Source organism: Theobroma umbraticum, unplaced genomic scaffold, assembly GCF_002168275.2.
Source record: "Theobroma umbraticum cultivar Fairchild unplaced genomic scaffold, ASM216827v3 scaffold_86.0, whole genome shotgun sequence".
Classification (NCBI taxonomy): domain Eukaryota; kingdom Viridiplantae; phylum Streptophyta; class Magnoliopsida; order Malvales; family Malvaceae; genus Theobroma; species Theobroma umbraticum.
Window position 1 is genome coordinate 3,461,281 of NW_018397263.1, and position 71,280 is coordinate 3,532,560.

The 71,280-nt window shown below is 33.7% G+C and overlaps 6 protein-coding genes, 1 long non-coding RNA gene and 1 other non-coding gene across 12 annotated transcripts in view; 4 read left to right on the forward strand and 4 right to left on the reverse strand.

The window, feature by feature from the left end:
* Positions 1-2,334, forward strand: part of LOC110420230 (pentatricopeptide (PPR) repeat-containing protein) — a 3,174-nt gene extending 840 nt beyond the window's left edge. Inside the window, exons 1-2 of one of the 3 annotated variants that reach the window (XM_021433467.1) lie at positions 1-1,759; positions 1,825-2,334. The exon at positions 1-1,759 is cut by the window's left edge and continues 840 nt beyond it. In XM_021433467.1, the coding sequence (XP_021289142.1) occupies positions 1-1,693 (1,693 nt within the window). In that variant the 3' untranslated portion in view covers positions 1,694-1,759; positions 1,825-2,334. The remainder of the gene's footprint in view (positions 1,760-1,824) is intronic. The other 2 variants (XM_021433466.1, XM_021433468.1) reach the window with 2 other exon arrangements.
* Positions 2,335-3,733: 1,399 nt separating this feature from the next.
* LOC110420231 (Thioredoxin superfamily protein) lies at positions 3,734-4,808 on the reverse strand. The gene has a single exon (XM_021433469.2). The coding sequence runs from the start codon at positions 4,632-4,634 to the stop codon at positions 3,960-3,962; it is 675 nt and encodes a 224-aa protein (XP_021289144.1). The 5' UTR covers positions 4,635-4,808; the 3' UTR covers positions 3,734-3,959.
* Positions 4,809-8,446: 3,638 nt separating this feature from the next.
* Positions 8,447-12,179, forward strand: LOS2 (Enolase). The gene is made up of 16 exons (XM_021433486.2): positions 8,447-8,606; positions 8,912-8,975; positions 9,069-9,133; positions 9,229-9,276; positions 9,607-9,693; positions 9,796-9,876; positions 10,051-10,152; positions 10,228-10,383; positions 10,491-10,553; positions 10,642-10,719; positions 10,889-11,083; positions 11,198-11,248; positions 11,345-11,433; positions 11,539-11,590; positions 11,701-11,757; positions 11,911-12,179. Exons 1-16 carry the CDS (start codon positions 8,538-8,540, stop codon positions 11,989-11,991), a joined length of 1,338 nt encoding a protein of 445 aa, XP_021289161.1. The 5' UTR covers positions 8,447-8,537; the 3' UTR covers positions 11,992-12,179.
* An 834-nt stretch (positions 12,180-13,013) lies between these two features.
* Positions 13,014-13,096, reverse strand: TRNAL-UAA (transfer RNA leucine (anticodon UAA)). The gene has a single exon. It is a non-coding gene; the product is annotated as a tRNA-Leu (tRNA).
* A 730-nt stretch (positions 13,097-13,826) lies between these two features.
* On the reverse strand, positions 13,827-16,951 carry HD2C (histone deacetylase 2C). Its single transcript, XM_021433704.2, has 8 exons — positions 16,799-16,951; positions 15,817-15,893; positions 15,499-15,730; positions 15,225-15,409; positions 14,714-14,824; positions 14,526-14,616; positions 14,181-14,316; positions 13,827-14,088 (listed from the first exon to the last, which is right to left on the reverse strand). Exons 1-8 carry the CDS (start codon positions 16,809-16,811, stop codon positions 14,025-14,027), a joined length of 909 nt encoding a protein of 302 aa, XP_021289379.1. The 5' UTR covers positions 16,812-16,951; the 3' UTR covers positions 13,827-14,024.
* Positions 16,952-24,495: 7,544 nt separating this feature from the next.
* On the forward strand, positions 24,496-30,937 carry FK (Ergosterol biosynthesis ERG4/ERG24 family). Its single transcript, XM_021433862.2, has 13 exons — positions 24,496-24,697; positions 24,806-24,923; positions 25,014-25,084; positions 25,683-25,739; positions 26,445-26,536; positions 27,272-27,319; positions 27,600-27,720; positions 27,850-27,896; positions 28,615-28,696; positions 29,437-29,513; positions 29,613-29,732; positions 30,474-30,548; positions 30,639-30,937. Exons 1-13 carry the CDS (start codon positions 24,650-24,652, stop codon positions 30,790-30,792), a joined length of 1,110 nt encoding a protein of 369 aa, XP_021289537.1. The 5' UTR covers positions 24,496-24,649; the 3' UTR covers positions 30,793-30,937.
* A 13,440-nt stretch (positions 30,938-44,377) lies between these two features.
* On the forward strand, positions 44,378-56,148 carry DML1 (demeter-like 1). 3 transcript variants are annotated; one of them, XM_021434325.2, is made up of 21 exons: positions 44,683-45,019; positions 45,297-45,388; positions 45,498-46,188; positions 46,723-48,531; positions 48,643-49,038; positions 49,492-49,582; positions 49,663-51,124; positions 51,213-51,292; positions 51,423-51,507; positions 51,578-51,669; positions 51,757-51,825; positions 51,936-51,972; positions 52,070-52,152; positions 52,502-52,957; positions 53,354-53,390; positions 53,484-53,541; positions 53,703-53,842; positions 53,961-54,026; positions 54,126-54,240; positions 54,323-54,361; positions 55,800-56,148. In XM_021434325.2, exons 3-21 carry the CDS (start codon positions 45,672-45,674, stop codon positions 55,922-55,924), a joined length of 5,757 nt encoding a protein of 1,918 aa, XP_021290000.1. In that variant the 5' UTR covers positions 44,683-45,019; positions 45,297-45,388; positions 45,498-45,671; the 3' UTR covers positions 55,925-56,148. The 3 variants fall into 3 exon arrangements, 2 of the variants coding, with proteins under 2 accessions (XP_021290000.1, XP_021290001.1); XM_021434326.2 differs by lacking the exon at positions 45,297-45,388; XR_002445596.2 differs by lacking the exons at positions 53,961-54,026; positions 54,126-54,240; positions 54,323-54,361; positions 55,800-56,148 and having other exon boundaries at positions 44,378-45,019; positions 52,502-52,961; positions 53,703-53,734.
* Positions 46,000-57,532, reverse strand: LOC110420919 (uncharacterized). Its single transcript, XR_002445597.1, has 3 exons — positions 57,346-57,532; positions 56,353-56,504; positions 46,000-46,116 (listed from the first exon to the last, which is right to left on the reverse strand). It is a non-coding gene; the product is annotated as an uncharacterized LOC110420919 (long non-coding RNA).
* Positions 57,533-71,280: the final 13,748 nt, after the last annotated feature.

Sequence of the window (71,280 nt, forward strand, 5' to 3'; positions counted from 1 at the left end):
TATTGATGGGTATTGTAAGGTTGGGGAGTTGGAGAAAGCGTTTGATTTAAAAGAGAGGATGGTAAGAGAGAATGTGGAGCCTAACCTTGTCACTTTCAATATATTGGTTGGTGGGCTTTGTCGTGCCCGTAGGATGGAGGAGGCGAAACATGTTTTGAAGGAAATGGAAGCTCGAGGATTTGCTCCTGATGGGTTTACTTGCAGTATACTTTTTGATGGGTTTTTAAGGAGTGGGAATGTTGAAAGTGCATTGGCTTTGTATGAAGAAGTGAGTGGGAAAGGAGTTGGAATCAATAGATATATGTTAAGCAACTGGTTGAATTATTTATGCAAGGAAGGGAAAGTTGAAAAAGCAGAAGAGGTTTTGCAGAAAGAAATTGAAAAAGGGTTTGTGCTGAATGAGGTGGTATATAATACCATTGTGAATGGATATTGTCGGATTAGTAACATGAACAAAGCCATTTCGATGGTTGAGCATATGGAGAAGTTGGGGTTGAGGCCGGATTGTGTTACTTTCAATTCTTTGATTGACAAATTTTGTGAAATGAAAGAGGTGGAATATGCTGAAGAATGGGTAAAAATGATGAGAGAGAAGGGTGTTTTACCGAATGTTGAGACATACAACATCCTAATCAATGGTTTTGGGCAAATGTGCCTATTGGATAGGTGTTTTGCTATTATAGAAGAAATGGAAAATCGTGGGATTAAGCCAAATGTCATAAGTTATGGTTCCATTATAAATTATTTATGCAAGGATGGTAAGCTTCTTGAAGCTGAAATAACCTTCAGGGATATGGTAAGTAGAGGGGTATTGCCTAATGTGCTAATATATAACATGCTCATTGCTGGTAATTGCACGGCAGGAAAGTTGAAAGATGCTTTCAGGTACTTTGATGAAATGGTGAAAGGTGAAACAAGACCAACAATTGTAACATACAACACACTCATCAATGGGCTGTGCAAAAAGGGAAGGGTAACTGAAGCTGAAGATTTGCTTTCCCAAATTACAAGTAGTGGGTGTACTCCTGATGTCATCACCTACAACACCTTGATATCAGGGTATTCTAATGAGGGAAATGCTCATAAATGTCTGGAATTGTATGAAAACATAAAGAGTTTGGGCATAAAGCCTACTTTGAATACATATTGTCCTCTCATTAGTGTATGCTGCAAGGAAGGTATAGAGCTTGTACAAAGACTGGTTTGTGAAATGTCAGAGATGCATTTGACTCCTGATCGACTTATATACAATATACTGATTCACTTGTATGCGGAGCGTGGAGATGTTCAGGCATTTGCTTTGCATCATGAGATGGTAGAACGAGGAATTTGTTCTGACAAAATGACCTACAATAGCTTGATTCTGGGGAACTTCAGAAGGGGAAACTTGTCAGAAATAAAGAATCTTGTTAGTGATATGAAGGTCAAGGGATTGGCTCCTAAAGCTGATACCTATGACCTACTGATTAGAGGATATTGTGAACAGAAGGATTTCATTGGAGCATATCTTTGGTATAGAGAAATGCTTGAGAATCATTTCCTTCCACGTTTCACGACTTGTAATGAACTTGTGACTGGCCTTTCAGAGCAGGGAAGGTTGCAAGAAGCCCAGATTATCTGCTCAGAAATGAAGGTTAAAGGAATGGATGATTGGAGCTTTGGTGAAGACCTATCTGCTGTTGCGAAAATGTAATTGAGGAGAAATACCGGGGTAGATCGGGTTCTTTGTGAAGCAATATTTTTACAATTAAAGAGACAGGTATCCAATATTCTCTACCATTGTCTGGATTCATGTTCCTGTGAAACTGATTTCTTTCTTTATAGTGCTCGGCTTATTGCTCTAAATGACAGAAGGTGGACACTGAATGACCTCACAAAGGAAGGCTGGTTAGTGCCCCTGCAAGGTCAGTGCATGGAAGGAGCACTGAACGAGTGAAGGTTGAGAAGGATGGCAATGTTCAAGTGGTTAATAAGCATTATGAATGTTTTGCTAGGCAATATTTCCTGTGTATAAGCTTCTAGCCTGACAATCGATGTTCATAGAAAGCCAAAGATGTTTCATATGTATAGTTAATCTCTTCTAACCAATGGGCTTGGGATGCCACTGTTGTCAAAGTAGTATTGCAACATATTTTACAATATTAGAAATATCAAGCCGCATGTAACAATGAAGCAGGATATCATATTGAGTTATTACAAGTGTCGTAGCCTACTTTAATCAAAGAAAAAAAAATCGTGAACAAAACGTACCTTGGGCTACGAGTTTTCCTTCATGAGCTGAAGACATTATTTTATATCTCAACCCAAGACTCCTTTCCTCTCTCCAACTGAGCCTTGGACTGTTGATTTATATGTAGTATGTACACATAAAAAAATTTAAAAGATGTTATATTTATTAATAAAATTAAAAATATATTACATATATTAAAAAGATTTTTTTTTTAATATAAATTCACAACATGTTCTTCAACAGTGAAGAAGAGTAGGACAAAACAGAAGGCCAAAAGCATGAATCATTAATCTTTTACACATTCTCTCTAATTTTTTATTTCACTTTAAAGTTTGCGGCCAAAACCAAAACAAAATATGATATGGTGCTTGACGGGTTACGTGAATGTTCACATAAAAGATATCATCGTGCAATACTAACCATTTAAAAATAAATCAAACAACACATTTTTGATAATTGCTCAAATACGATATCACATACATTATACCTATCGTATTTTATTAGTATTTTCATATTAGACACATTGACGAACTCTCAAAACTGACTCGAGCATACATGGAGGGCTTTATTCTTTCAAATATTGAATCAAAATGTCCAGGTTTTGACAAATGACCTAGGTTCATGATTAAATTATAATTCGAATAGAATGTAATGCAATTTAGAATCCAATTTAATGAAAGATGGACCAATATGAGATTAGAGGCAATTATGTGCTTTGCAACAAGTGCAACATCAACAGTTTTGACATATCGACCACCTCAACAGCCAGCATTTCTAACTGAAGTTTACTTTTGACCTAAGGAGAACCCTAGACAACCTTGTGTTTCCACCTCTTTACAATGACCTCAGGCTAGGCCACTCTTCATGCCCTCGTGGAATATGTGACTTCCTACAACTATGTCTCGGATGACCCGAGTACAGTTTTGCTGGTCGCATCCTGGTAATCCCAAGCATGGACCTTGGTCCCTATTCTCCAAACCTTCATGACTAGCAACCAATATGCGAAAGGTAAGCTGAGTCAGTGCACCTCGTTTTCGAGTTCAGATCAAGTTCCCTGAACTTGAAATTGATGATAAAATACAGAGTGTATATATCTTCTTATATCAAGAGAAATTGTATATATATCTGAGACTCAAATAAAATCAGCACAATTAAGTCCAGTAATTGGTGGCATTCACAACATAAATAACCCCAAACTTCCTTCCCCACCGGATCAATTCCTTCATTCTCTTCCCAATGCTATGTTACACTCCTAGCAAGTACACAAAAGGGTAAGCCACTAAAAGCCTATCAACAATGCAGGAAGAACAAACCTCGTATTAACTCCTTATCAAAGGTTAAGCACACATTCCAATTAAAAAGCCTTTGAAACAGAAAAATAGAATGCCTACTGCTCCAGCCAATTGAAACCTGTCGAGTTGCATAGTTAATTCACTCATTCTTTTTACCTCACAAAGTCAAAAGGAAAATCGTTGACAATTGTGCATCACCACTCACCAACAATACACAACAACGTGAACACTCGAATTATTTCCAAAGAGAGAATTCCAAAAAAAAAAAACATCAAACGAAAAGATTCATCCAAAATCTCATAAATATCTTTCTATTGCTAACATTTCATCAAAAGATTTCTCAGATTCTGGCTCATTGTTATTAACAAAACAAAAACTACCCAAGGACCGAGTTTAACGAATAACTAGATAGTCCCCAGTGTCCAATCTCACCAAAATCAGAGCACTTTGAGAATGTCTTCAGCCCCGCTGAAGGTAAAAGCACCACCTTCCTCCAAATTAAGAACCTTAACGACTCCATCTTCAGCCAAAAGCGCGTATCTTCGGGAGCGGACTCCCAGCCCAACGGGCTTATCACTCAAATCCAATTCACACCCGATTTTCTTCGTGAACTCCCCATTCCCATCAGATAACAACAGAACCTCGTCGTTAATCCCCAGATTCTCCTTCCACGCACGCATCACAAATGCGTCGTTCACCGACACGCAGGCAATGGTGTCCACCCCTTTGGCTTTGAGTTCCCCCGACTTTTCGACGAAGCCCGGGAGGTGCTTCTGGGAACAGGTGGGAGTGAAAGCACCCGGAACGGCGAAGAGGACGGCTTTTTTGCCGGCGGTTAGCGAGGAGATTGAGGTGGTTTGGAGTTCTCCGTCGGCGTCTAAGTAGGAGAGGGTTGCGTCGGGGAGCTTGTCTCCGACGGAGATTGAGGCGCAGATTTGGGTTGTTTTGGTGGAAAAGGAAATGGGTTTTGAAGGGCGGCGGTGGAGGTTGAGGGAACGGGGAGAAAAGGAGAGTTTCGACGAAAAGGATTTAGGGTAAAGTTTGGCGGTGGTAGTGGAAAAAGAGAGGGCGGTTGGCGAGAGAAACCTTGAGACTGTTAAGGAAGCTGCCATTGTTAACGGAAGTGCAAAGAGAGGAGAGAAGAGACAACAAAAGAGTGAGGTTTGTGTGGGCGTTTTGGTTTCGAGGTGGGATTATTTTTTTGGAAGAGGGCGGAGGGAACAAAGGACGTCACGTGAGAAGAAGAGGTTCAGTGATTATTTCTTTGTTGGCAGGCTGCCAGGTTGGTTTTGGTTGAACGATATAATTGGTGACCAAAATGTTTGATGATAATGTTTTCCTATTTCTTTCGTGGGAGTAATCGTGTCCGGTAACTAGGGAAGGGAATATACATGGGAACAAGACCTAAAAAATTTATTAGTAACTGTATTACTTATTTTCTGGAGAAATTAGCAACGTGATTATTTAAGGTTGTAAATGAAAATTTACCATAGATTAGGTTTCATTGAGCAAGATATATAATTACAAAATTAAAAAGAAGTGAGCAATTTACGGGTGGGCAAAATTGGAATTTAATCTTAGGCTCTGAAATATTTTTTACATTAACAAAGAAAAAGTTTAATACCTATTAACATTGTTATTTATATAATATATATATATGTATATATTTAATCTTTTATTCTTTGAATTTGGCTCATTTATCAAATTAAACTTCGAGTAGGTTGATGCTTGAACCTGAATATTTTAATTGTGAGAACCCAGACGTGGCCTGCTGAATGATAAAGACTAAACAATTTTTAATCTTAAAGGCAGGAGAAAACAAATTAACGAAGTGATGTGCATCCCATTCCCATATGCCAGAGGCGCCTAGCAACCTTTCAAAGCAGCGTAATGACACTTTTACACCAAGTCACATGACCTTCACCTGTCAGTTAAGGCTCCTGAGAACCTGGACCAGTGTAATTAATTAAGGCAAAAGCAAGTGGCAGTCAAGATTATTGACTTGTTAAGGTCGCCAAAAGCACAACGCTATGTTTTAGATGGTAAAGTTTTGACCAAAAGCTCGTATTTAATTATCGCATATGAGCTGTTACATTGGTATTGGATGGTGCAAGAACTTGTTTGCTCCGAAACTACATCACAGTGGGCAATGACACAACTCCTGGGAAAATGGGCCCAACTGAGCCTACTGCCCAAGTTGTAGAACGATCAAGTTAAGAAAACTGACACTGAAAGCTGCCTCACTTGCAAGCCCTCCCATGGAATTTGGAAGCCATTGAGCTACAAGACTCATCTTTCCCATTGTAAAAGCATTTTTTTACAGGAAAAGGTAGTGCTGCAAACAAATCAAACAAATATATTGAACGTGACGTACAGGAACATTAGAGCTTAAGACAATTTTAATATCATACTAGCTTCAATGGGATCAATCTCTAAGAGAAAAAGGTAGATGAAAATTGTCTTAAGCTTGAGAAGACTATAAGATATTTTACATGAATCAACTTTAATTTTTTCCATTAACTTATAAAATATTTAAATAATTAAAAAGCCTTAAAAAACTTTTCAGCCTTATTTAAAAGGCGAGCCTAATCAACCCCACGCGTGGCCGTGTCCCAAGTGTTTTAGTGTGCATTGGGAATTTGTTCCGAATTAGGAGCCCAGATATTGGGCTGGGCCGTCCATGTTGAGCTGATCCCTGTAAGATGTAAAACTTCCTGTGCAGACAGTTGCTTCGTTGCTTCTATCATTGGGTCTGGAATTGGGCGGTAGAATTACTCAGAAAAAAAATAAATCAATTTTGACATTAGTGGAAAACATTGTGATAGTGTGCTACTATATAACAGCCTCCTTATGATATAACGACAATATTGTTGTCTGCCTAAAGGCCCAAAGGGTTGTTTAATCAGGAATGGTGCCTTGAATGCATCGATATGTTAGAAAGGCACGGTCTCAAAATAGCTTGCTAAGGGGCCAGTACCAACAAAGCTTCAAACTTCAAAGAGTTCGATCACTTCAAAATGATCAACAATCCTATCAATTATATAATATTGATTGGGTACCACATGGACTCACTAAAAGGCATACATATCTTGGCATGGAATCAGCCAAATTGTTGACAAACGAGAGGAAGTCATGTGAATTTTGAACACTAGTAGCACAAAAGTATATGCCTGATTGATACTCTTTTGCAGTAGTAGCAGTAGCAGCAGTAGGTGCCCAGGGTTCGGTGAGCTCATGTGAATGATTCCGGCAATAAATTAGAGTAAGGACAAACAAACTTCTTGCTCTCCAAGTTAGGAAGTAATTTTCACGTTTTTTAGTTCAAAAGTGCAACATGAAACAATGCAGCTCCATGCGCGAAAAAGACACCCACGCTTACTATAGGAGGCAAAAAATTTCCAGCAATAAGTTCGCAACATTATTAATTACAATATTTTGGATCCAAATATTTGACATTAGATTAATAATTAAAGGCACAATTAAAAATTATAAAGTGAAAAAAAAAGAAATCAGACATGTTACCGGAATTATAAGTTATTATTATGCTTGAATTCGAATGGAAAGAGAAATGTGGAAGTGATTAAGACTCATCAACCAAAAACAAATGCAGATGTAGACAGTGACGACTGTAGTATCCTTGTTGACAGGTTCATCGTCATCCAACATGCGAGTATACATAAAACAATAAAAAAATATATAAAAATTTTAAGAATTGAATGTCAAAATAAGCAGTTAACCCACTAAATTTTTTTCCTCCTTGATAAAGAATTGACTTCATTGGATGGCATGAGTCTACTTTTTATCTTTTATTAAAGAAAAATTCATGTTTTCGAATCAGAAATGATTATTAATTCTAACTATAGGAAGACTTTGCTTTGTGGTTCATAATGCTCGGATCCATCAAAGTGATAAGCAAATGAACTTCGAATCTTGCAGTTATTTTTGTCGGGTCACAAAAATACATATCAGAACTCAATCTGAAGAATTAGTTGGAGCTGGCAGGGGAATATAATCAAATACAAGGGGCAAATGCTGCCCTATTTCAAATAATCGATCAATAGATAAGTTGACTAACATACAGTAGAGCCTGAAACCTACAACGTTGGGAAAATCGCAGTAGGCTAAACACGTTTAACAGAGCAGCCTAAGCATAGTACAATTATTTTGGGGCTTATTTTCTTTAATTTATTTAAAACCTTTTTTAAATTAAGTGGTAATGTTTTCATTTGTGTTGTGAAAATTGTTCAACAAACAACAAAAATAAAATCTAGAGAAATCAAGCAAACAAAAAAATACAAGAATTTACGTGATTCGGCCTCTTGCCTACGTCCACGGGCTATAGCTCTCCAAATCAACCAAAGATCCCTTACACACGCTTTCTCAATAATCTCCCAAACTCCACCTATAGTAAAAGACAGAGTTACAAAGTGTCCTTTCTCTAAGATTCTCAAAGCACTACTTACAATTTTAAAATTTAGAGATATACTTTTATAATATAAAAGTCTAAAGTAGAATATGATTATGATTCTACGTAAAATAAGAAATTTAAAATTGTATATCTATACATAAACCAAAATTCTATTCAAATAAAATATAAAATTTTAGTCAACTTAAAACTCAACAATATATTTACCATTTAACTTGGACAAGAAGCCGAAAACAAAGAATTTTCAGGTGAACCCACCGAACCAAATGTGTAGGCCTTTTTGACAAGTTTACCAAAAAGCATGCGCTTCCGGTCCACCAAAACAACAACGCAAAGAAAGACAGTTTAAACCCGTGCTCCTCACATGTCTTGTTTTTTTTTTCCTCCTGCTTAAACCTAATAAATGCGAAAATCCAATGGCTACTGTATTTTTTGTTTGAAATCAACGGCTCTCATTAACCTATCTCCCCTTTATATAAACCTCACTCCACTGTTCGTTTAAAAACTCTTGTGACCAGTCTCAAACCTTCCTATCTCTTCTGTACGCTCACTCTCTCTTCCCTTTAGATCTCAGAAAAGCTTTTATCTCATGGCTGTTACCATCGTCTCCGTCAAGGCTAGGCAGATCTTCGACAGTCGTGGAAATCCAACGGTCGAGGTTCGCCGTCTCATCCGATCTTCGCTATTTATTTTCGTCCCTTTCGATGATTTTTTGTCACCGATCTGCATATATTTAGCATCTCCGTCACTCATTTCCCGATTAAATCTTTGTCGATCTATTTGCTTTTAGATTTTTACGACTCGATGAGTCGAATCGGTCAGTTAGCTGAGTTTTTCTAATCATTTTTCCCCTGATTGCATACCATAAGCGTTATTCCTGTAGTTAAATTCTGTTATTTTCAGTATTCAAATTTATGCAAAATTTTAATTTATTTTAACGGAATATTTGCTTGAACATGATAGGTTGATGTGGAAACATCCAACGGTAAAAAGGTTAGAGCGGCAGTTCCAAGTGGTGCATCCACTGGTACGTTAATTTATCCCGTAATCATCAAAATAATTAATTTGTACAATTTTTTTCATAATTTTATTAATTTAGTAACGTTTAATTTTGTTTCAGGAGTTTACGAGGCTCTTGAATTGAGGGATGGAGGTTCGGATTACCTTGGCAAAGGTGTATCAAAGGTCAGTTATCTTGCGATTTTATCTTTTATTTTTACTGGCACTTTTCTTAAATAATTTGTTTTATTAACAATTTGCTGCTCTTGTAATATGTATAGGCTGTCGCAAATGTTAACAGAATCATCGGCCCTGCATTGATTGGAAAGGTTTGTCCCTAACTTATTTTCGCCTTTGATTTCGTGTTTGTAATATATCATGAACTGATTGATATGAACTTCTAACTTGGGTTTGTAAGTTGTAACTAAGTTTGGTTGTTACTTTTGCAGCTATTTGATTTTTGCTTCAATAAATGTTATTACTATATGATAAAGAATAAGCAAGTGGAAAGAATGTAGCATTAAGTCAAGCATAACTATTTCATGTATAAGTAGAATCATGCATCATTAACTAACTAAATGGAGCATTTGGTTGAACTTAATGAAATAATTCACGGTATACTTTGTCCTGAAGTGTGTTTTTTCAATTGCTTTTTGTAGGATCCAACTGAGCAGACTGCTATTGACAATTTCATGGTTCAACAACTAGATGGAACTCAAAATAAGTGGGGTTGGTGCAAACAAAAGGTAACCAAGCTGCTTGCTTCTTTATCTTTCAAATGATTTTTTTAAGCTTATTAACACCTCCTTTTAATGTTTTTGTCTTTTTTCTTGTTAATTTCCCTCCAGCTTGGTGCAAATGCCATTCTTGCAGTGTCCCTTGCAGTTTGCAAAGCTGGGGCTGAAGCAAAGAACATTCCCCTTTACAAGGTACATTCTGGCTTCTTAAGACTTGTGTAAGCATCTGAATATCGCTGTGTGAATGGGGGAATGATTTCTATTGATGGCCTCCAAACCACTTAATCTTGTTTGGGTAATTTATTATATAGAAAATTTTCCTTGTTTGTGTCATATGTATTTAATAAACCTACCCTTTGGATGCAGCACATCGCTAACCTTGCTGGTAACAAGAAGTTGGTTCTGCCAGTCCCTGCTTTCAATGTCATCAACGGTGGATCACATGCAGGAAACAAACTTGCTATGCAAGTATGGGTCTTGAAATTCCCTTTTTTTTGTTGGTCATTTCTTGATATTGATGTCCTCATTCGTCTATGTTTGCAGGAGTTCATGATTCTCCCTATCAGAGCAACATCTTTTAAAGAGGCCATGAAGATGGGTGTGGAAGTCTACCACCACTTGAAGACTGTGATCAAGAAGAAGTATGGTCAAGATGCAACCAATGTTGGTGATGAAGGTGGTTTTGCTCCTAATATTCAGGTCAATCCTTGGTTGATGAAATCTCAAGGTTTCACTTTATATTTACCTGTTATTTTCTTTTTCAGTTGAAGACTAGTTATTTGATATCATTTTTTGTGCAAGTTCAGGAGAACAAGGAGGGCCTTGAATTGCTAAAGACTGCCATTTCTAATGCTGGTTACACAGGCAGAGTTAGTGCCCCTTATTACTAACCTTTATTAATTTTCTGTTACTTTGATGTCAGGAGATGACTGATTGAATGTTCCATTTCTTTTCTAGGTTGTTATTGGAATGGATGTTGCTGCATCTGAATTTTATGGATCAGATAAAACCTATGACCTGAACTTCAAAGAAGAGGTGAGCACTGTCAGAACTCACAAGATATTCGCAATCATTGTACCTTTTTTGAGATCTGTTTATACTTTATAACTGTATCATTTAATGATAACCTGTTCTTTCAAGTTGCCCTGTTAATGTTATACTAATTTTGTTTGCTCCATTTATTTCTGTTGTTTGGCATGTGCAGAACAATGACGGTTCAGAAAAGATCCCAGGAGATGCTCTCAAAGATTTATACAAGTCATTTGCTTCTGAGTATCCTATTGTGTCAATTGAAGACCCATTTGACCAAGATGATTGGGAGCACTACACCAAATTAACCTGCGAAATTGGAGGGAAAGTTCAGATTGTGGGAGATGATCTCTTGGTCACCAATCCAAAGGTTAGAAATTGGCATTTCCATGTGTGTTTTCCCTATAGGAAATAGAGCATGTATTTCAAAGTATTCCTTTTGATGGAACATGACATGTTCATTCTCTTTTCTTAATGTATGCAGAGGGTTGAGAAGGCTATCAAAGAAAAAGCTTGCAATGCGCTTCTTCTCAAGGTATTACTTGGTTCTTTTTCTTTAGAAAGTCATTTTTGGTTTTTGGCCTTGCATTGGATAGAAATCTAATTCTTTGTTGGTATGATTGGGAAACAGGTTAATCAAATTGGATCAGTTACTGAAAGCATTGAAGCTGTCAAAATGTCCAAGCGAGCTGGATGGGGTGTGATGGCCAGCCACCGCAGGTTTGAATGTCAAGTTTAAATGAAAAAATTGTTAATATGATTTGTCATTCATATCTTTTCCAAAATTCCAGTTACTCACAGAACCTTTAAATTATTTACTTGCAGTGGTGAAACCGAGGATACTTTTATTGCAGATCTTTCAGTGGGTTTGGCCACGGTAATAAATTCTGTTGAAATCTGAATCTACAACCTTAATTGTTGTGAATTAAGATGTTGCAATCTAATTCTTGTTCTTAACATGTTTTCTTTTTTTAAAAAAAAAATCAGGGTCAAATTAAGACTGGAGCTCCATGCAGGTCTGAGCGTCTAGCTAAGTACAATCAGGTTAACATCCTCACCTTTAATCAAACATATGTTTTTCTTTTAATTGAGTTTTATGTTGATTCCTATCAAGACATGACTCTTTTTTCGAAGAAGAGAAAATTGTGCCAAGCTTTGTCTGATTTATCTTATCTTGGGAGTCTTTTGTGCATCCAGCTTTTACGTATTGAGGAAGAGCTTGGTCCTGAGGCATTTTACGCCGGAGCAAGCTACCGCGCTCCTGTTGGACCCTATTAAGAGTCTGTTGGATGGTACGCTTGCTGAGGCGGGATGGTTGTGTGCGATAGAGCTTCACATGCAATAAATAAGTGTAGCACGTAGAGTGGGTTGGACCCAAACATTTTTCAATAATTTTGACTGAAATTTTGTTCCAACAAACTTTTATGTTTTGTTATTTCGGAAATGATGGTTCCGCTTTTTATTTACCTTTGGGTAGAGATATCTTTTGTTACTAGCAACTTAATTTTACGCAAGAATTTCTGGACACCACAAGCCTTATTTTCTTTAATTCTTGAAGGCAATTCTTCATTTACTCAGTCAATGGATGAAACAATTCCAGTTAGAGACTGAAAATGAAAAATTTAAAAGATAAGGTTGATGGAAAGGGAGAAGCAGAATTTTTTTTTCATCAAGAAATTTATTTGGCATAGTTTTTATATTATTTTTAAAAAATTCAAATAAGCTTGTATTTTTTTTAATATGTTTAATCACATTTTTTATGTTTTTGTTTTTAATTAAATAGATTTTAACGGCCAGTAGTCAATTAACCGTTATTAACTATAATATTACTTATCAATTTACTTCAAAACAGTTTTGACGGAGATATAATATATTAATGCGTTATAATTATATAATTATATGATAAAGAATAACAATTATATAATTATATGATAAAGAATAACAAGTAATATTTGAATCAATGATAATTAATTAATTATTAATTATAAAAATTTATTTGATATAAAATAAAAAAGTACGTGTATTTGACTGATGTAAAAAAAAAATTATTTGAATTGTTTTGAATAATTTAAGAATTTTTTACAAATATTATATCAGCTTATTTTCGGTCAAAAGAACAGTTGGAGGAATGAGAAAAAAATTTTAAAGTTAGTCGGAAAAAGAATAGTACAAGGAGGAATGGGGTAAAATCATAATTCCAAAACAAAGTTAAGTTGAAACTGAAAAGAAAATCAAGAATGGTTGCTTAAATCCAGGCTTTAAAGAGGTACAAAGAGAGAGTTGAAAACAAAGCGCAAAAATGCAGGCTGTGGGGTTCGAACCCACGCGCACTTATGTGCAGAAGATCTTAAGTCTTCCCCCTTAACCTCTCGGGCAAACCTGCTGTTGATGTGAGGTTTACATAGAGTTGCTATAAAACTATGTTATTCTAAATAGAGTGAGACCCCACTCGTATATTTTATATCTTTTACTGTATTGGTTTAATTGATACTTAAATAGTCAAATTATTATGACAAGTTGGAACTTTCAAGTTATCAAAGGAAAGACCTATCAGCCGTTTAGCATGAAATTTAGCTTGGTAATACTAGTTATCAGAACATTCTCTAAAAATGACTACATCCGCATTATTATTACCTGATTATCCATATTGGTTAATTAGTTAAGTGCCAACAGACTGATGACATTTTATGAAAAGCGTTAGCATGATAGTTGGAACGCCCAAGGATTTGAGATGCAAAAGTAGAGCTAGCGTAAGCCTAAAAATGAATTCCTGAGGCTTGCACTATACTAGTAGTTGTGTCACCTGCCTGAGGCGAAGCCACTTTTGTCTTAGTTGTGAATACATCATCTATTGAGTGCTCCCCGGGGTCCATGATATGAAGCCAAAAGTCCTTGAGGTCGGAGAGGTGGACCAGGAAATGTAATGAGAGAATAGTAACATAACCCCACAGCCCTCTATAGCAAGAAGTAGGTGGCCTACCTGGCCTTGAAGTTTCCATTTCTAAACTTTTCAACAACCCATTTTCTTTTGCTTCTAAAAGATTGAAGCAAATACAGAGAGGAATCAAACAGAATCAGTATTTAATTCAATTCTAGATGTGGGCATGACGCGATTTCATTGAAGTACTAACCTTATAATTTGCAAACATCTCTTTTCACATAGAAAGCATCATCCAAAACATAAAGGCAATTTCAAAGGGGCCTACTAAGATCAATTACATTTACTTCAAACATTTAACTAGTCATATCCACTTGTTCATTCCATAATTATCAAAATTCAAACAAAGATATTATATTGGACCGAATCATTTTTACACTGCAGCCCCGTGCTTTGCCTTGGAATGAGATTGTAAAGCATTTTCAGAGCCAAATGACCTGCACAAGTTTTGAAGACATACATGATTATTCCAAAAAATGTAAACAAAAATAATCATAATTGGTTTAACCACTTAATAAGAAGGAACAACCTGCCGCAAGACTTGCAAGGGAATGGTGAACCACCTGACTTTGGATTCTGCTTCACCTGTCCAGTGGCAGCTGATGCTTTTCCACCTTGCTTTGAAGGGTGAGGGGTTGCAGTATGTCCACCCACTTTCTTGCCATCTGCACCAAGGACTGGCAACTCTTTAACAATATAAATTTTTAATTATAGACAAACTAACAATGGAAGAAAGCGCTAGACTGGAGAATCAGAAAAGGGGTAAGCAACCAATGTATAATTGATAAATAAACAGAATAGTGCATTATGATCCCTCATTAGTCATTAAGCAATCAACATCTCTATAAGAGAACATATAGAAGGGAAAGTCTACCTGTCTTTTGGGGAGTGACCAGCTTTGCCTTCTTTTCTGGAGCAGGGGTCTTCGTAGCGGACTCTGCAGGTCTCTTCTTGCTTGGTTCAGCCTATGGAAAACCAGTCACTAGTGATTAGAACAATAAAGTAAAAACTTAGCTGAAGCCCCTCAAAGTCCTGAATGGAAACCAAAGCATATGTCAATACCTTCTCAGGAGTCTCTTGATCCTCATCTGAACTTTCTTCGTCACTATCATCTTCATCACTGTCAGTATCATCGTCACTTTCATTCTCACCATTAACCAACATGCCTGGTTCCTAAAATGACAGCTCGGAATAACTCCAGTCAGACATGGCATTCTGTCCAAATGGGGCTATGAAGAAAACAACATAAACAGCTATATCCAAACAAGAGCTCCTACCTAGACCAAGTTAGAAACGTGATACATTCAATTCAACAAATTGTCAGGTGATAAAGAAATAGCAGTTTGATAAAAAACTTAAAGAAAATACAGGAAAAACATCAAAACATTTTCTTGATTCACAACAATGATAGTCACGCAAAGACACCTTTAAAACTATTTTCTCTAACGTACTAGATATCAGTAACTGTTTAACACCCCATTTCAAATATTCAGACTTATGAATCACCCCTAAAAGCAGGAAGATCTGATCAGCTGGGTATGATACTAATAGTTGCTAGTTGCTAAAGATCCACCTGATCATCACTGGTCTCTTCATCCTCAGCAGAAGTATCATCTTCATCCTCATCATCACTACTATCCTCTTCTTTTTTAGGTTCCGCAATCTTAACCTGTTTTGACGTAGTAGGATCAGATTCTGTCGCATGAGGCTTTATGGGATTAATTGTAGGTACAGGGAGCTCCTCTTCCGACTGAGAATCTGTGAAGTAAAAGTTGGAAATGATTTACATATTTAAACAATATTAACAAATGTAAAATAAATAAGAACACAAGAGCAGAATGACTTACCGCCACCTTGAGATGTATCAACATAATACCCGGTAAAATGAACACTACCATTCTTCCAGGTATGGGACAGCTCAAATTTGTCATGCAACACCAAATCCAATGGTATCTGGGGGAATTTCTCTTGAGAAAGCGTTCCAATTACAAACTTCTCATCATTGATTTTGAGATAGATGCAGACAGTTTCATTTCCTTTTTCTTTCTTGTTATCACCAGTCACCTCACCAAGGGCAACCTGTGAGTTATACAGTAGCAAATTTAACAACGAGATATAAATAACTTAACACGCAAATAAGCATGAAATAAGAGTTCCTTAATAACCTGTGAAAGATGCAAGATCCTACTGCCATCATCCTCCAATTCAACCTCAAAGATCTGTCCAGTTTTGACCTCAGCACCTACATATATATTGCCAAATTTCAAGGGGGCAGGGGGGTTCATAACTTATTAGAGCTAAAAGCATTGAAGAATACAGTGAGAAAGGAAAAAAAAAACGAGAGGAAATTGTAAATATGCAACATTACAAAAATTCAACGTATGATTACCATTAAGAAATAATCACTTCAACAAGACATCATGAAACACAATAACCAGAGCAGTAGCAGAGAAAACGTAATCTTAAAGGTTTCCCACAGGAAAGTTCAAATCAAAATACCAAATGAAAAGACAAAACAAACCCTTAGCTGCTGGTCATAGAAATAATCACTTAAAAAGAACAACAAACCCATTAAAATTTTTTTTCCTCAAACCATTAAATTATTCTAGCTCTTGTTGTGGCACCCAATACACTGATGGATGACTAGGTAAAAAAAGCATGACAAATTTTAAAAATTTCTTTTAAACACATATGAAGCCCAAGAAAACAATTTAAAAGATAAAATCAATTTAAATTCAGAACCTAAATAACAATTCAAAGAACTGATATATCTATAATTTTATATGCATTTTATTATGTTATTTAAATTTTATGTAATCTTATTAACATAATCGTTGTCTCTTAACTTGTTTCATTAATTCCACAAGTAACTTTATATTATAAAAGATTCCATACCGCACTCTTATATACAACTTTTTAAAAAAAGGAAAACAAAAGAAAAGACCAAACTTAAAGCAAAATAATTACGAAAGCAACAGCCTGAAAAATCAAATCTTTGTGGGAAATCAGTATATGAACAAATGATTCGAGATGGAACAAACAAACAGAATAACCATTCAGTTCAGCCAATTTCGTAACTTGAAGAAAGATTAAGAGAAACAAAAACAATCGAAAGAATGAATTGCAAGAAAGAGAGAAAAATTTTACCCCAAAACTCCATTGAGAGTGTGAGAGAAGTAATGCTTAGGGTTTTCCCGAGCTTTTTAGATGAAATTTCCTAGGAAATACTCGGTTAAGACTTTGAACGACGGTGAGGGAGAGAGAGAGAGTGTGTCATTTTATAGGTTGTCGGCTAAAGGAGTGATGATTGGGGCTAGGCTGTGATTTGGTGTTGCGCGAACCACCGTAAAAGAATCAAATCTGGGCCTATTGGGTCCGTTGGTTTGGGGTAATGAAGAAATTTGGGCTTTCGCAGCAGAACCAAAGGGCCCAAAATTATTGGACCCAATAATTAATAGCTAAATGGGCAAATAAGTTTCAGAACTATGTAATCAAAATTAATTCGGAACTTATCTTTTTATTGCGTTTAAATAAATTTTTAAATTTTTATTTGAGATTAGATAATCTCTTCTCTTTAATCTTTGATTAACTTTCATTAGTCAATAGTATATGTGATACTTTTATACCATGTCATCTGTCACGTGACAAATGATATGACTTAAATATTATTGATTATGATTGAGTAAATAGGTAAAAAAGTAAGCAAGAAATCCTAATAATTAATTATCAATGGTATATGTGGCACTTCTTTATCATGTCACCTATCGTGTGATAAATGATGTGACATTAAATATTATAGATGACATGGCATTAAATATCATCTGTCACATGATAAATGACGTGGTATAAAAATGTCACATGTATCATTGATTAATGAAAATTCGTCAAAAGTTAAGGAGAATAGCATATTTAACCCGAAATAGAAGTTTAGGGGCTTATTTGAGTATTTAGTCATAATTAATTAATTTGAGATTTTGTTGGGGATAATTTTTTTTAGCCTTTATTGTTTTTGGAAATAGCTTTCTTTATAATTTTGATTGTTTTTAGCCAAAAGATAAGATTTTTGGACAAAAAATGTCCATAAATAAAACCTTCTCAATCACACGCATTGTCATACACACGCAAATAGGTGAAAAAAATATATATGACTAGAATTTGGTAAAAGACAATTTGTTAAAATTAAAACCTTCCTTTGGTTGTCGGATATGATAATGATTTTCTGTGGTTTATTAGACAATGTCGTAAACAGAAATGATAGGCATATAACAATGCAAGAATATTAAACGATCATTTCACTCATTTTGAAAGATGGGGAAATGTTCGAATAAGTTAAGAGCAAAGTTAATAGTGACAAGGTTTAGGGTTGGCAACATAAGGTAAGTTAAGTAATGTCAAATATCTTTTTTTGAGTTTTAAGTAGGTTTAGTGTTTTGAATGCCATATTAATTGAGAATGTGGTGTACGGTTTTATTGTTAAACAGCATTGGTGTTGTTTGAAGTTGTGGAAATCATAAAAAATATTAGATGGCATGCCCATTTAGGTTGAATGTTGCAGCATATGCAAAGAAAAATGGGCAATGCGTCTAACAAATGAACGATTTCATAAGTTACATGAATATGACGTGTTCAAACCAATGAATTTGAGACATTGCGTGTAAGAGTGTATTATTAAATGTATTACATTGAGAATGTTATGAAATTTAGAAATAGCGTATAACAAAAATTAGATTAAATGTATGTCGTGTAAGAAAATAGAAATAGTCAAGGAGTGTAACAAAATAGAAATTAGTCAGGGCGTGTCATAAAATAGAAATTATACAGGACGTGTAATGAAATAGAAATTATAAAGTACGTCTAACAAAACAGAGATTATACAGGGCGTGTAATAAAAGAAAAATATTTTGTAAATGTCATGGAGCTTCTCTAGTTAATTGTTTAGTGCATGTAGCTTACATGTACAGGATTGTATTCTAATGCAAATGGATTTCAAAAAGTATGAGAATGTTGAGGTGAAATAAATGGAGGAACTGGTCGTGGTGAGTTCAACGGAGGAAGAGCTGAAAGTAGATATCTTTGAGGCATTACGTGTAATAGTGTATTATTAAATATATTGCATTCAAAATGTTATGAATTTAGAAATAACGTGTAATAAAAATTGGATTAAAAGTATGGTGTGCAACAAAATAAGAATTAGTCAAGGCATGTAACAAAGTAGAAATTGTACAGGGCGTGTTATGAAATATAAATTGAAAATTGAAACCTAACTTAGTAGTAGAAAGTGGAAACTCACTACCCTCAAACTTGAACTTTTGAATGAATAATCTTGAAATATTACTTCTTTTAAGAGAAGGTGCTTCTAAGTATAGACGATTCCAATCATATCCAACAAGTTCAGAAAGATGTTCATCAACGTGTTTGGCACGAACTTCTTCCCAAAATCGATTTTCTCCTCTTTTTCTAATTTTTCATCTTCTCAGTTTTTAGAGACAAGAGGAACTTCACCACTCCTTCTTACTCTAATTTTCTTATAAGCAATTAATTTGGAATTCTTTTTATGTGTATTGGTCTTTTTTTTTATTGCCACCTTTCTAAGCTCTCCATAATTAATCTTCGAAGAAAAGTGCATCTTAGCCATAGAGGATGATGGAAAAAGAAACTTACAAACATGATCATAAAAAAAAAAATATACATACTTAATAATTTTTATTATTTATGAATGTCAAGAAAAAAAATTAAACTAAATTAAATTTATTATAATAAAAAAATAACAAAATTTATCTAAATTATAAATTTTATTATCAATATATATAATAAAAAATAATAAATGAATAAAATTAAAAAATACAATACAATATTTTTTAAAAAATCAAATAAATAAATAAATAAAATTTATGGAGCTCGTGGCACAATAAACGAGCCTCATTTAAAACAGCTCGCGACATTTAATTGAAAGAGCTCGCAGCACAAAGCTACCAGCTCTAAAACAAAAGCCTAATAGATATTTTTTTAAAAAAAATTAGAGTAGAACTGCAGTTGTAAGTTTCAAGGTAAGAAAAAGTAGAAACTAAATAAAAAAGTTCACAAGCTTGTACGGTGAGCAAACAAAAGAATAAACACACTGAAATGCCCTCTGAAACTAAACCAGCCTTTTATTTCTCTTTTAAACTCCATAAAATTTGATTTGGGGCGTAGATGTAGATATAATTAGGAGATCTCTTTTTTAAACTATTTTTGAAATGTAAGTATATTTTTTATTTTATTCTTTTATATCTGTTTACATATAATTTTTTTTATATCTATTTACATAAAGATTTTTTTTATTAGTTTCTACTCGATAATAAATTTTATTATATATAATTATTTCAATAATTATATAATAAGTGTTTATCGTTATTCGATATTAACTTTCAATAACGATTATCTGATATTAAAACTCTCTTTAATAACATCATTTATTACGTTTATTAAAATTTTTTATTATAATTGTTATTTTTAACACTATATATAAAACCTGCACAATTCATTAAAAGAATTTTCACTTTGAGACCAACATGGCTCTCACTCAACTCTCACTGAAAACTCCTTTCTTTAACTTATTTTCATTCTGAAAACTTATTCTTTGTTTATTCTTATTCATTTGTCATGATAGTCAATATTTTAAAAAATACTTTTATCTTTTTTTTGTCACCTCTAGTACATCTTTTAATTATTTATAACACTTTTTCTTATTATCACAATAACCCCTTTTGACAGCTAACATCATTATTATCATTAACAAAAGTCTCACTCCAAATTGAAAAAAAAATTTAAAAACCTAAAAGCTTATAAATCTGCACATTATTATCATTGACCCCTTATGCATGTCATAGTAATTACAGAATATGATCAAATGAAGAAAAATTCAAGTTAGAAAGTCCCAACCTTTCAAGGCTTAAGCCACCAAAATATGGAAGAGGAAGTGTGACACAAACTTGTTCTAAATTTGAATAAAAGATACTTGAAATTTATATAAACAGGTTGGATATATGAGGATATCCAAAAATACAATAATAAAGTCAAGATTTCATGCTTGGTGGCGGAAATAAAATGTTCAATGTTTGCATGATGGAACTATAAAATTTTTAAAAAGTAAGGACAAATTATAAAATTAAAAGAAAAAGAAAAATTTATAAGATTTTAATTTTTTTGGGAGGGGGTGAGGGCCTCTACTAGCCCGTTCCCTCAGTTTATGCGAAGATAGCATACCCATTGCTATTGTCACGGGGCGATTCTTAAGACCACCTTCGTGCGGCCTTGGATTCAGCCCTTAGGCTCGTCGGCAGTAGAACCAAGTCAGCCTTACTCACCCGACAAGCGCTCAACACCCGCACAATGGCTTTAAGCCGGCAAGCAAGCTTGCATAAACAAGGAGAAAATGGGAAGAAAATGCTAGAGAAAAACTAAACTCTTTATATTGAATGAATTGAAATACAAAGGATGCAAGAATGGATGCAAAAATGGATGATTTACACAATGGTGGATGGGGCTATTTATAGCCAAGGTTCCCCACCCACTTTTCCCTCCAAAGTTTTTAATTCAAAGTATTCCCCCCAAAAGATTTCCCTCCAAAGTTTTCAATTCAAAGTATTCCCCCCAAAAGATTTCCCTCCAAAGTTTTCAATTCAAAGTATTCCCCCCCAAAAGATTTCCCTCCAAAGTTTTGGAAGGTTCTAGAAATTCGGTTGGGAGGGAAAATTTGAATTTTCAGCAGCCCCCCTCGTGGGCCGCACCCCTTCTGGGCCCCCCTGGTGTGACTGGACTGGGCTGGCACCCTCTTGGGCCTCCAGTGGGTCTGGACTGGGCTGGCACCCTCTTGGGCCTCCAGGTGGGTCTGGACTGGGCTGGCACCCTCTTGGGCCTCCTGGTGGGTCTGGACTGTGGCCCGTGACACCCTCCCCCACTTAAGCTGGCGCGTCCTCGCTGCCGTGTGTAGGGCTTCGATTCAGCGAACCGTGACACCCTCCCCACCTAAGCTTGCAGCATCCTCCTGCCGTGGGCGGATCTTGGAGGTGCCACTTGATATGGTGCCTCGTGTGTGGCTGTGCCCCTGCACTAGCTCACCGTGAGCAACTTCTCGGGCGGGAGGTGGGAGGCCTGGCAGCTTTAAATGCATTGCCTCCTGAAGCTTCTGCAACACTTCTGCCGGTGCCTCGATCGTGTTGTTGGGGGTGTCCTCTAGACTCAACCCAGCAACTGTCTGCTCCCCCTTGCCTACGCCTTTGGCTATGGCAGACAGTGTTTTCGTTGGCTGATCGTTCCCCCATCTGATTGGTACTATGCATTGCCCCTTTTGTTCCAAGACACATATGCAGTCATATTGTGGCATGAGAATGGCTTGAACTCGATCCAGAAATCCGATCCCCATTGCTACATCGTAGTCATCCATCGGGATGATCTCGATGTCCACAGCTCCATGCCACTCTCAATCTGCCGTCGATCCCTTTTGCAATGCCCTTTGTGCGTACCCTCTTCGAGTTTACAGTCTTCACCCAACCGCCTGCTCTGTTGGCTCTAATGCCTAGTTTGGCGGCACACTGTTCGGACACGAAGAGTTCTGAAGCGCCAGTGTCCACCAATGCTTCCACTGGCTGTCCCGCTATAATCATGTCGGCATACATGAGCCCCCTCGCTCGACTATCCGACTTGCTCACTGCTCCCAGTCGCACTGAGCCCAACCTCGCTGGTTCGTCTGCTTGAGGCTCCTCCTCCGAGGCCATTGCCGCAAGCTTTGCCCGCTTCGGGCAGTCTCGGACCCGATGCGGTCCGTCGCATAGGAAGCACCCCTTGGGTGGGTCTTCCTTGCTTCTGGAAGGCTTCCACTTTGATGTGGAACTATCTCCCCACCTTGAATGTGGCTTGCCCTCGCCACCATCCCTGGACCTCGATGTGGAACTACCTCTCCACCTGGGGTGTGGCTTGCCCTCGCCACTATCCTTGGACTGGCTATCTCTTCCGCCCATACCTTACCTTGTCCCTCGGTTGGATGGTGCGGGCCTGTCCTCGTCAGTCCGTGAGTAATCCACCAAGCTTTCGGCCACTGCCATGGCTCGAGTGAGGTCTTGCACGCCTCGCCCTCTGCAATTCTTGCTTGGCCCATGGTTTCAGACCATCCATGAAGGTGAAGAGAGCCTCCCTCTCCCCTAGATCACCCACTTGAAGGGCCAGCTCGCTGAACTCCTTCACATAGTCCCGGATTTCCCCACATTGGACCAGCCGACGCAGCTTGCCCCTCGCCTCATCCATGGCGTATTCGCGGGTAGAATTGCTGGCGTAATCCCCCTGGAAATCAACCGATGTGTGTACCGGTGCTCCTCGAGCCTCTCGTCGCATCGCCTCCTCCACCAGAGTAAAGCCGTGTCATCCAAATACATGGATGCTGCGATGATCGTCTGTCATCCATCACATCCCGGTTGCTTTGAAATATTGCTCTAGCCCCCAGAGAAAGTTGTCTATTTCCTGCATCCCTCTGGCCTCGGAACTCTCTCGGCTTGGCACATCAAGCCTTACTTCGGGTGTGCACAGCTTCTCGCCCACTATTGGCCCTTGCTGTCCGCACTTCCTCCTTCAATTCATCAAGCTCTCGCCTCATGGCTTCCATCTCCCTTGAAAGCTGGGCGTTTCTTTCGGTGACTAACTCAAAGGTCTCCCTCACCATCTCTTGAGTTTCTCCTCTTAGTTCCTCATCCCGAGCGTGAAGCTCTTCCATGTGCTCCTCCTGCACATCAAGGCGGTCACGCATCTCACCCACGGTTACCTCCACCCTGGATAGCCTAGCATCAGCCAGGGATTGTGGTCTCGTGAGGCGGACTTTGCCTTCCGACCAGCACGTGTCTCTCTGACCTCGAGAGTCTCCTCGGGCATGTTTGATCCGCTGGTGGCCATTCCTTCCTTTCAATCACCTCCTACTTGCTTTGGGGAATTTCGTCGAGCACCTGGGTCGCAGACACTTCCCACTTGGATTGGGAATTTTGTCGAACACCTGGATCGCAACACTCTGGGAATTCTGTCGAACACCTGGAGTGCAACGGCTCTGATACCAACTGTCACGGGGCGATTCTTAAGACCACCTTCGTGCGGCCTTGGATTCAGCCCTTAGCTCGGCAGTAGAACCCAAGTAAGCCTTACTCACCCGACAAGCGCTCAACACCCGCACAATGGCTTTAAGCCAGCAAGCAAGCTTGCATAAACAAAGGAAAGAAAAAATGAAGAGAATGCTAGAGAAAAACTAAACTCTTTATATTGAATGAATTGAAATACAAAGGATGCAAGATGGATGCAAAAATGGATGATTTACACAATGGTGGATGGGGCTATTTATAGTCAAGGTTCCCCACCCACTTTTCCTCCAAAGTTTTTAATTCAAAGTATTCCCCCCAAAAATTTCCCTCCAAAGTTTTCAATTCAAAGTATTCCCCCCAAAAGATTTCCCTCCAAAGTTTTCAATTCAAAGTATTCCCCCCCAAAAGATTTCCCTCCAAAGTTTTGGAAGGTTCTAGAAATTCGGTTGGGAGGGAAAATTTGAATTTTCCAGCAGCCCCCCTCCGTGGGCCGCACCCCTTCTGGGCCCCCCTGGTGTGACTGGACTGGGCTGGCACCCTCTTGGGCCTCCAGGTGGGTCTGGACTGGGCTGGCACCTCTTGGGCCTCCTGGTGGTCTGGACTGTGGCCACGTGACACTATCTCTAGGTTAAGTAAAAGATAAACTTTACTTATGCTTCTCGTAAATTACTTTTTTTTTTTTAATCCTATGGTCATGTAAATTGGGAGTTTACTTTGAATTGAAAGTATTTTGATAATTTCACTAGATAAGAGATGTTAGTTTCTTCGTGAACATTTGGGTGACATTTTGATAATTGAAGGTCACGGTCCCTCTCTACTGGAGTCAGCAGAGTGGGAAAAATAAGGCAGAGCTCAATAATTCCTTCGAAAGCAGATTCAGCACTCAATCAATATCAGAAAAATGGATCTGGGTTATCTTCTACAGGCCTTAATTCCCTCTTGGAACTCTGTAACCAACTCCTTTTATGAAGAAAATCCTCATTGTTTCGAATACATTGTTTAGGTTTCTTGAAACTTATAAATTTCTTTCTTTCTCTCTCTTTTTTTTTTGTTGTAGGTTGCTGTTTTGGCAATATTCTTTGCTTACTTAGCTATTGCTGGATCTATTTTACCTGGAAAACTTGTCCCTGGAGTCACCTTGCAAGATGGCTCTCGTCTCTATTACCGTTGCAATGGTCTCTTTATGTTCTGATATACTTAGAGCAGTTATTTTTTTATGCAATATGATTTGTTTCTCTAATTCTTTTTTTTTCCCAAATGCATAGGATTTCTAGCTCTTGTTTTGTTAGTTGGGCTGCTCGGGATCGGTTCGAAGATGAATTTCGTATCACCCACGGTATGTATGTATTTGTCTGCAATTTACTTATTGAAATGATGCATTTGTTTGTTATGTCTTTGTCTATGGTTGAATGTTTTTTTGGTAAGCTTCTATTTGTATTTATGCTAATATTAGTATGAGAAAGAGTGTTTGAGTGTTTTTTTTATGGCACTTTTAGTGAATTGTGGTTTGGATTTTAAACATACGTTTATGAATTTCAAATATGCTATCTATTGACTAACTGAGGCTAGAATTTAAGTGTCATCAGCTCAAAGATTGAACACACCAACTTTTTTTTTTCTCAATTTTCGGCATGGATTTATTATCATTTTGTATATGTAAACTGATTTGAAAGGCATGCTTCAAAACTGAGTGGAGAGGTATTCATCTATTATATCTGCAGTTATATTATTTTGTTTCCCTTGTAGTTTGTTGAACTGCTAATCTGGACATATTACATTCAAAGCCTGGAAGCAAGCAATCAGAGAAATCATATCTTTTTGTTTTATATTACACATATATTGAGATTTAAAACAATGAAAATCTTTAACTTGGTTGTTTTCCCCACTCTAATGTGACTGCATTTATGTGCCCGTTGTTATGGAAATGTTTGCAGGTGATATCAGACAGAGGATTTGAGCTGTTATCGGCAACTCTTATATTCAGTTTTCTTGTAAGTTGCTGTCAATTTTGTGATAGGTTGTTCTACGGATACAGTAATCCTTTATTTGCTTGAAGTACTGATAACTCTGTAGAGTGTAATAAATACTGGTGGAAGCATGCACATTTCTAAATGCAACTTGGTTGTTCATGCATCAGACATGTTTTAAATCTTGGAATGTCTATTTCAATTTGTTGGCTTGGTGAGATCCTCTCGTAAAGCAACTATTTCAACCATGCACAAATCACAAAGCATGAAGAACTCCATTCCACGTGTAAATAGGTCAACTCAGACTTTGATAGAAAAATGTAACAGGAACATCCTGCTGGGTTGTAATTTGTTGTGGTGAACTTAGTTGATTTTTAAACTCTATGGCTTAGAGGAAAGATAGTCCCTGTGGAAGAAAACAGTTTTCTCCTAATACTTAGTTGGGGTGCGACTAAGAGATAATTGTTGCTTTATGGACATTACTATCCTGTCCCCATTCCATCTTGTAAGGTCTAGCTTTCCTCTGTGCTTCTTATTTTAAAAGTAAAAGGTTCAGAATTTACTGTTCCATATGATGTGAAGTAGCCTTTGAAGTCTGACGCATGGCTCTAGGCTATCTGTTATACGGTAGTCTTCTCCCTCTGCCTTTTTTTCTTGGTGTAGAGTTATTATTTTTTTTCTTCTTCTTTAATTTGTCTTTCCATTTTGCTTTCTGTTTCCTTTTGTCAGGTGATGTTAGCACTCTATGCTGCTGGCTGCAGGTCCTGCAGTAAAGGTTCTTCACTAAAGCCTCACATCACAGGAAACCTAATACATGACTGGTACTATTGTTAACAAATGTTTATAACTCCAAGACATATCAATTTTTTAGTAAAATAATGAAACAGGCTTACAGAATTCGTTTTTAATGGGGTATAGGCTTTTAGCAAGTAATTTGTGTAAATATTTTGCTGCCCATCTTTTTAACGGCTTTTGTAACTTGCATGACAGGAATATGTTGATTTTGTCTCATTTAAGTATATTATTTTAAAATGAACAGCCAGGATATGGAGGCATGCTAAAGTTGTCACCCTCCAGAACTTCCTTAATACCATCCTTAGATAGAATGTCTTCTTCATGAGCAGACAAACTCAGTAATATATAGTTTTGATGTCCTATGAAGAATTAAAAAATTAGGCTCTTCCTATCATGCATTTCTGAATTTGGATTGTTGAAACCCTCTTTTGGCTAGGATGATTGTCGCTTAATCACCTTCAATTTTAGTTTTATTTAACATCATTTAATTACTACGGATCTATTTTTTGTAATAAATACACATTAAGTAATGTTTTGTCATTGATTATCTATCTCCCTTTATATAAAATTTAACAGTTGCATGACTAACAAGTTTACTTTGATTGTTGTTGCCTTAAAAATGATAGATTCAGTTTTTGTGTTGTTTGCTTTGTTACAAGTCAATTGGTTCTACTTTTCCTTTTTCTTTGTTGCCTTCTGAACAAACAAGAAAATATATTGATCTATGATCCTGGTATTTGTGCTTTTATATCATTTTATAGGTGGTATGGAATACAGCTGAATCCTCAGTTTTTGGGTGTTGATCTCAAGTATGTGATTCATTTTTCAATTTTCTCCACATATTTTCTGCTTCATAGGACTAGGATATAAGCACATATAATTTGCAACTCTCTTGTTTCTTGCACTTTGTAAATGACAACTGGTGGTCTGTCCAGGAGTTTAGCTTTCTGTCATTGCTTTCATACGTTGATTATTTCCATGTTATAATCTTGGTTTTTTGCCCTCCTTATCACTGATCAACACAATATATGCATTTCTATGCTATGATGAATATATTGCTTCTAGTGATGATTGAATCATCTGTTGTAGATTCTTCTTTGTTAGAGCTGGAATGATGGGATGGCTACTTATCAACCTATCAATTCTAGCAAAAAGTGTTCAAGATGGCTCTTTGAGCCAATCGATGATTCTCTACCAGCTATTCTGTCTGGTAATCTGGTTGTTCTAATGAAGTCCCTTTTCCTTTTTGCATCTTGCATGGCTTTTTTTTTCCTGAGAAAATGTCTTACATGTATTATACCAATACTAAGTAGCCTCTTTTCATACATCTTTGTACCAGTTATACATTCTGGACTATTTTGTTCATGAGGAGTACATGACTTCCACGTAAGTGCCATTACCTCTATGCTACAAATCATAGAACAACCTTCTTTCCTATACTGACTCTATCATGCCAATCATTAGCTTGACTATGTCAGAGCTGATAGCTATTCTTGACTTTGGCTCCCTGTAAGGGCATTATTCTTGATATTGGTCAGCTTTGATGCAAGAAATTATCAGCATTAATTCCCCCTGTTGACCAGCAAAGTAATCTTTAGACACCAAGCTCCAATAGTTAATGTTCAGCTTTGTTGCAAGTAGTTATTCACATTAGTTCCCAATATTTACCCACATGGTGCTAAAGAGTTGTAGATGACAAGGTATTCATGTAAATATAATATGTCATTTAATGTAAATATAACATGTCATTTAATGTAAATCACCCATGATATTCTAAATAAAACCTTTAAAGTAGATGAATTTTTTCACATGATGCAAACTAACATAAGTCAAGCTACATAAGCAAAACCAAGCTGAACTTAACAAATTGTCTGTTCTCGATATCAAGCTTAGCCTGTAAATAGCTGCCTGCCTGCCTTGTACTTGATGTTAAATTTTGAATTGAGAATTAGAAGTTCCTGGTTGAACTATGGTTTCCTATGCAATTACCTCCCTCCTTTCCATTCTTGTCTCATTCCCTGAGTTAGGTATGGTTGTTGAATTGGTCATTTCTGTATGCTAAACCAACTGAATTGACCCATTTATATCTGGTTGTGTTTTACAGCTGGGACATAATTGCTGAGAGATTGGGCTTTATGTTGGTCTTTGGAGATCTAGTGTGGATTCCTTTCACATTTAGCATCCAGGCATGTAATGATGGCTTAGATAGAAAACCTTTCTTGGCAATTTGCACCACATATTGGACTCTGTGAGCTTCATAATCTTGTGATTTTAAACTGGATTAGAGAAATTTTGAGACCTATGGAATAATTAATGGATTTCTTTCTTGCTTGTGAAATAATAGAATGCTTCCACTTTATGCATTGCTCAAGTATAGCTAGGGAATGCAGGCTCTAGTGTTGCCATCATTTTTCAAAGATGACTGGAAGTGATGGTGTCATGATGTCTTTTACATAGTTCATATGATGGTAATACAGTACTCTTTTTTCCTGTATCTAGTACATGAGTGCTGCGGTCAGAATCAGCTTATGAAAGTTTTACATGCTTTATGCTATTCCCATAACTTTTTGAAGGTATTTAAATTCATTTTCATATCGCAGAGAGAGTTGAGTACTACAATGTTCCTCCTCTAATTTTGTTGTTTTGGAATCACCCCTGTTGCTTCCAATTTAGAGAATGTGATCAGCTAATAATGTAGCAATTTCCTGTATTTACTATTGCTGTGGCTGTTTGAGAATGTTTTCCCATTATATAATGCATTGAATCATTGAACTAACTATTGAAAGGATTTACACAAAAGAAACCAATCCTTGCAGTGACATATTTGTTCTCGTTGATTCTCAAGAGATATTCAGCACTTTGGATCAAGAATATCATATCAATTTAGATACTTTTTGTAAATTGCTCATCTTCACCTTTGCTATAGGGCTGGTGGCTTTTGAATAACAAAGTGGAGCTGACAACAGCTGCTGCAATAGCAAATTGCTTGGTTTTTCTGATTGGGTAACTCCCAACCAACATATAGGATATTTGTTTTCCCATTTAGTCTTGACTTTTTACCCAATCTTCTTGATTAATATCTTTCTTCAAAAAATTTGGCAGGTATCTTGTATTTAGAGGAGCCAATAAACAAAAGCATATATTCAAAAAGAATCCCAAAGCACTTATATGGGGTAAGCCTCCAAAGGTTATTGGGGGAAAGCTGCTTGCTTCTGGTTATTGGTAAGATTTCCTTTTATAATCATCGTGAATGCTTCTAGTCATTGACATAATTGCTATATTATTGTTGATTTGTCCGGACTAGAACTTTTGAGAAATAAACTTCCATTGCTTCTTATGCAATTGTAATATTTAGATTGATAGCTGGTGGTCAGAAGGAATGTGAGCTTGGTTTTTAATCTAAATGATATTATAGTTTTCTATATCAAGTTTCTCTTTTACAGACATATCAATCATCCCTGAATGTGTGATATAATCGTGTTGGAGACATATTTGACACCTCACATGAGTATGTGTTTGGGGGTTTAAGCTTTCAATTATAAAGAAAAATTTTTGAATCACTGAAAGTATCGCTGGATACATATCCATGTCTGACATTCACACCCATCCCCATGCAACATGGATTATAGCTTCAAATATTGTGTGGAAGAAGGCAGTATAAACATTTATACTCTTTCCAATTCCTTCTCTTGGTTTGGCTCTTGGAACTCCTTGTACCCTAGGGTGGAAGCTGGAACTGCAATGACACACATTTATGCATCACATTTTAGTTTACCTTGTACAAAATCATGATTCATATTCCTAGCCTTTTTACTAGCAAATAACAAATTTCTTTCTTTTCACTCAGATCATACATTGTGATTATTAGCCCATAGTCATCATTGTGGCAAAAACTATCTTCTGTAGTGATATGTCCAATTCTCTTGATGCTTATCTGATGCTAATGTTATTATTCCGGTAAAGGGGAATTGCACGGCACTCTAATTACCTCGGGGATTTGTTGCTGGCACTGTCGTTCAGTTTACCTTGTGGAATAAGGTTCGTTCAAATTCTTGCACCATAAACTGATGTAATCCTTTGTCTTAAACTCTTATTTAGTAAAACCGTTTCCCTGCTGGATTTTTGTAGTTCCCCCATTCCATACTTCTACCCTATTTATCTTTTCATTCTGTTGGTATGGAGAGAAAGGAGAGATGAAGCCCGCTGTGCAGAGAAGTACAAAGAAATATGGGCAGAATACTGCAGACTTGTTCCATGGAGAATATTTCCCTATTTGTATTAGTCACAAAATGCTGCTGGAAATCTGTTGTGCAATCTAATTATTGATAGTTAGTCATCCGTGAAAACAAAAACTTCTAAAATTCCTGAATGTAGCTTGAATTTGGGTGAAGCAGGACAAGAACCAAATTGGATTTTTTTCTTTTTAATCTGCCTCACTCCCCAATTTGTAATGATCGCTTGTTACTCTGTAAGTAGGATAAAAGCTGACCTTTTCTGAACATATTAACTCCACGTACAACCCCAACTCGTATACTAGCATTTGGTTTAAGGATTCTGCTCTGATGGATCCACGATTCGGGAGAGACACTATCATATTAGGCCTCACAAGATTGAAAGTATGTTTGGGCCCATATATATTATAGATCTCCCTTGATGACCAATGAACCATTGCTTTAGTAGCAATTTCAACATTCTAAAAAGCTTCTGGTCTTGGGTTTTGGAGTTGGAGATGGCAGCAAGTATAAGCATGTTGGGCAAGGGATGAAAAGTGATTATTACTGTTGTATTTTAATGAATACAAGAAAACAATATAAAATTGTTTTGTTTGTCTTTTTGGTTTGATATTTGTACCTTTTAGGAATCTGATGCTTGGTGGTAGTGCGAATCATAAGTGTTGGTATCCTTGCTTGTCTATGTTTCTTTGTTGTCATTGATTTCCACTAATGAAATCATTCAGATTCTGGACTGAAATCCAAGCCATTACTATTATGTTCTTTTATAAAAAGCTTTGGTGTGGTTGCTCGGTAGTTGAGAAAGCTTTGTCAAAGAGTCCATTGGCTTTCGCATTTAGTCAAATGTGGAGACAAAATGAGAAAAGTGGTGGAGGTGGTCCCCCTTCGTCAGCCTCTGTGGTCCTTTTATCGATGGTTTCTCGTCCTTATCATCAAGCAGGGACTACTGTGGAAGGCATGCCCCCTTTGCCCTTTCTTTTTTCCGCTTGCGTTCTGCTGTAAAGTTACTAAAATAAATATGAGACACGGGTTGGCATTGATATCTCTTCAATGACTTATGTGGTTTTATTGATAATTATTATAAGATAGTGTTAGATATGGAGAAAATAAAAATATATTATTTAAAATAATTAAATTATATTATAGTAACAAATAAGTGTAATGTAATTATATTAATTAATAAATATAATATGATTACAGTTTAAAATCAATATAATTAAATTGTATTATATACTACAACATTATTAAAAATATTTTTATTTTTCAATTTCGTTATTTTGTTAAAAATATTTTATAATGTTATAATTTATTTTTTATATAAATTTTAAATATTTTTTTAATTATTTTCAGTAGTCTTAGTGATTGTTAATAAAATTTATATCATCATTTAAAAAAATTAAAATAAAATATATAATATAAAAAATTATATTAAAAAATAAAAATAAAATATATAAAATTATGACAAACATAAAAAACATATATGACATTAAAAATATATTTAAGAGATAATATTATATAAAAATTAATAATAAAAAATACTAGTATATTAAATTTACATTTCAATAAATAAAAATAATTTTGAAAATTAACTTTATATTTTTAATAAAATACTTATAAATCAAACGTTATAATGTTATTTTTTTATATTTTAATTATTACTTTATTTATATATAAAATATTACAATATTAGTTTACTTACGATCATATTATTTATAATTACATTATTTACAATTATATTACTTATAATCATATTATATTATAAAATATCAAACGCACCTTGAGTAGATTTAACTTTGCAATACCATTTAAGTAAAAGCTGAAAGCATGAATTTGTTTTTTAACCGTGCAGTATATGCAGGAACAAGCGACGGACAGGACCAAGCAACACATCTAAGTAGTTGGCTAGTTTTTTACTACGAAATTGTGGTTACAATTTGTTGTGTTTGATATATATATATATATATATATATATTTGTCTATTAGCTTTATCTCTCAAACTTCCCAGTAAATTATTAAGTATTTATTAATATTATTAAAGCTTAAGTCATTTGTGAAAAATTTTAAAGTATGATTGGTAATTTAATGAGTTTGAAGATAAGTGTTGATCAACTGAGTGAACATAGATACAAAAGTTAAGTCTAATTCTTTTCTATTTGAATTTGAATAAAGTCAATCAAACCTAAATTAATTTAAACTCGAACTTAATCAAAAATCCATTTGTTAAAAAATTATAATGAAGTGGGCTTTTCTTGATAAAAACTATTTGAGATCCAATTCACTTTTCGAAAGTTTATATCAAATTTAAATTAATTTAAACTCGAACTTATTCAAAAACTCATCCGTTAAAAAATTCTAATAAGATGGGCTTTTATTGATAAGAACTATTCGAGATCCAGTTCGCTTTTTGAAGGCATATAAGGATTCTTGTTTACACAAGTTTGAGAACGCATCATAGAGAAAATTTAAGTAATTTTTTAAGCCAAATTGATGAGAGTCGGTTGAAACCAAATTAATACAAGTAGCTAGTGATAAAGCATTAAGTCTCAGCAAGTTTAGGCAAGTATTATTCACCCAAGAGGCTTTTGATCCTTAATCATTAACACTAAAAAGCATAAACTCAGACTGTTAATAATAAATGACTTATTTTTTGAGTCTCATTCATCACATTCAACCATTCATATCCAATATATGTGATAAAACATTTTATCTATATATATATATACACCATGTGGTTTGAGAAGTTGAAGTTTAAAGTTCAATTTCTTCCACTCCTTTGATAATACCCATGGAAGCACCCACTGTCATACTTAAATAGATTGATTTCATATCCTACTGTACAAAGAAAACTATAGAAAGAGGCTTACCTAGGAAATTTCTTTTAAAGATGGAGCTTATTTTCACTGACTAGGTGTGCTTTGAATCTCATTAAGTAAAAAAATTAATGAAATATTTTGAATGGAGATACAGGATCCAAACTAATATCAAGGTCATCTTGAACGTATGTTTAACTAACTTAGCTCATGCTTTCGTCTTAGCCGTTTTTGTCTAGGATTATTCCATTGGTAGTTAAGAATATTGATCCACCTCTTTATATTCCACAATGGAAGATGAAGTATTTTGAAATATATTTGGACCTTGTAATTAATATTGGGGATAAATTAGTTTAGTTTTCATAAATTAAATAAATTTAATTGTGAAAAGTTGTATTTGTTCACCAAGAAAAAAAAATTCTATTTAATCATTGATAAAAAATAACATTTGTTCACTGAGAATTATCCTATAAAAAGAATTGTTTCCCATCAAGTATATAAAAAACATTTTTGTATGTAATCGTTTTCATTAATTTTACTTAGAGAGATTTGAGGTTTTGTTGTTTCTTCGATGCATAATAGCCTTTGAAAAAAAAAAAAACAATAGTTCTCCACACATCAAAACTAATTTCTTCTTTTCTTCTTGTTTCCTTATTGTCAAATTTCTAACAATTTAAAGTTATTATGAAGTTGACATAATTCGCAATAAGAAAAATACAAAAAAAAAAAAAAACCAATGGCAAAACCGACTTTCGAAAATGTCATTGATGACAAGTTTTAAATATCCAAATGATTTTTTTGGTAGAACAAATTAATAGTAAAAATTAGATAAGTTTTCCATTTTGATGTCTTAAAGTTAATTCATGAGACATCTATATTTTATGCCAATGAATTTTTGCATTTCGTGAATAAGGAGAATGAGTTACTCAAATGATGTAATTTATATTCTTTGATTAAATATACTTTGTAATTTATTATCTTGGTAGAGGAGAGTTTTATGACCTTCCACTAATAGGGAAGAACTTTACATGGTATGGTGGTGAAAAGTAAGTTACATAGATTTTTATTATCGAAAGAGTGGATGATGAATGTTAGGGATTTAGGTCAAAAGGGTTTAAAGAGATTATGTTCAGACCACTGTCCTATTTTGTTTGGTTAATGACAAAGGAAAAAAGATTGGGACACCTCTTTTTCGATTTATTTATGTTTTTAAAAAGGAGAAGAAATAGGATGGTGGAATATGCCTCGAATGCTTAATAGACCCAATATGGAGAATGACCCATGAATAGGGATTGTTTGGGTTCCCCTCATGAAGGATGAATTGGAATTCAATATTGATGGATCCACTAAAGGGAAACCCAATCCGACGGGATGTGAGGGAGTGCTTACAGATAGATTGGGTAATGTGTTGAGTTTGATTTGTCCTTTGGGTGAACAAGAGTCTAATTGTATTGAAATTTTAGCGATTCAAAATGCTTTACATATTTATGTTGATTTTCCGGGGAAAGGTATGAAATCTTTGATGATTGAGTCAAATTCCGGTATTGCACTTTCATGGATTCTAACTCGGATACTAGGTTATGGTTTTTTTTTTCTAATATCGATTGGTTGTAGAAAATGGTTGATGATGTTAGATATAAGCATTAGGTTTGTGAAGGGTTGAGGTTTAGTTTGCCGATCCATGTTAATCACTTTTTATAATATAAAGGTTTGGGGTTCGTAGGTCTTGGAATTGTATATCAAGTAGTCAGCCATTACTCTACTTTTATATATGATTTGGATATCTTTGCATTTTTTTTGTTGGGATTTTGTATATATTGCGTATATTTGGATGCCTTTCTTTTGTAAAAGGTGGATATTATATCTACGTTATACTTTTACTTTGATTTTTGTTTTGGCAGATGTTATAAGCCTCTTGAAAGAATTGGGTAATGTACGTTCTGTTTTTTGGTATCTAGTGGATGTTGTCAAACTACAAGGTCTTTTTATTGCCTTGTATTTTTTGATTGGATGTACTTGGATTACTCTAATAAAATGAGAATACTTTCAAGTGGAATGAGAATATTTATTAACCTCTCAAAACAAGATAGTGTAATTAGTTTGTACATTTTTTTTGGTACAAATAGAAAGTTAATGGTTTTTAATTATCAAAGAATAGCCTCAAACGTGTAAGAGTACATTTTTGGTACAAGCGTAATGCTAAACAAAAATTGATAAAAGTATCCAATTTAATTCCTAAATGATGGATCTTTTTTCAAATTAATCCTAGTACTTTACAATTTCGTTCAATTTAATTTTATGATGTGGCACCAAAAAACTAATATGGGAATTTTTTTTTTAAAAAAAATTTCAAACATGTCACGTATCATTGCGACACCAGCATGTCAGCATAATTTGATATGTCAATGTCACATCAACACTATTAATAATTAATTTGGATGAGCATTAGTGTAGAGACTCGATTGCACAAAATCGCAAAGCACAAGATAAACCAGTTTTGGAGTAAAGATACTAAATTGACAAAAACCCCATAATACAAGGACCTATTATTAAATACGTCATGATCAGATTGAAAATGCAACAGAATAGAAAAATAAAATGTCGCACCTACCTCGGATCATCTTGTTGTTTTCAATGCAAACAGAACATTTTTAAGAATGCAATCAAAATTAATTACTGTGCTAAATGATATCGTAATCAAGTAGTATTTTCTTGATATTTAAAACCCATGTTCACCCTTAAGTGTGTAGGAACCCGAGCCACTCAACCGCTTGGCCTCTAATGTTGCAAACACATCTATAATGGAATCTTCAGCGAGGTGGGAACTTCCAACCACACTTTTGTGTAACCAAAGTGGACAACAAATTAACTTTTTCTTCCTCTCTCAGTCTCCAGTCAAATCACACAAGAAACTTTTCCAAAAAGCTCTCACAAGGGATGGAGGCACTAGAGAAAGTTCTTAGTTTTCTGTAAAACTAAAACTAATAATCAGAAGTGGTTGAAAAGATGACTTTATACCTAGGTTAATTAACTTATTAAGTTTGTTAATAAGTCTTCAATATTATAACTTTTTATAATATTGATCTTAGTGCTTAATTAAACCATTTTAATTAAGTCTTTATTAGTTAATTAAACTAGTTTATGATTTAAGTCCAATTTAAATTATCACATTCTCAATTTAATCTATAATGCAACGTTATGTGTGTGACCCATTAGATTCTTAACATGTTGGCAATGCCATTGAATTATTAATCTTTATTGATTAATTTAAATAAATCCAATTCATATTAAATTAAACAATTAATTCCATAAACCAATATTGACATCTAGCAATGTATCATTGCCACCCATTGTTAAGAGAGTTAAAGGGTTCTTTGATAACTTTTCAATGTATAATTTATTAGTGTAATTTATTCCATCATCATATATCTCAAAGATAATAGGAGCTTGGTGCAATGCCTTCTCTTATTGACCTTCATATATATTCTTTTAGTTAAATCATTAGCTTTATAGAGACTTATAAAAATCATTTTATAATCTCTCAATACCTTGACTAATGATTTGATTAAGCTAATATCAACCAAGAATTAATGAGATATTTCCCCTTGAATCACTTGAGGTGATGATTTCTATTTTGACCACTCATTTGCCTTCGTGTGCTTCATATTATATATAAAAGCATCCTGATTTGGCATTCTTGGTAAGACGCGTAGGAATGAAATCAAAGCGTACTACTCCACATATAAGACAACATGGTGTTTTAAGTCTAAAAAGTAGTTACATGATTGATACATGAGAAATATTGCATAAACAGTAAAGTGAGATATCAAATACACTTATCATGTTAGGTCATATTCAATAAACTTGCTCTCCTATGGCAAACACTCACATGCTAATTTTAAATATTTCTATACTTTAACTTATGAGAGCGATTGCTTACTTCACAAGTAAAGAACATAGCACGTGCCGATCTTTGCACATTATTGATGTCTTGTCTTAATAATATAATGATCAGAAACTTTTAGAAATAATGCTTTGATGTATAAGATCTTACAATGGTATCACAATACAATTTCTTTGCAAGGTATATGTAGTTCCTTGGGCTTTACCTACATAAGTATTAATAGTAATTAAATTAAAAAATTATGAATAAATATCTACCTTAATGTTGTTATAAATAACAAAATGTCATACTTGAATATCTTAAATTGTGATTCTCATATAACTATAGATTAAATTGTAGGGCTCATACCAACACCTATAAAGTACTTTGACTTTAAAAATTCGCAAAAGATTAAGGGGTTTTTTATGCCAATAAAGCCTAATGTTAGCTAGGGTGAGAAGCTCTTGATTTTCTCACTTCTCAAAGGATTGTTGATAGTCAAGAAAAGAGAGAAAGAAAAGACCTTGCCAATTTTTAAGGTTTAAAAAGGTAGGTTGATATCCAGGGTTTAAGGTATTGTGCTGATTCCTCTTCTCAAAGGATTGTTGATAGTTAAGAAAAGAAAAAAAAGAAAAGGCCTTGTCAATTTCTAGGGTTTTAAAAGTAAGCTAATATCCAGGGTTTAAGGTATTGTGCTGATTCCTTTTCTCTCACTTTTCTTTTCTTTTTTTCTTGTTTGCCTTTTAAAATCTTCTATATTTCATATGCAACATTAGCAATCCTAACCCTAGTAGGTTTAACATAACTTTAATGCTAACATTAATATTGTCCTAATTAATAAAACTCTTTCAATTAAATCATTGAATCCAAGCCTCTTTGTCATTCTTAAAATATGTGAACTATTAGATTTTTAATATGTTGGCAGTAAATATAAGTTATAATCTTAAACCAAATCGAATAGATGAATGAAACTCTTTTAGATTCATCATCGAATTCCAAATTCATCTAAAAAGGTTAAGATTGATATCTAGCAATGTGTCATGATCACTCAAATGTTAAAAAGTGTTAGTGTGATTTAACTAAACCCTTCAATGCACAATCTTGCTATGTAATTAATATCCTTTCATCAACTAATATCACAATAAGACATAAAACATGGTCAATGTCTACTCTGTTTACGACATTACCCTATTAGCTCTTGATGCTAATAATTAACTCTTTTAATGATATTTAAAGTATTCCTTTTTTGAGTCCTCATTTTGTTTTGACCAAGAACTCCTTTAAGTTAAATATGTCAATATGCGATGAGATATTCCCTTTGTATCACCTAGGGTAATGAGTCTTATGTTGATTATTTATTTAGCTCCATATGCTTCATGTTATTCTCAATATCCACCTCATTGAGCATCCTTGGTTAAGATAACATAAGACAGTACCAAATCATAGCATTCCACATATAAGCAACTTAATGATCTTAAGTTTAAGGATAACTTACACAACTATCATATGAGAATTTGCTTCCCTAGACTTAAGTGAAATATCCAATGGAATCTCTTGGTGCATCATGTTGAATGAACTTATTCATGTAACAAGCAACTATGTATTAACTCAAATATCTGCATAATTCAATACATGAGATCTTGAAAAAAAGGCAGAGCATTGCCCTTGTTGATATGACTTGCCCATCTACCATGTGATTATTGTCTTCGGTGCTAGAATATCATTTATATATGTCTTTCAAGTATATCATCTTAAAATTTCATATAATTCAAAAATAAATCATGAAATGAGCAATTTATATATATACACACACAAATACTATCTCTCTAAAATCTTTTTTTTTTACTCAACCCTCTCTAAAACTATTAATATTATATTTTTTCTCAAATCGAATATTCACCTTACTATTTTAGGATAATTCAAAGTCAGCATTAATTTGAAATATCCTAATATAGCTAATATAGCATGGTGAATATTCACGTCACTTTGCTCAAATCCGTCAATGACTTAATTAATAATAAAAATAATAATATATAAAAATATTAATTTTTAAAAAATGATTATCAAAATAAAAAATTTTAAAAATTAAATACCTAAACTGATAATTTACTCTTATGTTTGCACATAGTTTCATATTAAACCTTCATTTAACAAATCTAGACTCCTTCACTGTTCCATATGACAGTCATGGTGTCAACCGATGATTTTGCAATGATGACTTCAAGTGACACAAAAAGATATTATTTATTGTCAAATCAAAGCCGCAAAATCTTTAAGCATTTAATGCCATCCGATGTTTCTTTGTGCAAATCCAGACTACCTCTTAAGGAAAATTCACGATGTTCAATAATAATTAAGTATTTTTTGTTTTTTAAATGATTGTAATGATTTGTTTGAATTCTTTTGTCGCTCCTTTTCTTCATAGATGATCCCGAATTACTGATTAGAATATGCGTTAGACTTGACCTGAGCAAGGTAGACTTACTTTTTCTTAAAAGTTAAAATTTTAACAATACCTTAAGAATACTTGACGGATCAAAATAATATTTTTTTTAAATATAAACTATTATTTTTTTATTTTATTTATTTTATATTCTTCTCAACGTAACAACCAATATACTTAGATTACTAGATATTACTTTGGAATGATTAAGGTTCAAGATTTAAAGTTATTTCTCTTCGTCAACTTCATATTAATGTAACGATCATGATCATTACTGACTTGTTGTAAAAATATTAATATCTTGTTAAATGAAGATAAGATAAATATTCTTAAATTTTTAAGATGAATATCTAATTTAAAATTAATTAATAATAAATGAAAAGATTCTTATTAAATCTAACTGCTTGAAATACTTTCAATTTAACAAATGTGTGATTTTCATCATTTTAATATTTCTTTTTAGATGTAAGGATCACAAATTTATTTCATGATTTGAAAGGAAAACAGAAAGATGCTAAAGAATAAAGACAATATCTGCTTTGATATTATTGAATTTTTTAAGACAAACATTTAAAATAAAATTCATTAATAATAAATAAAAGGTTACATATGGAAATAAGCCCTCGAACAATACTAAAAATAAATAAATTTAACTTCTATTTTTTTATTTCATTTAAATAATTTTTTAATTTTTATTTTGAGTTAACTAAGTTATTTACCCTGACTGTTGAGTAAAAAAAGTTAGTTGATGTCACGTTATCTTTCATGACATGTTGACGTGTTATATTGATGACGTTAATGCCACATCGTAAATGATGTAACATAAATTGTTGATTAGGAATTAAGTTTTTTCCTTTTTATCCATTCAAATGTCTAAAAATTATTTGTTAGAGATTTGAAACAAAAAATTAAAAAAAAAAAGACTAATTGTTTCAAGCTGATTAGATTACCATCTTTTTAATTGAAGTCATTCTTTCTAACAAAAAAAGCTTTCACTTTCTTCAACAATCTCTAATCTCGACATACCTTGCAGTCAGAATGTCCTCTCCCTATCAGTAAACTCTTATTCTTTTTTTAAAAATCATTTTTGAGGTAATCTTAAATTTTCAAAAACTGTTAAAGATATGTGTGAAAAAATCTATTATTATTAGTAAATAAAATTCAATACCATTAGATTTTTAAAAAAATTTTAGGGAAGAGAGGAACATTGGATTTCTTTTACAGATTCAAGAGAAGAAAAAAAAAGGATTTGACTTTTTTTTTAACATATTCTAGGGAAGAAAAGAGTATTAGATTTTCTTTGCAAATCCTAGGGAAAAGAAGATAAATATTTGACCTTTTTTTATTATGGGCAACATTATGTGTTTTTACTACTTGCAGTATTATAAACATTATGTATTTTATTTATACTCTTCCTCTTCTTAAAATCATTTCTAGGTATTTTTGAATATCTCTACACTAACTTTTAATCAAGCAACAATGACTTCAATCAAACTAGAAAAGTTGGATTAAATTTTTTTTGTTAAGAATTATGGCTTCAATTAAAAAAATGGTAATTAATTATAAAAAAGAGGTAATGAATTTAAAACAATTAAGTTTTTTTTTCTAATTTTTGTTTCAAATCCTTAATCAATAATTTTTAGACATTTGGAAAAGAAAAAATCAAATTTTAAATTAGTAATTTTTAATACCACATCATCTGTCACGTGACATTAACACCATCAAGATGATACATTAACATATTGTGTAGTAAATAATATGGTATTAAAAATGATTGATTGTGTAATTGATTAATAGAAGTTAGTTAACAGTTAATGAGAGTGACTTATTTAATCTAAAATAAACGTTTAAGAATTCATTTGAATGTAATAAAAAGATAAAAACTAAACTAACTTTCTTAATATAATTTGAGAATTTATTTGACTATTTAATTTAAATAAAAAGATCTTTATAATATTTATATATTCAAAATACTTTTAATTTATCAATTTAAGATTGTCACCACTTCAATAAACATGATTCGAAACCTATACCTTTTTTGACAATGTTTCAAAATCAAGGAAATATCTAGAATCTTTATAACTGTAACAATTATAAATAAAAGACGAACCAATAAAATATCTAGAATCATTATAACTGTAATAACTACAAATAAAAACGAACATTCAAACCTAATCTCGAGTTTCAAAAAGCAAAAAGCTATTTTTAAAAGTACTTTCAAAGTATTTTCTTGGTGACTGGTTGTTCCCGACAACAGAGTGAGCTACTTTCATCCAAGATTAAAAGGTCCCAAGCCAAGAACATATTCGCCTACAAGCAAAGCTAAAATTGAACAAAGAACTCTGTTCCTTTGCTGGTTCAAAAACTTAAACTTAGATATCAAGTGGCACAAAAAGTACACCTCACAAATGACCAATGCATGCTAATCACTTTGGGCTAGTGAAATTTTTTCATATTCAACAAACCAGAACCAATCAACTTCTTTTCAGCTACATACATTTGTTTGAGCTTGTACAGTTGTACTGAATATGAGAGAAAAAAAGTACGGCACTTGTCACTAGATGTAAAAGCCCAAGAATTGACAGACACTGGCTTTTGCCTGACATAATTGACGGGTCCCTCCATCCCGTATTATGAAGCTACATGTCAGATCTATTGGGTAATCAAGCCAATAAAACTCATCCGGTAAAGATCGTAAATTCCACGTGTCAGAACTAGAGATGAAAAGCACCAACAGATAGGGTGAGGAGGCAGTGAGAATAGCAAAGTCAAGAAACAGAATAGACTGAGAACGCCAAAAGAGGCCAGATAACAAGATTCCCCAAAATGGGCTCGAGAGTCACGAGACGGTGGCGGTGACCGACAGTTTGGAAATGGTACGGTTACTGAAAGAGGGAAAAGGTGAGGAGAGAGCGTTCAAGAGTTACAACGCCGTATGGAACGAACGGTTACATCGAGTTTCTTTTATGCCAAAAAGATTCGCTGATGTGTCACTGCGGCTTCGCTTAAAACAGTCAAATCTGGATTCTGGTTAATATAAGTAAATATAAGTACTGTTTACCCACCTTCAAACTTTTTTTTTATTTGATTTAGTTTAAAAGGTCGAAGAAAGAAATTTCAGTTTATAATGATCTGAGTATATCTTATCTTCTAGGCTTACTTACTAGATTACCTGAGGCAGTTCACATAGAACAATTTTATTTACTTCAGTTAAAGCTGCATATGGAAGGGCAAAGCCTTAACGAAAGCCAACGAACAACACCAACTTTTGCTGATCAGCTTAATTAGTGTCTCTGGTTTTGTTGACAAGACGGAAGTAGAGCTAAAGCCTAAAGGTTACATGGTTGCCAAAACGAAAAATCTAATTGCATCTTTTTACTGCAAAATCTAACTAAAGAAAAAAAATAAGAATATAAAAAAAATCTCATTAAACATTTATTACTACATATTACTATTTTTTGAAAAAAAAATTAATTTACACAAAACAAAAATTCATGCATTTTCTTTGATAAGAAAATTAAAACATCAGGTACGATTTACTTTATATCAAAACTCAATTCTTCCTTTGAAAATTTAAATAATGACCAAAAAAGCAACAGACCATTACCAAAAATCTTACCAATTGAACTACAAGAATATTTTAGAAGTGTATCATATAAAACTTCACTAAACAACAACTCTTAGCTTTGAGAATGAAGTTCAAAATTGAAATCCCTTCCACCTTTAAACTTTTCATATGTACAAAAAATAAATCAAATTATAAATCTTAAAAAAATTTTGAAGACTCACTTTCAAATTGAATTTTTATGTTACTATTTTGAAATTTTTCAAAATATCTTCAAATGAAAAAAAGACTTTTACAATATTATCTTTATTAAAATATTAACTTCTGATAAACCCCCAACTTTTACAACTTTTAAAATTAATTTTTATATATTAAAAACAGAATAAATATTACCATTTAAAATACAAAATTCCTAAACAAATCCTGCTGTAGTCTTAATAGCCAAACATAAACCTATTTGGATGTATGATAAGTAAATGGACTAGGAACTTTTTGTCTGTGTTTAGAAAAGCACATGTCTTTTCCACCTTCGAAATCAAATTATTACATAAAAATATGTGTATATGCACGTACGTATCTTTTATATTTAAATATAATAAAGTTAAATTAAATATAAAATTAAATATTTTAACTTATGACAGTTATAACCGTTGAAATCACTAACAACCGTAATATTAATCGAATATCAAATTATTAATTACAATAGTTATTTGTATTCATGTTCATTTTACATGAATCATGTAAAATTTTAAACAAAAAAAAATTAAAAACACTGCACACGTGGATTTTATCAACAAAAAGGAAAAATTTACATCATCGCAATTATAAAATTCCCCCCACGCCCTTCTCCCAATCGGATAAGAACCAAAAACATATGCAGCAAATCACATTTAACATCACCAACCTACAATTAATAAAGCGTGCACCTTTGCACCACTAAAGAGGGGACCATTAACGGCGTCATCGAGGACCCGACCTAAAAGAACTTGGAAATCAGCGACAATATCGGCAAACTGCCACATAAGAACTAAAAGCCCAAAGCCCCTCGATGGCATCGCCAGCCTTAACGGAGGCATTGACGGCCTCTAAACCAAACCTAATGCTAATATTGACTTTTGACACGCTCTCACGTGCCAAGTGTCAAGACCCACTCGCCACGTACGTTTCTTTGATTCTTAGTTTGGTCACGTGTTTGAGTCCGGCCTCGACGCTTCACACGCCTTGGTCATCGGCCACCACAATAGGACAAGTTTGCCCCTCCTTACTTCTTAATTCCCATGTATACTTGCGTTTTAATTAGTTTAAATCTTGCATTGAATAGAAACATTACAAGCAAGACAAAAAGATTACAGATTAATATTATTTTATTGTTTTATTATTACAAATATTAAAGCTAAATTGTTTACCGGGAAAGGAGTATTCAGTTTCAAAGCTAACACGTACTGATAATACATATGAACTGATCTTTGCTTTTGGTTTTTTTTTCCCCTATTTTCTCACTTGTAAGAGTGACTAGTTTCATTTCCTTGGGATTCAAGTAATTGAATCAGATCTTCAGCATTGACTCATTTCTCTGGTAATTCTTAGGTTTTGAAGTTTTTTTTTTTTTAATTTGGAATATTTTTTTTTCCGCGAGTTAATATAATCCAGCAACAGAAAATAAAGTGGCATTATCTATGGAGATTACTGGGAGAATCTGTTGAGATTTTCTTTTGTTTCTGTTGTTGCTATCTTTTATCCATCAGACAAATTTAATACCAAGTATAATAAATGAAAGATATACCCTCTCAAATTCTATAACTCTATTAGTTCTTTCTCCCAAGATCATCACTGTGTTTACCATGAAATGGCAGGCTGAGGGTGGTCTGTGAGAGATCTATCAGCTGAAGGGGCTGTACTTTTTTTAGAGCATTTTTAGGGAATCAGGAATTCTGGGTTTCCAGAGGTACCGCTTAACCTCTAACAGGATAGTTCTGTCTCTGCTTGTTTTAGCTATAACCTCTTTAAGTTTCTGGGCCTCAGGATGCTGACATTTTTTTTTCTTGACCCGGCAGGATAGCTTCAATAAAATGAGGTTCACAGTAACGGAGAATTACCTCAATAAGCAAATTTCAGGCAACCACTGGCTTTTGATATGAAGACTGCAAAAGGATCTGCGGATTTTTATCTCGCGAGTGAGAGAATCGAGCTCAAACTTTTGGCGAGGAATCTGGAACTGAGCAAAAAGTATGAGCGAACAGGGTCAAGAACAGTTTGTGTTCCAGCGTCCATGGGTTCCCGCAACCCCTTTTAGGCCTATTCCCCCAGAAACACCAGTGATCCATGTTGGCAGGCAGGGAAACCATATACCCGGAGCAAACTGTATAGGGTCAGAAAGTTCTGGTTCTATTCAGGAATCTCAAGCTGATGGAGTATTTGCATGTTCTCATTCAGCCAGTTGCACAGAAGTAAATGGAGGCGTTAATAACTTGAAGGCAGCTTTAGTTGGGAGTACCTGCATTTCAGGTGATAGCAATGGGCAGAGGCAATGTTCCCTGTACCTCACCGAACTCAGCAATGTTCCTTTCGCAGATCTTTTGGCTCTTGCAAATGCGGCCTCAGCTGCGTCCATGAGTGCAGCATCGAAGGGGATTAATAGACACCATGCGGAATGCAGCTCTGCAGGGCTCTTACCTGTGGATGTAAATTTATCAGCTCAACAAAACATATGGATCGGTGGCAATTGCACGCCAAAAAAGCATCAAGGTAAGTGCAAGTTTAACCTTTACTGTTCATTGAAGTAAAGCTATCTATATTTCCATTATAGCGTCTAGTTTCAACGTGTGTGTGTGTGTGTGTGGTGAGAGAGAGAGCAGAGAGAGAGAGAGAGAGAGAGAGAGAGAGAGAGTCTTAAAATTAGTATTAATGACAAATTAAGAAATTGTGTAAGAAACTGAGATGAAAGTTAAGGAAGAAAAATGGAAATGTTAATATTAAGACACCAGTAATAAAACAGACTAACAAGCATCCCAGGCCATCTTAACTGTTCCCTTCCCTGTTTCCAGAACTGGTGCCCTCATTTTATTTAGAATAGCCTCTGCTGCAATTCAGAGCATGTAAGTTCTCTCTTTACGTTACTGACAACTAAAAACAAAATCAAGTGGGAAAGCATACTATCCCTGCAACTATTTTCCTCTTGGGAGAATATCTCCAACAACTACCTCATCTGTTATTAATGTCGAAAGTTCAAAAGTTTGTAGTTTAATAACATGAATGAAGTGAAACTTATGGTGTTTACAGATGTGATTCCTCCCCAAAATTATGATCTTAATCTGCCTGTTAAGGCAATGGATGCACACTCTTACACGAGCATCTCTGGCTTTGCCCCTATCACACCTGATAAGGCCACAAGAGCAGAAAGGAAAGAGGATTTGGAAATAGAAAATTTATACATAGAGAACAAAAAAACTGAGCAAAGAGAGGAGCAGGCAAATGAACTGGCTGCTGCTAGGGTTGATGTGAATGGAAGTCAATGCAGTAAAGAGCTACAAAAGCCTGTTACAGAGTCATCCTTGGCTGCCATACCAACCAAGGAAATTCAGAATCCTGACAATGGAGGTAGCAATCTTGTAGACCTAGACAGAACACCACAGCAGAAACAAAGGAGGAAAAAGCACAGGCCCAAGGTAATTACAGAGGGTAAACCTAAAAAGACCAGAAAGCCAGTGACTCCAAAGGCCAGTGGTTCTCAAGAAAACCCAACTGGTAAGAGGAAATATGTACGAAAGAATAGACTAAACAAAGACACATCAATCTCCCCAGGAGAAGCAAATGGAGAGAATTCAACACGTAAGAGGAAGTACGTGCGAAGAAAGGGACTTGACCAAAACTCAATGATTCCCACAGAAGAAGAAATTGGAGAGGGGGCTACTCATCCAGAAACACTCAAGCATAACAAGAAATCATGCAGAAGGGTGTTAGATTTTGACATGGAAGGACAAGAGAAAGGTGAAAGCTATGCATGCAAGTCAGCCTGCAATTTAAATTCAAGTTCAGGAACAGAAAACCTTGGGAAAGGAGGAAGTCAATCAAAATCAACAATGCAGCTTTGTGGCGGAATTGAAGGGGCAGTGGAAAACACACAAACAGGCATTGCCCATGAACTGAAAGATTACTTATCTTTGCCTGAAGATCAAGCACCAGGCACACCACTTCTGACCAAGAATAATCCCCCACGTAGAAGACGAAATACCCACTCCCATAAGCTAACTAATATGAAAGGAGAAGATCAAGCCACTGCTCATAATGGACTGAGAAAAAATGGACAAACAGTGTTACAGTCTGATGATCAGTTGCCAGCAAGAAGCCCAAATAACTCCAACTGCAGCAGTAGCTCAGCATTGGAAAGAGGACAAGCAAGTGAATTGAAGACAAACAATTCCAGTGCTGCTCAACAAGCAGACAGCAGTGCTGTGATATCATATGGGTGTCACTATAACAATTTATGCATATACCAGATGATTCCAGGAATGCAATTTTCAAAAATTCATAGGAGAAAGAGAACTGAGAAGGGACAAAATTCTGCCACTTCTAGCACATCATCGTCCATCACTGCTGCAAAAAGTCTTGTGCCAGCAGAAGCATGCCCAGTAGATAATATTCAGGTAAATCTCCATCAATTTACTTCCAGTGGAGTTCCAGCAAAACTTCAAAAGGCAGGAAGAAAATTTTCTATGGAAGTATTGCCAACTTTTAATGGCATCATGGCTTTAAGTCAGACAGATGGTCCAAAGAAAAAGAGAACCAAAGGAGCCACAAGGGTTCGAGACTTGGCTTCACTCAATGGAATTGCACAATGTAAAAGGCACCCAGAATGCTGCAGCAGTCAATCACCTGTGGATTATGACATGCAGGAAGTTGGGAACTCAGACAGACCTCATACAAGCATAGAAGTCCTTGTCACAGAGATACAAGCAAAATTGGCAAAAAAGAAGCGAACAAAGAAGAGAAACTTCCTTGTAAATTCAGCATGCTCCAACACAAGTGAAGCACAAATGCACAATAAACTCATCTTATCCAACCAAAACCAATTTTCTGCCAAATTATTAGGTATTTCCAGAAAGTACTAACTTCATCTGGCCAAGCACTCTTTAAATCTTTGAGTAATCTACCAAATCTGTCAAACAGATCCTCTTAACTCATATAATCAACTTGATGCAGGTGCCCCTCCAGAGGTAATATGGAAAGAAATGTTTTCTATTGATGCACTTGTTGAACAATTCAACCATTTAGACATCAACAGGCAAGGTGTCCCTATTGCATATCAAGAGCAGACTGCAGTTGTCCCTTATAATATGAGACACCAAGAGCACAATGCACTTGTCCTTTATAGAGACGGAACCATTGTACCATTTGGTCCTATCAAGAAACGACGCCCGCGGCCAAAGGTTGACCTGGATGAAGAAACAAATAGAGTATGGAAGCTTCTCTTGGAAAATATCAATAGTGAGGGTATTGATGGAACTGACGAAGAGAAGGCAAAATGGTGGGAAGAAGAAAGGAGAGTATTCCGTGGACGTGCAGACTCATTTATAGCACGCATGCACCTTGTTCAAGGTAATGTATAATTTTCAGAGATTTTCCTTAATAACACTCTGGATGAATTGTTTTACAAGCATTTGCTCAAGAATCTTTAATTACATATATTATTTTATTGAATAATGGTGTTTATCATACTGTGATATGAAGTTTCATTAAAGACAATTGCACTAAAAGGCACTATTAACATGTCCATCCCACCTATGAATGCCTATGCAAATGGGGAGAGAAAAATTCTACTTTATACAGACAAGTGATCAGAAAATGGAAACCAAGGGAGAAAAGGAGGAAATTTCTCTATAAAAACATAAATTGCATAAAGATATGTCAAAATGTAATCTACCATGACATGTAACTCCCTTAGTTAAGGAAACTTATTACATGTTCATAAATTAGAAGGCATAGTCCCTTTTTTTTTATTTGAAGTGTTGTCATTATTTCCTTCACAAGAGTACAATATCATTTCTGCAGGGGATAGACGTTTCTCTCCATGGAAAGGATCAGTTGTGGACTCAGTGATTGGAGTCTTTCTTACTCAGAATGTCTCTGACCATCTTTCTAGGTGAGCTACAGATCCTAAGAACATTTAATTACACAAACAGTAAACAGGAAATATTTTAATTTCTCTTCAACTTTTGGCAGTTCTGCATTCATGTCTCTTGCTGCTCATTTTCCTCTCAAATCAAAGAGCAACAAAGAGTCATATCATCAAGAGGAGACAAGCTTACTCAATGGAGCAGAGTTCTATATCTTGCAGCCAGAAGACACTATAAAATGGGACACAAAGACATCAATTCAACCAGTTGGTGACCAGAGTTCAATGACTGTTAACAGCTCTGGGCACTCTGCAGAAAAAGAGGTTGTCAACAGCAAGGAATTTTCTGGTAGTACTGCTACTGTAAGCTCAACAAATGAATCAAAGAGCAAGCTGTTAAATTCTTCTGGAAGTGGTTTAAATGCATATTGTGACTCCACCTTAAACAGATCAAACATGGAAATTGTTGGGAGTGGAACTGAATGCTTCAAAGGAGATGATGAGACAAATGATGTCCTCTCATCTCAAAATTCTGTCGTTTCATCTGAAAACTCTGTGGATCTTTCATTGGTTCAAACTACTGAAAGAACAGGATCATGCTCAGAGAGCAACTCAGAAGGGGGTGTTCAGACTAAGCAGCCTATTCTAGACATCTTGAATAGCTCTACTTCTTTTGTACAGCTTTTACAGATGGTTGGCTCTGCCAGGCTGCATGAAGTTTATGGTCATCAAAATATGTCAACTAATGAGAACTCAAAGGTCAAAAGAAGCCAATTCCAGAATGACCAAAGAGAACACTGGGATAATTCAGGTCCTAAAAGCTTCACTGGAGAAGCCATCCGATCTGCTAATTATCATCCTCATCTTACTCTAAACTCAGAAGGAAGAGAAATTGAACAGTTTGAGATGTTCAATGAAGAAACAAGATCCTCTGAGGCTTCTAAGACCAAAGATGAAAACGTCATGAAAGAACAAAGTCCCTCAACAGAAGAATCTGCATGTCAAACAATGGATCAAAATGACTCCACTATATGTGTGCAGGTGGCCTTACAATCATCCAGTGAAAATAATCAATCAAGCAACAACATTCAACAAGTTGAGATGACAGATCCCCATTGTCAAATGGGGCTGCTTCAGGACCCTCGAAATCTTGTTGAATCACCTACACAAAACAAAGAAATGTTGGGGCATCTAAATGTGTCAAAACATTCTGGAGAAATCCTAGATATTACAGAAAGCACTTCCACATTTGATAATCAAAGAAGCCCACAACAGAAAATGCAAGAGTCAAACATGTACACACGCGACTCTTCAGCTGATAAGGAGCTCAATGGGATGAATGCCGGCACTTTAAAATCAAAAGGCAGAAACGCCAAGAAAGACAAAAAAGATGATTTTGAGTGGGATAGTCTAAGAAAACAGGCAGAAGCCAATGGGAGAAAAAGAGAAAGAACAGAGAAGACAATGGACTCACTAGACTGGGAAGCAGTGAGATGTGCAGATGTTAATGAGATTGCCAAGACAATTAAGGAACGAGGGATGAATAACATGCTCGCTGAGCGAATAAAGGTAGTTGTATAACATTGTAGGATGAAGTTCACTGAATTTTCCACTAAGCTTGCTGCATAACAACTGACTGTAAATGGGTTGCACACAGGATTTCCTTAACCGACTGGTTAGAGATCATGGAAGCATTGATCTGGAGTGGTTGAGGGATGTTCCACCAGACAAAGCAAAGTAAGCAAAAGACACCATTTTCAGCATGTATCATATTAGTATGCAAATCTAAGTCAAAGAAAATTATTTAAGCTTTTATATTCCTAATAAAAAAAAACCAGAGCAGCTTAAACATTATTCCTTGTTGTAGAGAGTACCTGCTAAGTATAAGAGGACTGGGGCTTAAAAGTGTGGAGTGTGTGCGGCTTCTGACACTTCACCATCTTGCTTTTCCAGTAAGTTAATTAATTGCATAAATAACCATTGCAGACAAAGCAGAACTCAACTTCCATATTTTCATCACAGGTTGACACAAACGTTGGACGAATAGCCGTAAGATTGGGATGGGTCCCCCTTCAGCCACTGCCAGAGTCCCTTCAGTTGCATCTCCTAGAGCTGTGAGCGTTATGAATTATCAAGCAACAGATACAGATACAAACAATATATTTAAGAAGAAAGCTGCTAATTATGTTCTGCCTACTTAGGTACCCCATCCTGGAATCCATTCAAAAATATCTATGGCCCAGACTATGCAAGCTCGATCAAAGAACATTGTAAAGATCCACTTCACTTTAATACGCAGACTCAAGCAGATGCATTTATTCCAAAAAGCAAAACAAATTTCTTATATGTTTGCTAATTCATTGAACTATCTATTGAACAGGTATGAGCTACATTATCAGATGATCACATTTGGAAAGGTGAGCTGTGTACATATTTAAAGTGAGACACTTACTTCCTTTGCTGACTAACAACAAGCTAAGACTGACAGGGGAACATTGTCTGAGGTTTATGCAGGTTTTCTGTACAAAAAGCAAACCAAACTGTAATGCATGTCCAATGAGGGGAGAATGCAGGCATTTTGCCAGCGCATTTGCAAGGTTTGCTTATGAAATATTCAATTTTTAACTTTTCAAATGTACTACAAGTGAAACAAGACCAATTTGTACACGTCCACAACCATTTACAAGCACTTGTACACTCATCCTAAAGTTCAGGTGAAACATCGACCCCTAGAAAGGCAAACAATCAACTGAATCTACAAGCAGATCATTTTAGCAGCATTTCCATCAATAGGACAATTGTCAACATATTTATTTCATTAAGCATGTTCTGCAGATAATAGAGAATAGCAGTGATCATGTAGGGATATCCCAAAATCATTTCATGAGACATGTACAAAGACTACAAGTTGATAAATTGAATTACTAATAAACCATATTAACGCAGTGCAAGGCTTGCCCTGCCAGGGCCAGAGGAGAAAAGCATTGTCAGTGCAACTGAAAACAGAACATCTGATCAAAACCATGCTGTGATCATTGATCAACGGGCCCTTCCCCTACCCCAGCCAACTGAACAATCGGACAGAAACTTGCAGTCACAAGCAAAATCTGGAGTCAATAACTGTGACCCTATCATTGAAGAGCCAGCAAGCCCAGAACCTGAGTGCACACAAGTAGCAGAGATTGACATTGAGGAAATGTTCTATGAAGATCCTGATGAAATTCCTACAATCAAGCTTAACATGGAAGAGTTCACCCAGAATTTGCAGAATTATATGCAAAATAACATGGAACTTCAAGAAGGGGATATGTCAAAGGCTTTAGTTGCTTTAACAGCAGAAGCTGCATCTATTCCCACACCCAAACTTAAGAATGTCAGTCGGCTAAGAACAGAGCACCAAGTGTAAGTAAGCACTTTCCAAATCTCTGAGGTCTTGAAAATAGAGAAACCACACTTAACTATTTCGTGAAAGAGTTTGTTATTACCAGTTCTAGATCAATATAAGATCAAGCTTAAACTATAGTTAAAAAAAACAACAAGTTTTAGCCCTTTTAATCTATTGTTCAAAAATCCAAAACGTTTAAAATGGCCATTTATGCATACATACCACAGTACTTATAGGAAGCAATCAATGAATAGTGCAAAGAAGTATACCAAAGAAAGATAAACAACCTTTATAGATAAAGCAGTTCTGCCAGATAATGGCACAAAATCCAGTGTAAATGGTACCAGAAATCTTTACATTTCATACTGATTGCCTCATTTCTTTGTCCCCTACTCCTTTAATCCATCCTACAGCTACGAACTTCCAGACTCACACCCTCTTCTAAACGAGGTTAGTTGTTTTTACCTTTATTCAAATAAGAATATTTTTCACATTTCTGTAACTCAGTTTTTCTTATATTAGTTGTCTATGGTAAATTTACAGCTGGATAAACGAGAACCTGATGACCCATGCAAGTACCTTCTTGCCATATGGACACCAGGTATGTACATCATTTACTAACAAGTTATGCTAAATTCCTTTTAGACCTCTTGAGACAACATGATAATATTCTGCAATTTTTAGAAATATGAGCAAGGAGCTTATAAATGGTTTACTTGAGTTCCTGATTGATTTCCCTAAATGCATGAATGCTTACACAAGGTGAAACTGCAAACTCTATTCAACCACCTCAAAGAAGGTGCAATTCCCAAGAGCATGGAAAATTGTGTGACGAGATGACATGTTTCTCTTGCAACAGTATCCGAGAAGCAGAATCCCAGATCGTTCGGGGAACACTTTTAGTAAGAAAATGGATTTGATATATGCTAGAAAGAAACATAACTATTGTTGAAATAATATTACTTCAGAATATCCTATGCTTGCTAACTAATATAACAAAACATTATTTATCATAAACAGATACCCTGTCGAACAGCAATGAGAGGGAGTTTTCCGCTAAATGGCACATACTTCCAAGTTAATGAGGTAAGTTCAGCATACAGGTTCAACCTCCTTTCATACTCTGTAGTCATTTTGATCTTTATCAGGCAAGTAATGAAGATCAAATTTAATATTTCTATACAGGTATTTGCTGACCATGATTCTAGTCTAAACCCAATTGATGTTCCAAGGGAATGGCTATGGAACCTGCCAAGGAGAATGGTCTACTTTGGGACCTCCATACCTTCAATATTTAAAGGTTAGAACATTTCCGTAGAAGACGGTTCTGATAAATGGAGCAAGATTGAACACTGATTCTGTTTGTGTTTTTGGTCTATTAGGCTTAACAACAGAAGGAATTCAACATTGCTTTTGGAGAGGTGAGAATTATCGACCATTTGAACTTTTGTCATGCTGTTTTTATTGATTTGATAAGTTACCCATAAGTATCCATGTTCTTATTTTTACACGCACATGAAACACCAAAACCTTGCAATCTTGAGAAACATATCATGGTTCATCTTCCCCTCAAAAGCTTTGAATTCCTAACTCCAGGAGCATCAAGGACACAATAATGGCCTTGTGAATTGGATGAACTGCACATCCAATATTAACATTTACCCATAGAAAAAAAAAAGAGTTATATCATAGGATTACTGGCTTTACATTTCATCACAAAGAGATCATTGTGATTATAGCAGCACTTTCCTCACTTGGCTTGAGAGACCTTGCCAAGTGCGTGCATTCTAACTTTCCAAGTTGACTTCAATTTTCCAAGAAAAATATCTATACTTTTAAGGAATTAAACCCAACTGTCAAGGACCTCCGCCCAAAAAATAATATTAAAAGTAGATAATTTCCTTGTCATGGATTTTAATGATGTCATATTATTGGAAAAAAAAGAACAAAGCACTTTTGAATCAGTCACAGCCTCCACTTACTAAAACCTAGATTTAGAAACTGTCACGCTGATGCATACATAAGATGTACCCAATTTCTCAGGCCACAACAATATTTGCATAGTTGGCTTGTCGCACTTCATGCTCTTGCCTGTTATCCATTTAAACATCAAAAAAACAAAAAGAAAAACGAACACTGACACTAATAAGAATCAAGCACATATAGTGCTACCCCAATTTCTGGACCAAAATGGAGATTAAACTGTCTCCAAATTCTAATGAAAGATAGAAATTCACATCAAACCAATCAACCTTGCCAATATTGCATCAACCACAAGCTACCCCTTTGAGGAACATTGTAGCCTTTATCCTCCTACAATAAAAATTTAAGCCCTTTACATATTGGATATTTCGTATGATCTACCAACTCATAACTTAGTTTAACAATAACAATGACAAGTAGGTAACTTAAAATCATTTATGCTATCACTAATGCACTAAATTGCTCATCCACTTCCATCTTAGACCCTTAATCATCATTTTAAGTGGTGGAGGACTATTAGATTAGCATGCTCGCAGACATCATAAATTCCAAACTTTTGACTGACCAAACCTGCACACATTACCTATGCAATCTCAAACATAGGCTTCAACAATAGAACACTTGCCCTATTCTATTCATGTTAATTTTGAATCTTTGACCACCAGAAACAGAAATGGAAAATTCTGTCAAAAAGAAGGTATATATTGGGAACTTTGGCTTTTCAACTATATATTGGGAACTTTGGTTTTTTTTTTTTTATAGCTCCACCTAGTCCTTCCAATACCTCAACAGATAGCAAATCTTCAATCAATGATAGAATTTAAGTCGCCTAAAGAATTCTCGAGTTTCTCACTACTTTTTGATGACAATTTGCAGGATATGTTTGTGTGAGGGGATTTGACCAGAAATCACGAGCACCACGTCCTCTAATGGCCAGATTGCATTTCCCAGCCAGCAAGTTGACGAGAGGAAAAGGTAGGGGTGCTGGAGAAGACGAGTAAATGATAGCACAGTCATAAGGATCCAAACAAGTCAACATTGACCAAATAACCATGTATTAAGAACAAAAATCAGCGGAATTACATTTCACAATACTGACTTGGTTTGTAGGGAAATGTGAAAATATTTGTATAACCCTTTATGAAAAAGGGCGCGTACGGCTGTATACTGTTTAACAAGGTTGTAATTGTTTAGTTTCATGCTCAAATTTGAGCAATTTTTCAGAAATCAGCTTCAACAAAATGCGTCAAATGCTAAATAGATAAAAACTCTTTCATAGAATGAACAAGCCCACAACGACTTGAAGCATAAGTTCTTAACATACTATACGGCCCAGACCATTTTCAAGCATCTAAGTATGCATGCATACAAAATTGTTGTAAAGCTTAACAAGTATGAAACGTTTAAAAGAAAATTGACTGGAGCTTACTGGACAGGTCACACTGCCAAAGTGGCGCAGAATTTGATGTGGCAAAGAGAGGTATGAAGTATAACCTCAGCAAGCAAAATGAAACTCCTTATTATGAGAATTTCATCCCTAAAATGACACAGTTGAGAAGGATCTGCAAAAAGTTAAGCAACCTGGACGCAAAATAGAAGTCAGGAAGAGAACATTAGCCCGGTTGTTTCATGTATTTGTACTTCACATGGCAATCAAAAACAGACATTACATTAGCATAAATCCATAATCTCAATTCATATCTCATTAAACGCGTTCCAGAATTTCAACACCACCATTTACCTTACAATCAAGCATTAATAAAACTTCGATTCAAAATCCAAGAAATTCTGCGTTCTAAATCAAACAAAGAACTGTATTGGAATCGAAATAGCTTAGTATTATCTATCTAAATATTGAATATCACGTTCATAAAATTTTTGGTGCAATCGTGGATACAAGATGCTGAATCCTACAACAAATAACTAGACAGTTAAAAGTAAATTGTTTCTCCAAACATAAGTTTACCTAAATAGACCAAAAAAATCAGTGGCTAACAGGGACTTAATTGCAAATTCCAAACAACGGCAACTTAATAGATTTCCTCAAAAGGAAGATTTAACGAATCAACACTTTAAACTCCTCTCCCCTCATAATTGAGAATCGGTAAATCTTCTACTAACCGAAAGTCGAAACAATTTACGAAATGCGGACAAAATTCTGCTCATAATTATTAAATGTCTCTGAAATTAGCTAAACTGGAAACATTAGCGAACGCAACAAAATAAATTAAACAAAAGGAAAAAAAGATGGGCAGCATAACAGAAAAATAAAACATCAAAAGTTAAGCTCGTTTCATATTTTTCAAATCGAACCAGTACATCAACGCGCACAGAAAAATATCAGGAAAAAGCTCGAAAACACTCGAAACTCTTAACAGAAAGATGAACATTTATCAGGAAAGTTTATGATCGAGAAACGAACCATTTCAAATTTGTAGAACGACGAAAAGACAAGCCGAGGAAGGACTAGAAGTGAGAATTTAGATGGTTTTGAGTTTGAGAGAGATGATAGAGAAAGAGAAGTGTTCGAGAATTTGCCGCCTTGCCGCCGCCTTTTTTCATCTTTCCCTCCTTATTTGATCTTGAGGCTTTTTTGTTTTTTCGGCCCCTCTGATGCTCGGCTACTAGTTGGTCTCTCGATTGGACCAAGCGGCTTGTATTTCACAGGCTTATTGGTCCACGGTCCAAGCACAAACCATTTAGCAGGGATCTAATTAACTACGAATAAAATTTAATGGATATTAATTCAATTTAAAATTTTCGAAGTTTTCTAAAATTTTTCATTTGTTTATCAGTAACATCAATCTATACTATTATTAAAAGTTGTTCCAAGGAATTGAGAGATCATTGAGAACAATGGGTGTTATCACGTTGAGCTTCGAGATTGTTCTCCTCTTTCATTTTTCACTTCTCTTTTCGTCATTTTTCCCCTCTAGGTTTGTCCACCACTCTCTTCTTTTCTTTTCTTCGTTCTCCTTGTTTTTTTTTTTCTTTCTTTGGTTACCTTTTTTTTAAATTTTTTCGTTCCTTTCTTTATTTTTGTTTGCTTTCTTTAGTGTTATCCATTATTTGGGATTTTTTTTTTTATTATCTAACGAATACATGCCCCTAAATGGATTGATCCCACTCTGATGGTGGCCTTTGTTGTGTTTCTCTGTAGGGCACGATAGCATTTTGATCTCATTGTGATTGTTCTTTGTTTGGGCATGATTTACTGTATGTTTTTATTGGATTTTTTTATTTTAATTTCATTTGGATTTTATTTTTGATGCTTTAGCTTGTTTCATGTTATTAGAGAATTGATACTCACTGCATAATGCTGCTGGTAATTGTGAATTGTTTTTTAATATTTTGATTGATTGTTGTATTGTTCCTGTTACACATAAATATTTATTTTTATATTTTTTTTATTTTAATTTCAGTTGGGTATTAGTTAATTTTTTTGTTTTTTTAATTTTTGTGGCTTGATTTATTTTAATAAAGATATAATATTTTATATATAGTTTGTATTCTAATTTTTTTATATCTTTAATGTATATAATATTGATTAGTTGACTTGCAAAGTAGTGACTTGGTTTCATAAGGTATGTACATATTTTTCAATAGTGTGAATAATACATAAAAAGACAATTTAGCTTTTCCCTTCCAAATAATTTCTCTATTCTTTAGCTTATATCTTTCTTCATTGAATTTCACACGGAGCTTTTTGATTTTTCTATAAGTACTTTTTGTCATCCCTTTTCAAATCATCAAAATTTTCTTTTCTGATTTCTCAATCTTCTATTTATCTTCCTGTTAAGATCTTCGTTTTTCAGATTTTCCTCTATTCTTAAAAGTTTGAGAACTCTTCTTTTCCCTTTTTAGGACCTTCAATCTCCATACTTGTTTTATGTTAGCCCTTTCCATTTGAAATAAGGTTAGATTTGTGGATAGAACAATTAAAGAGCCTAAAAATATTGATGAGATTTATGCTTCTTGGCTACATTGCAACAATTTGATTGTTGCGTGGCTGATCAAATTGATTTCTCCACCGATTGCTTCCACCATTTTCTACATGCACTCAACACGCCATAGCTAGGAAACTCTTAAAATGCAATTTTCTCAACTCAATGATGCTTAGATTTGTCATCTTCAATTTACTCTATCTAATCTTAATCAAGGTATGTGAGGTATTGATGCTTATTTTACTAAGGTAAATGCAAGACAGGAAGAACTAAGAATTTTTAGACCTCTGCCTAGTTGTGACTGTGGTTCTTGTAATCAGGAGTGTTTTAAAAAATATATCAATCAGTATAAGAAAGATATGGTATTTAAATTTCTCAATGGTCTTAATGAATCCTTTTTTGCTTTGATATCTAAGTTATTGTTAATGAAACCTTTCCCCACTTTAGACGAGATTTATAACATTGTTTTGAGGGTAAAAAGTCCACGATTTATATCTATCAATCAAATGTTTCATGAAGCCTTTACTATGACCACTAGTACTAATGGAAGAAGAAAGGAAAAACCTAATGTCATTTGTAGTCATTGTAGTAAATCTAGGCACATAAAGAAAAAATGTTATAAACTGGTAGGTTTTCCCCCTGATTTTAAGTTTACAAAAGGTAAGGAAAATCCCAAAACTCATAAAGCTACTTCTTGTGTTAATAACTGTCAATTAAATTCCTACCTACGTAAGTATACATATAAAAAAGATAATATAACGATAAGCAGAGTATTGATCTCATAGAAAATTGATTTAAAATTTTATTAAGTACTAAAATTAAAATAATTTAATTTTATCCAAACAATCAAAATCAGATAATTAAATTAATTAACTAAAACTAATTAATCAAAATTTAAACTAAAATGAAAAATCAAAGTAATATTAACTTGGGTAAAAATCAAATCAAACAAGCTGGAGATTATAATATCCCTCATACTTCATCTAAATTTTAACTATCTTTCTCAACTTATTTTAATAGGTTGAATTGCTAACTTAGAGTCTTTAATCATTTATAAAGATCCCTCGACTTCTCTTAAAGAAATCTAATTTAATTAAAATATTATATCCTTATGTGAATTGAAATTAAAACAAATTCATTAAATATAGGCTCTAATTCTAGCTACGTATGGCTTATATGCATATTCTTATCCTATGGGCAAATCAATTAATATGATCATATATTATCCTAATTATAGTCTACATTAATCTTCTTTTTTCAAGTTTATTTAGATTCTTAGATCAATTTAATTGATGACGAAGCAATTAAAAGCATTAAAAAGAAATTGAAATAAACAATTCAATTTCATTAAAAGTAAGCAAGAAAGAGATTAAAAATTTAGATTACATGTGAGTTCAATTGTAATCCTACAAAAAAAAAATTTACTACACATAATTGCAAAGACAAATAACATTATATAAAGTTTAACCATTGAGAGTGACAAGGAAAATAAAAGCTAACAAAGAAAACAAAACGGTTGACTGTAGCTTTGTTTTCCAAGTTTCTGCCTCAACTTTTAACCTTTTGAATCTTCAAAAGTTGTCTATTCTAATATCTCTTAAAAATATGTCATTTATACTAACAAACTTAACTTATAATTTTCTAAGTTAACCTACTGATTTAATTGGGCTTAAAAGTGTAATAAAAGGCCCAAACATCAATTATAAGCTTTAAAATTACCATTCTCACAATAGTACATCCAATTTTTTTCTGAGGCAGTTTTCTCTATCTTTTATGTAGAATTGGGCAAAGTGATCTATCATAAAAGTTGTAGCTATATCTCTTAGCTTTCCAATGATTTAAGAATCATATCATTTGAAGTTTTGTAGCATGAGTTATGGTCAAAAGACTGAAGCATATGTAAGCAAATTTTTGGGTCTTTCAATACCTTACTTTCAAAAATTAAACCTAATTCCCTTAATTCTTACAAAAATATTAAAAAAACTAATAAATAATAATCAAATTAAGGGAAATAAACATAAGATTAAAATAACTCACTTAAAAATAAATTAATTATAAAAAAAATTAAAAATAACTAAATTATACTTGAAATTTAAGGACTTAGCTAATATTTAATAACAAAATTAGATTAAAATAATTCTATAAAATAGAATTATTACAACCCCAAACTTAAGATTTTTGTAGTCCTAGAGCAAAAGAAAATAAAAAAAAAATTGAACATAAAAATATTTGAACGAGAGGTAGAAGTACTAAATCATTATTTTTCATTTTTTTCCTCAAAAATTATCTCAATTCCAGCTTAAGGTAAAATATAGCTAATCTTTAAAGTCATGCATCAATTCAAGTAAAAACTTGTTTTTGAAATGGACTTACTTATGTATGTGTGTAATTTCTTACAATGAATAACATGCAATTCAGATTAATTTATGCCAAATCTAAGCATAGATTAGTACTAGAATCTCATGAGTTTGTTTTTCATCTCTCTCTCTGCTAATGTAGAATAACACTTATTCAAAGATTAGTAGGTTTTTATTAAGCTTATAATATAAGGTTAGGGTCAAGGTATGATAAAGGATATTTTTAGGCTCAAATTCGCCATAAGTACTTAATCAATCTTAAACCTATAAAGAGCTCACGAAATTATATAGCACCCCCAAACTTGAAATATACTTTCCTTTGTATAAAACACTTTATTTCGTTTCTTTATTTTTTTTTATACCCCCAAACTTATTTTTGACAATTATAAACAATGGGTAATATTTTTTTAACAACCATCACCTTTTTTCTTTGCTTTGTTTTTGTTTTTTTTTTCTCACCTTTCTTCCTCAATTTATCTTAAAGCTCAAATCATTTCCTAGAAAGATTAAAATACTTAAAAGGGTGAAAGGTTCAAATTGTTGGATTTAAATAAACAGGCTTAGGCTAATACAATTATCTATTTACAAAGAAAAAGTAAATTAGGCTCAAAAAGGGTGACTAAGGATAAATATAATAAGGTAAGCTCAAAAGAGCTCAAATAATCCAAAGATAACCTAAATCACTTCCTATTTTAAGTGTTATCTAAAATTTCATCTCAAGAGATAATCAAACAAATTCTGAAATTCTTGACTTCACTATACTTTTTATCAACATAAACATTTTCTAAATCACATAAAAATTCTAAGTAAAGGAATATAGTACTCAAATTATTGAAAGTCGCATTTTAAAATAAAGCTAAAACAAGAATATCATATAAAATTAAATCATAACTATATGTTTCCCAAAAGTTAAAAATCACAAGATAATCAAAATATCATCCCAGGATTGGGACAATCATGGATAAGGTGCAACTATCTCAATTTTTTTTTCATTTTTAAACACAAATAAAACATGCAAAATGTAACTTAAAATAAAAGTAAATAACCCTAACATAACGAAAAGAATAAACCAACTAAAATTTGAAATATTCCCCTAAACTTTAAACAAACCATTATCTTCAATGTGATAAAAGAAAATCAGAGAAAAAGGACAAGAACACTCATTTAACTCCGAAGCTGCAGTTCACAGAGCCTTCTTATCGTCCTTACCAAAATCTTCATCAAAGTTTAAATCTGCAGGCAACAAAGGAAAAGTGGTCATATCCATCTCAATGTGTTCTCCATAGGTTATCATCATTTGTTCAATTTGCTCGATTTTGCCTTTCATGATGATCCAACTGATGATCAATACGCTCCATCCATTGAGTAACACTACATGTGAGAGTCAGCTGTGGAGGTTGTGAAGCAACTTGTAAGGAACTACCAGCAACCGGTGCAAAGTCTTCCAATCGCTTAAGAATGCCCATGGTGATGGGAATTTTTGGTTGTTGTAGCTCGTCTTTATCGCTCCAAAGCACACCAACTCTTGCACATAATGCAGTGATCAAGGAAGGAAAACCTATGCGATCTTGTTTAGTGCGACTCGTAAGTAAGATGGCATAAGAGATAACCTATACCAATGTCAATAGATTTATGCGTTACAACGACATAAATAATAACTGCACAATCCCTCGTTACATAGCTGATATGAGTGGACAGGAGTAATCGTGTTGTTACAAAGTGTGACCAAACTTTCAACTCCTTTTTCATGGCATTTTTTTTTACTCGTGCTTTTAGTAAAGTTATCTAGGGTGTTGTTTGTCGTTGGCTTGGAGACTTTCTTGGATGCATGGTTGTTTGGTGATGACTTTTGGCTACATTTTGTCCCTTAAGCAACACTAAAGAGGCTTGTGGTGAGTTTTTTGCATGTAGAGATGAAGGCAATTTCATTTGGCATCAAGATGGCACGTGCTCATGGATTTACAGCTATCACCTTTAAAATTGATTTCGTTTTGGCTATTAAAGAGATTACAAGACAAGGTCTTGTAAAACATTAATAAGTAATTAATTTTTTATTATTTTAATTCTCAAATTAAATAATAAATATTATTTATGAAAAGTGCTTATTAATGAAAAGTTATGATCGAAGAGTTATGAATCGTTACCATATTCAATATAACTATTTAAATAGTTATATTATGAAAATATAACCCTTTGAATAATTATATTATGAAAAGAAATAGCTGTCAACTTTGAAAGGCTAATAAGTGTGTTGTTCGTTTATTATATAAAAAACATCATTACACTATCATTTTCGCTATTCTAATAAGTGCGTTAAGGACTTTGTTGTGTCTTAGATATTAAAAAAATATTTTAAAAAAGTATTTTATTTACACCATTAAAGTTGTATTCTTCATCATCTTAAAATAAATAAAAAGCTTCCAATATTCTTAAGGCATTTTATTTAATTTTTCACAATTATTTCATAATAGAGACTGGGTTGGAATCAAGTGTGAAGATTCACTTCCAAAATTAAGAAGTGATTAAATTGAATAGATTCGATGGAATAAATTTCACTAGATAGAAGGATAATATGGTATTCCTATTAACCACATTGAAGATTTATTATGTTTTTGAAACAAATCAACCATCAATTTTAGAAAAGATAATGTTAGCAGAAGGAACACAAATAACATCTTTTGGAAACATTACTGCAACAACAATTGTTGCTGCAACCACAACAATTACAATTGTTGCTGCATCCACAATTACTACAACTATTACTGCTACCACAACCATTGTTGAAGTTAACATGGAGAAACGAAAACATGATGAGTTTATATGTTATGTATTCATTCTCAATTCTCTCATTAATCGATTGTATGATCTTCTTAGAAATAAGACTTTAGCATAGGGAATATGGACTGCACTTGAGGACACATACAAAAAGGAGAAAAAAGGTACAAATAAATTTGTTGCATTAAGATACTCTGAGTTTACCATAACGGATACCAAACCAATTATGGATCAAGCACATGAGTTACAAAATTTGGCCTCTAAATTAAGTGAATTGGAAATCAAAATCCCTGACTCACTTCAAGTGGAAGCAATTTTGTCCAAACTTTCACCTTTTTGGAATGGATATAGGAAAAAAATCTTGCACTCTCCGTAAAGTTTACTATTGAAGAGTTTCAAACGTAAATCTCGTTGGGAAAAAATAAAAGAGTTCTAAAAAAATGAAAAGATATAGAGTTTAGAAAAATGACTTCAAGAAGTTTTAACAAATGTAAGAGTGATAAAATGTGTTATCTTTGTGAAAAGAAAAGGTATTTTTTCAAGGAGCACAAGTTCAAAAATTCTAAAATCTTGAAGACAAGATTGTTGCTTCTAATTCTAGAAACTAGGTAAACCTTATTGAACGTGATGTTAAAGAACTATTACGATGGCGATTGAATTGCATATTGGAATAGTTTTTGAAGTACACATGGCTATTATGACAAAACGTTCAAAATGGTGACTTGATTCTACTGTTACTAATTATATTTGCAATGACAAAAGGCAGTTCAAAAATGATGGAGAATTCCAGAGACTAGAAGAAATTCTAATAAGGAACCACTATCCTACTAAAATGCTTGGCAAATGAATGATTAAGTTAAAATTTACCTTAGGGTAGAAATTAACTTTACTTAACGTATTCCATGTTCCTAAAATTAGAAAAAATATTGTATCTGCACATCTATTGTGTAAAAATGGTTTTAAGATTGTATTAAAATCCAATAAGGTTGTAGTATTGAAAAATATTGTCATTGTTGGAAAAGGATATTCTTATGACGGAGTGTTCAAACTCAGTATTAATTAAATGAATAATTCTTTTGCTAATACTGTTGATTATTCTTTTAATTTATGGCATGCTAGACTAGTTCATTTAAATTTTTAATTTTTAAATTTTAGGTCAAAGCATGGTTATATTTAATGTCAAAAAAATAGTTTTAAAAAATGTGAAATTTGTATTGAGGCAAAAATGACTAAGAAATGTTTTTTCAAAAGTTGAAAGAAAATCAGAATTATTAGTCCTTGTACATTTTGATATTTATGATTTACTAATAAGAGGAGGGAAAAAGTATTTTATAAAATTCATTGATGATTACTCTCGCTTCACGTGTGTTTATTTAATGAGAACAAAAGACGAAGCATTGGACAAATTAAAATAATTTAAAATTATTATTGAGAATAAAAAAAGAAGATTAAATTCTTCAATAGGATAAAGGAGAAGAATATTTTTTAAACTCATTTTCTCTGTGAAGAGAATGGAATAATTCATTCAAGTACAACTCTTTATGTACCTCAACAAAATGGATTAGCCGAAAGAAAAATAGAACTTTGGTAAATATAGTAATAGTAGGTAAACCACCCATACTCTCTTAAGTTTTAATCATAATTTAATTTGGGTCTATTAGTATTGGAAATGGACACTATGTCCCAAAAATACAAATGCCATTAATAGATTTTTTTAAATGACTAAAATGTGCATCATATAAATAATCCATAATCTCTTCTCTTAAAATTTCTATTATTTCTAGATTTTGAAATTGTAGATTTGCGAATCATCACCCATGGCTAGTGTTCTTCTGGGTTTTCAATTTAAAGAAAACTTGAGAAATTTTCATTTTAATTTTTTTAGAGTAAGAAAAGAGAGAAACTACGTTCTGTTAAATCTCCAACTAAAAGTTTGCCTTTCGTCCTTCCATTTGGTTTCAGTTTATTGTTATTGAACTTGGAATCTACAAAAAATCTGGTCAAATCTTAAAGAGAATTTGAATGGATTGAAACAACTTGTAAAACTTTGTGTTTTGTTTCTTTTTTTTGGAACACAACTTCAAGCTCAATTTTTGAAAAGAGTGAAAGAAAAGTTCTTCTATTAAGAATTGATTTTCTCTTCCTACCATTTAGCTAGAAAAAGGGGAAAAAACCAAAGGCTTCTATGTCTATAGTAAAATATGCATATTTTGACAACTATTTACAAAACAAATTTTGGAGAGAGACAAGAGAAGATAAACTAGTAAACTGACTCCATTTTTTTTTTGAGATAATCTTCTTCTGTGTCCGTGATAGCTTCATGTCTTCTCTTGAGTACTTTTTTCGTTGCCTCCTAATATTACAGCTTAATTATTTCCATCTCTAATCATAACTCCTTATCTTCGTTAGGACAAGAAGGAGAAGACATAGCAGTCGAATTCGCATACTTACTCTTCGCATCAAAGGATAATTCTGCTTCAAATAACGATTTGCTTACACCTCTTTTAAACCCACATCCACTACTTCTCATATACCCAATTCAGCAATAATGGATGGATAAATGGAGCTAACTTTATCATTCCACTCAATAGAGTTTGTAGAAACAAACAACATCTCAAAATCAAAATCTTTTGCCATGATTGTATTCTGGTTACTAAAATCAACATGAGACATTTCACCATTAAGTCTCATTGAACTGAACAAGTATTTTTGAAGGACCCAAGTTGAAATTTAAATGATTTGTGCAAAACCCATATACATGTGAGAAAAATGCTAGAACTAGAATTTGGGAAATAAACCTAGTGTATCTCTTCATCTTTTAAGAATTGATTGAACTTGAAAATGCATGAACTTCTGGAATGATGAGATTTTTAGACAATTTTAATGAAGTTGTTAATGCCATAATATTGGATGACTATGCAAATCTGGATTGTTCTTTATCACTTGGCTAAAATGCAAACGAAAATGAATATTTGTAATGAAGCTTTTTTTTTTAGAAAATTTTTTTGTTGGGTTGTCTTTAAATGTTTGATTTTTAGAAAATTTTTGCACGTCAATGAGTAGTAGTCAACTGTCATTTGAGGATTAGAGGTGGCACCCCTAACGACAGCCAAACGTCGAATTTTGGAGCAGGTAGTTGGCTTTTGAGGTAAAAGATCCTAGAGAGAGAAACCAAAAAGAAAAAAAAAAGAGAAAGAGAAAGTAGAAAATGGGAAGAAGAGGTAAGAAAGAGAAAATAGGTACAAAATTTATGACATGTCATTAAGTAGATGGAAATTCAAACAGTGGATTAATGGTAGGATTTAAATGTCCAACTACACATATTATTTTAGAATAGTGTCCCCTTTCAATATTAATGAATTCGGATTGAATTATGATGAAAATCAAAACGGGTATGAGTAATTTACGTTAAATAGTATGTTATTAAATGCAAAGATTCCTTTTAATCTTTGGGAAAAAGCACTATTAACAGTATGTCGTATAAGTAATAAAATTTCTTTAAAGAAATTACTTATGATATCATATGAATTATGAAATAATGGTAAAAAATCAAATTTGAATTATTTTAAAGTGTGTAGGTGTATAGCTTATTATAAAGTCACAGATTCTCATCAGACAAAATTAAGACCTAAAAGTATCAAATGTATTTTTATTGGTTAAACACAAAATTCAAAAACATTTAGATTAGTATTTGATTTAAATTCTAATGATATAGTTGAATCTATACGTGTTGATTTCTTGGAGAATAAATTTATTTATAATTTTGTTAATTTTTAAAAAGAAAAGCAAGTTGAAATGGCCCTAACAGTTGGTGAATAAAGAAAAGAAATAAATGAATCTATTGAGCCAAGAAGAAGTTAAAAGATTGAGAAAAGAGAAACATTTAGATTATAATTATGTTTCTCCAAATTTAATTATTTTTTTAATTGAAGAAGATAAAACCACTATACAAAATAAAACACCAATTCTACTAAGTATAGATGAAGATTCCAAAACTTTTAGTGAAGTGATGTATTCAACATGCAACCCTTTGGAAAGAAACTATAAATGATAAAATGAACTCAATAATGTCTAATAATACATGAGTTTTAATTGATTTACCTTCAAGTTCTAAATCAATTAGATGTAAATGGTGTTTGGAAGAAAATATAAGATTGATGGTTCTATACAAACTTTTAAAGCAAGGTTAGTTGCTAAAGGTTTCAAACAAAAAAAAAAGGCATAGACTATTTTGATACACATGCTCCAGTGGCTAGAATAACATCTATAAGAACACTTATAGCATTAGCTTCGATTTATAAGTTGCATATACATCAAATGGATATTAAAATGACATTTTTAAATGGTGATTTAAAGAAAAAGTATACATGGAACAACCAAAAGGTTTTATAGCTTTCGAAAATAAGAGAAAATTTTGTAAATTAGTTAAATCACTCTATGGGTTCAAATAAGCTCCTAAACAATAATATGAGAAATTTGACTCATCCATATTGTCTTATAGTTTTAAACATAATAAGGTTGACAAATGCATTTACTTAAAATTTACCAATGATTATGCAATAATAATATATCTTTATGTTAATGATATGCTAATATTTAGCAATAACATGATTGATCTAAATAAAACAAAGAAATATTTAACCTTTATTTTTAAAATGAAGGATTTGAATGAGGTTGATACTATTTTGGGTATTAAAGTTAAGAAACATAATAATGGTTATGTTATTAATCAAAGTCACTATATTGAGAAATTGATTAATAAATTTAAACATCTCAATAGAAAAAAATTTAGTACTCCATATGACCAAGGTATGAAAAGGAATAAGGATGGTGACAAAGTAATTGCACAACTTGAATATGCTATTACTATTGGAAGTATTATGTATACTCGGCATTACATTAGGCCAGATATTGCATTTATAGTATACAAATTATTAAGATATACAAGTAGACATAATAAAATTCATTAGAACGCCATTGGGAGAGTTCTTGGATATCTTCAAAGAATTAAAAATTTGGACTTACATTATTTAGACCATCAAGGAGTGTTAGAAGGATACTTTAGTGCAAGTTGGATTACTAGTACAAATGATAATAGGTCCACTTCAGGATGGATATTTACACTAAGAGGTGGTGCCATCAGTTAGGTGTATAAGAAACAAACATACATCTCACATTCAACAATGGAGTCTAAGTTTATAACTTTAACTACAGCAAGAAAGGAAATGGAATGGTTGAGAAATTTATTATTAGATATAGAATTGTAACCACAACTAATGCTAACTATTTTCTTATATTATGATAGTGCTACTACAATGCCAGAACATATATTGATGTCTATAATGGAAAATTTAGACATATTAGTTTAAGACATAATTATATTAAAAAAAATAATTTTTAATGAGATAATTACCATAACATATGTTAAATCCATAAGTAATTTAATTGATTCTTTAACACAAGTTTTACCAAGGGATTTGGTCTACAAAAGGAATGGGTTTAAGACCCATATTAGACACCAGTAACGATAAACCAATTTTTAATTAATAACCTCTAATTACAAAGTTCAATGGTTAAAAACAAGTTATTGTTAGGTGTCTGTGATGCACTAATAAAATCCATTCCTCAAAATCATGTTTAAATATAGTGTAGCCCATTGCACACAGAGGTTGAGCTTATACTCCTAACAGAGTTTGAATATTATATTATGAAAAGAAAAAGTCTAGAGAAATGGGGATATTAATAAAAACTCAATCTACATAAACATAAAGAATGATACAGCTTCAACGAGAATTTAGGGATTCTCTTGTAAATGTTTATAATGAACAGAATAAGCACATGGCTATTATAGTGCTAAAAGTGAATGACCATTTAGAAAAATATAAACGAATATTATGTGTGGTGTATCTTTAATTCTAACAATAGGAGTTCAGGTTCAATCTGTAGACACCATCTATTTCATTAGGATTCTGAGATATATTTGCTAATTAATGGTTTCAATCAAGAGATACCTTTTTGTATGCATAATATTTGTTTGTGTGAAAGGCAAAAGATAAAAACTATATTTTTAGAGAAAAAACCAATATTGGAAATTAGTGAAGATTATTAGATAGTTTGATAATGATGGTATTTGGACTTTTAGACTAAAATATTAATAAGTAATTAAATTTTTATTATTTTAATTTTTAAATTAAATAATAAATGATATTTATGAAAAGTTGTAATTGAAGAATTATGAATAGTATTTTATTAAATATAACTGTTTGAATATTTATATTATGAAAGTATAACTCTTTGAATAGTTATATTATAAAGGGAAACAATTATCTACATTGAAAGATGTATATGTTCATTTATTATATAAACAACATCATTACATTGTCATTTTTACTATTCTAATAAGTGTGTTAAGAAATTTGTTATATCTTAGAAATTAAAAAATACCTTGAGGAAACCTTGAGGAAAGGTTTTTATTTACACTTTTAAAGTCATATTCTTCTTCTTCTTAAAATAAATGAAAAACTTATCTTGTTACATTAAAGTTTGGAATGATGTGTTTGGTATTTGAGACTTGGCCTTAGAGTTTAAAAGCTATTAATTTTTTTGTATTAAGATAGGTGCTAATACTTAAGCACATGACATAGCTAGAGAAGTATCATTACATTGCCATTTTTACTATTTTAATAAGTGTATTAAGGATTTTGTTATATTTTAGAGGTTAACCAATACCTTAAGGAAAGTTTTTTATTCACACTTTTAAAGTCATATTCTTCTTCTTCATAAAATAAATAAAAAACTTGTCCTATCTTGCCTCGTGAAAGGTTGGAGGGATGTGTTTTGTATTTGAGACTTGGCCTTAGAGTTTAAAAAATGTCAATTTTTTTATATTAAGAGAGATGCTAATACTTAAGCACATAACATAGTTAAGGAAGTATGCAAGGATGGCAATGCAATTGTTTGGCTAGTGTGTCTCCATGTTTGTCTCTTGATATCTCTACTATTACTTGATTTCCATGAAGTTTTAGTAATATCAATCATAAAAAAAAAGGAGAAAACAAAAAGAAGAAATCACAGTCATGCAAACCCATGTAGAAGATTGATGAAAATTCTATGTCTAACTTAAGCTCGGAAATGACAGTAAGGGGATCCAACTTAATACTTACTAATAATGTAAAAGAAAAAGTAAAGGGAAAAACCAAAACAAGAGAGGTAAAAGGCCCCATGCACCAAAGCAACCAAAACAAAGAAAAACACATACACTTTTTTGTTGTTCATGATTAA

Excerpts from the sequence above, each read along its gene's own strand:
- FK (XM_021433862.2), top strand. The coding sequence starts at position 24,650 with ATGGATCTGGGTTATCTTCTACAGGCCTTAATTCCCTCTTGGAACTCT. Across the intron at positions 26,537-27,271 it reads GGAAACCTAATACATGACTG|GTGGTATGGAATACAGCTGA; the intron begins GTACTATTGTTA and ends ATCATTTTATAG. Across the intron at positions 27,721-27,849 it reads TCTACCAGCTATTCTGTCTG|TTATACATTCTGGACTATTT; the intron begins GTAATCTGGTTG and ends TCTTTGTACCAG.
- HD2C (XM_021433704.2), bottom strand. Across the intron at positions 15,410-15,498 it reads TGATACATCTCAAGGTGGCG|ATTCTCAGTCGGAAGAGGAG; the intron begins GTAAGTCATTCT and ends TTTACTTCACAG. Across the intron at positions 14,089-14,180 it reads CCTTGCAAGTCTTGCGGCAG|GTCATTTGGCTCTGAAAATG; the intron begins GTTGTTCCTTCT and ends AAACTTGTGCAG.
- LOS2 (XM_021433486.2), top strand. The coding sequence starts at position 8,538 with ATGGCTGTTACCATCGTCTCCGTCAAGGCTAGGCAGATCTTCGACAGT. Across the intron at positions 9,877-10,050 it reads AGAACATTCCCCTTTACAAG|CACATCGCTAACCTTGCTGG; the intron begins GTACATTCTGGC and ends CTTTGGATGCAG. Across the intron at positions 11,591-11,700 it reads TTTCAGTGGGTTTGGCCACG|GGTCAAATTAAGACTGGAGC; the intron begins GTAATAAATTCT and ends AAAAAAAATCAG.
- DML1 (XM_021434325.2), top strand. The coding sequence starts at position 45,672 with ATGAGCGAACAGGGTCAAGAACAGTTTGTGTTCCAGCGTCCATGGGTT. Across the intron at positions 51,293-51,422 it reads GTTCCACCAGACAAAGCAAA|AGAGTACCTGCTAAGTATAA; the intron begins GTAAGCAAAAGA and ends TCCTTGTTGTAG. Across the intron at positions 54,241-54,322 it reads CATACCTTCAATATTTAAAG|GCTTAACAACAGAAGGAATT; the intron begins GTTAGAACATTT and ends TTGGTCTATTAG.
- LOC110420231 (XM_021433469.2), bottom strand. The coding sequence starts at position 4,634 with ATGGCAGCTTCCTTAACAGTCTCAAGGTTTCTCTCGCCAACCGCCCTC.